We start from the raw sequence: 72,089 nt of genomic DNA, 5'->3' as shown, positions 1-72,089 counted from the left end.
TCTGAAAAAAAAACAAGAGATAGGCTAGTCAGATGAATCTCTCTATTTTTTAAGAGTAAGACTAACCTTATAACTTGGTAAGATTTCAATTCTTACTAAGCGTTATTGATATCACCTAGTGACATCCAAAAATAGAATCTGATGCCACGGGGTTGTAGAGGATAAAATTTTAAGAACTTTAAAAAATAAAAGTTATTTTTCATCATTGAATTTTAATTTTATGAGTCGTGCTGGGGTGACACAGGATTTACTGTAGTTCTCACAATTCTGACGTGGAGATACATACATAACAATAGATGGTTTTTACTCGTATCGTGAGGAAACACATATATGGTTATGTGCACATCCCACGTTAGACTTGTGAGAATCGTGATAAATACCCTGTGTCATTCCAACATTTTCTCTAATTTTAAATTTGGGAGTTCAGTGAAGTTTAATAATCGTTTATTTTCAAAACCTTGATCCCAAGCTCCAAAAAAAAAAAAATTATCTCCATTTTTCCATAAAATCTAAAGGGTTGTGGTGTTGGATTGTCAATGTGTTAATCGATTTGAGCTCAACAACCCTTAGTGACATCTAAAATCTTACTAAGTTAATAGGAAAAGTGTTTCTCTTATCTTAACAACTTCAAAATAAAAAAATAAAATAAAAAATTTATCAAGTATCTGCCTCCTACAACTTTTGACACATGAAGCACATGTGGAGAAAAAAAAATACAATATTTAAATTATCTAATATTGTTTTTTTTTTCTCCACACGTGCTTCACGGGTCAAAAAGTTGTAGAAGACAGATACTAGATAATTTTTTATTCGTCCTGACAACGCTACATGATGCCACTTGTAAGGCTCTTTGTTATTGCTTGGGTGTTCTTGGAGAAATTTTTTTTTTATAATGATCTATGGGAGCATTTAGGGGAAGAAGCGAAATTCCTTACGCCTTTTGTATGATGGTTTGGGTAGAAAGAAACAAGCTTATCTTCAATGATTAAAGTGTGTTTATGAATTAGTTGATATCATCTCATCTCATCTGGCTCAAAATCATTAGATGGGGTAGCGGGGGCTTCTATTCTCAAAGAATTCTGTGGAATCTCGTCTTCCCACATATACTCAATTGGGCTGTCTTACAAGCTTATTCATAGCTTACCGCCATTACGCTAAGACGGTCATACCGAAGCTTCTGTAGGATCAAGTTGAGCTTTGGCAGATGTTCTTTCAATAATATATATGAGTGCAGTGGCACTGAAAAACACTATTAGAAAAATTTTCTCATGTCTTGTAGGTCGTATTATTGTCAAGGATGCTTGGACTGAAGTTATATAAAATAGTATGCTTGGGGTGACAAAATAGCTAAGACTAGTAATAAATTTGGAGTGAACATGAATGAATGTATTTGGATGTGTCGATATGTAGATATACTGCGACGCAAAATACAACCTTATTCCGTGCTGTTCTAACAGTTAAATTGGCAACCATGCGCCAGCCCTGAATCTATTGTTTCATTTATTTTTTTTGGATTGGTTTAATCATGAAGGTGGGTTTTGAACCCAGGTTTGTTGTATTATCACACATCCCAGACTTCACCGTCTCACTTAGGTGGCATCTTCAATCCACACGTTCGTTCGTTGTTTTCTTATGTAACATTGAGATGAAGTAGGTGAAGATGGTAATGGAAGATTCACAAATTCTTTGAATCTCAAGAAATTAATCCAACTCTTCTCAGGCCTATCTTCTCTAAAAGTGATGTTTTAGCAATTTATACTAGAAATAGTTTGTATGGATAACTGATAAATGTAGGAGGAGAGCATCTGATTCCAGAGAATTTTGATGACGGTTGACGTGTGCCCGGCCAGGTCAGGCCTGATTTTTTAACTTTTGGAGGCTCAGACCAATTGAACTTTGGACTAGTCCTGGGCCTGTAAACTGGGTCATTCAATTTTGGGCCAACATCCTTTTATATATGTGTGTGTGTGTGTGTGAATTACATTTTGAGCCCTTATAATTTGGTATAATTCAATTTTTGTCCCCCTAACATTTTGATAATTTCACTGACGGAGTTCAAATTTAGATGTTAATTTTACTATTTTACTCTTTTCTTTTATATTATTTTTAATTAGAAAAAATAAATTTTAAAACAATAATGAAAATGCCCCTGCCTAAACATTTATTTATTTATTTTATAAATAGCATTTCATTTAAAATAGCACCAGGCGAGTCGAGGTGACCAACCTAGCAAACCCTTACAAATGAGAAGTTACTCACGCGAAATACACCGAAGCCCATCCCAATTATAAAGAAAATCTTCGAAGAAAATCCCCCTAAACTCCTTATAGACTTTGGACCAACAAAAAATAAGACACAAAATAGATATAATCGTATCTATACAATCTTTATGTTTCCTTTCAAAAATGCGCCTATTTCTCTCAAGCCACACCCCCCAACAAATTGCGAATGGTGTAATACTCCACCTAAGCATTTATTGAACTCATTTTTTCATACATATTTTTTGTTTATAAAAAAGAATAACATTATAGAAAAAGGCAAAATGATCTTTATAAAAAGAATTTAAGGGAAGGGATAACTATAAGAGAGGTAAGTGCAATTACCAAAATGTTAGGGGGTCAAAATGGAATTATTCCAAACTACAAGGAGTAAGTGTAATTTACCTCTTTTTTTCCGGTCTCTAACGATAATCCTTAGCCTTTTTCTCTTGTTTATGTTCTAAGATTTTCTTTATCAAATATACTGATCTGAGTTTGATGGGACCAACTGGGAGGTGGGGGGGGGGGGTTGATTCTTGGTGTTATAACTGACTTTGATGCTTATTTTTTCTCTCGTTTTTGCACATGTGAGGTTTCCCTCTTATTGATGTTTCCTTGATTTAACTATTAAGGGGTTGATGAGATGACTAGAATCACACCTCAGGAAGCGGAAGTCTTGAGTTCAAATACCCCCCCCCCCCCTCTCTTAACGACCATCCTCATGAATTTATTCCAAAAATTACTTGTTGCATGTGGGGAAAAGAGACTCTACATGTGCCCCGAGAATTAGTTGAGTGCTTTAAGAGACCTCATTCTTCAATTTTAAAAAAATAGCACATTTAACATCGGATTTTAGAATTTATAAACTTAGAGGATTGCATATTTGTTAATCAAATTTTCACAGTTCTTATACATACTATTATATGCCTAAGAATAGTTAAGACATTATTTAAGTGCAAAAGGTACAATTAAAATAAAATAAAATAAACTGATTTTTAGAATTGCAAGAAAGATTTGAATTTGCATTGGTTTTTCTTCTAATCGATTTCTGTTTTTGATTGTGAGATAGATAATCGTTATTATTAACCGAAATCAAATCACACTGACATTAGAAACAAAAGTTAAAATAAAAATATAACACATAAAATATTGGATCCAGCCCTCTTGTGGATATTATAGTTTTTATAATAAAATAAAAGTGGTGAGATCATGAGAAGTGGAAAGACGAGCCATTTGGCCTTGGCCACAGCATACATCAGCATTGACATTCGACCACCTACACCACCGCTTCTCTTTCCAATCTCTTCTTTGCAACCTCAACTTGCCAACTTGCACACCTGTGACACCAATAACACACTGACACACTAACTCTCTCCCTCTCTCTCTTTGATATAATGTGGTATTTTTAATGGGTATTGTAAATTTGTAACTAAATTACCCCTTATGCTTTATTAACAACTGTACTATTCTACACTAAAAAAATGTGGGTATTTCCGTCAAATCTTGTCTTATAGGTGTTCTCAATTCTCTATATTATATAATATTAATATGGTCAATGGTGGACTTCCTTGTATTGAGCATGAGACATAAGTGAGCTGATGAGAGATGAAAACGCGACCGTGTTTTCTCTCTAACAATAGATAAGTGTGTCCACTAAAGTAAGACAAGTGATGGGTATTTAGTTGTCCGTCTTTGTTCTTTTCTTTAGCGTGTTTTGCTGAATGAGACTGAGAGAGTCTCTTGTTCAAGCTTTCTCAGCTTCTTTGCTGGCTCCAACTACTTGCCTTTGCTTTGCCTTAATTTTTTTTTTTTTTAAAACAAGAACAATTATAATTAATAATAAGAAGAAGATTAGAAGAAGCCTCTTTTCAGATGTGATAGGGAGGGAGACAGGTTGTTTGGTTGTACTTGATTATTATTTGTCCTCAAAGTTGGAATTTTAAGTATAGAAAGTTATTCTCTTTCGACCATCAAATCAAGAAGTCAAGTAGGTTACGAAACTATATACACAACTCATAGGGGATTGCCACCATGAAATCATCTTCATAATAGACTCTCCCCCCCCCCACCCCCCCAAACTACATATGATGTGAAAGAGTGGTAAGCTTTTTAAAGATTTAATTAATTTTGGATTTTTCAATCCTCAAATCATGTTTGATGCATATCAACAACATATTGTTGAGATGTAGGAAACAAAAATTATGTTCATGGAGCTTTTTGCATTGTGGAAATTGATTTTGAGGATATCGGGTTTTTTGTATCCCAATCATTAATATGTTCTTTTAATTTTTTTGTATTTTTACATTATTCTATTGTTTAGAATCTATATGTTTCAAATACATATAACTAAAACCTAGAGCCAGAATAGACAACACAAAGTACAATTAGAATGTTAAATTGTAAAAGTTAAATAAAAAAATTATATATTTGGTTTGTCACAACGGAAAAATTCAATGAACTAGAATGATTGCATTTAGTAGATGATTCACTGTAATCTTAATAGAAATTGTACCTTTAATATTTCGGTTTGTATCCATTTGTGATTCGGTCTAATAGGAACGAAATTAAAATAAATAAAACAACCAAATGACCAATGAAATTAGTAACCAAGGAAACTATCCTTCAAATGTTTTATCTAATAAGTGTTATTTGTGTAAATATCTTATATTCTATTACACTATGCAGAGTTATGAGGGTGTAGGGGGCATTCCCCTACCAAAGGTCTTACTACCTGGTTAGCGGGCGGGGGTAAAGGGGATAGAACCCCTAACCCAAATTTTTTAAAGGATACAAAAAGGGTAATTGTGTAATATTTTCTTAAGAATTTTTTTAATTTTGGGTGTTTCTATTTTTGGAGAGTATTACATATTTTAGTAACTCTCGATTTTATAAATAGATATCACTAGAATTATAAAACTTATGAGAAAATAGTGATTGTTCGTGTTTTGTGGATGTACGCACATTATCGAATCATATAAATCCTTGTGCGTTTGTTTTTCTCTTGTTATTTTATTTTTTCACATAATTTTAGAAACTTAGGTAGGGTACCTTGAATATTAAATATAAATTATGCTAGTGCTTTTGCCGCTAAGGCAAAATGTAATGTCTGCTAAGTTGAAGTCATCTTCCTAATAGTAAAAAGTATATATATATTAATTTTTTATGTTTTCAGTTTAGGATTTTATAAGACTTTCATGACAACCATTTAGATCTAGTCTGTAATTAAACTAATATTTGACTAATTGTATGAATAATATATCAGCTATAACCCTAGACCCTAGTGACCTGTAGGATATATATATTTTGATGAATTTAGGACCAAATGAAATTATTAGGATGAAGTTATAGTAAGTAAATGCAAAACAAATATGTATATATAAGGTCTAATCTGGATTGTTGAAAAAGAAAAAAGAGCTGCTATTAGCACCTCTACTTCTAGTTATTACACTCCAATCTCTTAAATTAGTTAAGAAAACCCAATTAAAGATTAAAAGCACACCATTCAAACATTACAACAATTTAGCTCAAATTATTATTTCAACAGTATCACTCTGTTCAAGCAATTTAAGTAGGTGTTTATAAGTATGATTAGACTAATGTAAAATTTTAAATCAAAAAAAACAAAAAACAAAAAATTAGCACAAAAAAAAAATGAGAGAGAGAGCTTCTAATGGTACCCCAACTTTTACTCATTCTCAATTATTTATTTTATTTTTTTAAATTGGGGTGTTATAAGTAAAAGTTGGGGTACTAATAGCAGCTCTCTAAATGGGTGGGGGGCAGGGGGATAAAAAGTATGATATATTGTCTGCAATAAAGGCTAGAGATTAGAAAATCGCATTTTCAAGGGAAAATCATTTTTAATGTGTAAATCATACGAACCTCTAGTGTATAATTGATGGTAAGGACTTCACACCTCTTTATTTCATTCAAAATCATGAGACTTTCATCTTGACCAACTCCTAAAGTGATAAAATCAAGAACTCATCTAACTTATTTAATTTTGGATTAGCTATCCCTTCATGGGGGCACAATTGCAATACTAAATACAGTCTCCCAAGTGGACATTTCAATGATAATGTGCAAATAATCTACTAACAATATATTTTATTAACTTCTTAATCCAAGCCAAGTACATACGATGTGGATATTTTACTAACAAGGAGACAACTCCACGTGTTTCACTTAATTTTATCTTAAATTTCTAATCCTAATTTGTCATTATAAGCATCTATATTCTTTGTTAAAACAAGGAAACTACTACTAAATTATTTAATAGTACGTTCTTTTGGTGTAATCGATTGATTAAGGTTAATCAAAATGATTAAAACAAGAAAAAAATGAAGTATTATACATTGAAGACTAAGACAAGAAACAATGTCATAAATTAAATGAATAAGACAAAGTAGATCAAGTGAAATTATCAATCATTCAAACAAATTTATTTATTTGTATGTATAAATGACTAAGATCCCTATTATCTTATTGATTTTTGTAGGAGGTTTGAATGGAATATAGGTTTAGGATATTTTGTTAATTAATGTCGAGATAATTACTAATTAGAGAAATGCAACTTGAAGTTTCGATCGATGAGTTAACAAAAGAAATGGTTTTAAAAATAATTGAATTGAGAACAAGATTCGTTTACTACTGATACCGATTTTTTTGAATAAAGTTTTGATGATGATGATTATGCCGACGACAACCACGACGTTGATAATGTTGGCAAACATATGCAACCAATTATAGTGAGACATGACTCATTTTTTGTGTGGCCTATAGGGCTCGACGGTTTGCACCGACCTTCTATTAGGATGCCAAAAACATTGAAGACAAGTCAAATATCAAAGAGTATTTTTGATATTTTTTTATTTTTAAGTTTGAGGGTCTAGTCGAAAAACTTCACTAATTGGATTAATTAGTCACTAACACCCAACAATTAGGGGGAATTTAACTCGAAAATCATATATTAGAATGTCAAAAAATAAATTTTCTACATTTGTTTCAATAATTTATTATCAATTCTGGCAAATAAAAGGTAACATTGTCATTTAAAATAAATAATTTTTGTGAGGGGAGAATTTGTAACTTTGGGAAAATACATGTAAATAATGCTCACCATGATTCAAAAGAGAGTGTTAATACGTATAGGTTAATATGTATTAATATCAACTAAGATCGATACGAAAATTGACTCCAAAACTTTCATCAATTTTTTGGAATTGTGTCAGCCATGTATTGTTCGATATGGTATTAATTTTTTCATCGATAGAAATATTCACTAATTAATATGATATTTTAAATCAAAATATCTCGATGCCCCTACATAATATCTGAAGTTCGAAGCAACGTAAGCTGTTACCCAAGAAGTTTGAAAAGTGAGGATATGGACAAACCCTTTTGTACAACTACACATATTTAAGAAGAGAGTTGTTATTGCCACACCAATTCTTATGTAAATCATCAAAGAATTGTACACAGTTAGTGTGGTGCTAGCAAAAGTTGGTGTGATAATAATAGAACTCATATGAGAATCTGGTTGACCAGTTGGCATTTCAAACCACCTTATTTGTACTAATGGGCCCACATATTCTCTAGTTTAGATGCTCAATCAAAATTTCCTCTGTTATGCAATGATGATATTGAGGAAATGAGGGTGATATAATTTATAGTTGTTCTATCAACAGCATGATGTCCCTGTTGGTTTTATACATTTGGTGGGAGTTTGACATTGAAGCGGTCAGATTGCTTCACATTTTGAAAGAACCCTTCTCGTTACAAGACACATTGGCATTTTGAATTTTCGTACATTTTTTGAAATGCCACGTGTAATCTAATGGAGAGGGTTCCTTCAAAATTTAAAGCGAATTGTCCGCTTCAAAGTTTTTTCCCTTTGGTGGGGTAGGGGAACTTGGCCATTTGTTGTTGATTTAACAGCTTAACAGCCTCATTTACAAATCATAGATCACAATGACCCACACAAATTTACAATAGGACCCACAACTTTATACAACATGTGATGCTTTGGAGTTTAGATAGATAATATCTTTAGAAGTCTTTAATAACTAGAAGATTAGATATTATCAACCACGTTGACTTTTGTGGTGAAGCGCTTTAAAGGAGAGGACCCTCTCTGCAGCATTTTTGTGACGGCCAAAATCACTAATCAGGGAGTGTTAAGAAAATAAGTGCAATCAAAACAAGAAAATAAATAAATAAAAATCAAACACAAAATGCAATCACACAAAGAAAACATTGGGATTATATACAGTACCTCTTTGTTGACAAGTACTATCAGACTCCACAAATCACAACAAGGAAGTCTTGAGTTCAATTTTCTTCCACATACCCCACCCTAATATATCCTAGAAATTATCTAGTGCATGCGTATAAGGAAGAGGGGAGGGGGGTGACACGTACCCCAACATATAGTCGGATGCTCTAAGAGGCCCAAATACCACAAATTTCAAAAAAAAAAAAAAAAAATCCTATATAGTTCATTGAACGGTAGTGAGTCATGTCACCAAGACTGTACAATAAATTTACACCATTTAAATTTAAGAGTTCATGATGCAAGGTAAAACAATAGAAAAACCAAAATAAAAAATTTGAATCCACCAAAAAAGAGAACTCTCAAAAAGAACTTTTACTAAATCAACAAAGGTTTCTACATTTTACCACCATTTAATAAATAAGAATTATAATCTCATTAAGACACAAAAATAGTCAAAAATAAAAGAAAATTACTAAAAATAGTAAAAACAAATTAAGCATAGAAGTGCATACTTCTTAAACTTATAAGCAAGGTAGAAGGATGGTGCATGATTTTGATTTTTATAACTAAAGTTATTGCTAAAATGGAAATTTTCCTAAAATGACAAATTTATTGAAAAAAAAATGCCTAAATGAAATAATTTGACCTAAAAATGAAAAGATTACTATACATGGATCTTAAAGATCTTAATATTTCCAGTCAAAAATGGATCTTGTCGCATGATTCTGATTTCTGACTCCGTCTATGAAATCTTTTGCCAATTGTCCTACATCAATTCAGTGACTTTCTATATTCAAAACCTTCAATTGTGATTAAAAGTACGGTTTTTTTTTTTTTTTTTTCTGATTTACATACATATAGGATTGGGATCAAGTGACCATCTTTATTCTCTCTTTCTAATTATATTATTTATTTCACCCTCTCATTATTAGTAAATATTGATTGCTATGTGCTACTCTAATGTATTAGAGACTTGTTCGTGTGAGTGGTATGCCCTTGATTCTTGTGTAAATTATTAAGATAAGATAATGGTTATTCTAGATTTTGCATGAAAAGAAAAGAAAAAACTGAAATGGGACAATAATGGAGAGGGTGTTAAGTTGACTTACTAATTTCCTGACAGTATCAGTCACTATATTGCAAGAAACGTGGGCTGAATTGGTTGGATATTTCAAAACTTATTAAAACTGTGTCTTTAAGATTTTTTTATTTTTTATTTTTTTTAAAAGGAACACAAGTGGGAGGGATTGCAAGTTCCAACATAATTGATGTAAGATAGATACATCTCATTAGAGTCATCATAAATGCACATGATTTTGTTATGCGATTGGATACACGGCTAATGTGACATGACAAAGGCACAAAACCACACATCTTTTTCATGTGCCTTTGCCACATGATCAATGGCGTATCCAACCTCATGCATTCATCATTATTCATCTCTTTAACATGACCTCCAATTTCTACTCAAGAGTGAAGAATGTGCCACTTGAAATTGTGATATGGTGTTGATATGTTACCAAATTCTGCATTAAATAATGCTTTATTTACTAACCAGCTCGAGGTGTAAGTTTTCATTTTTTAAATGTACTTTTTGGAGGTTGTTTTCCATTTGTATTATTTTGGACATCAGTCTCTCTCATCTGTTTCAATGTTTCCTGACAGATTTGATTATTTCATTATTGCAGTTAATGGTCCAGTCTAGTAGGTGACAGAAAGTGACTAAACACATTTTTTTTCTGATTCCATCCTTGCTTAAGCAATTAATCAATGAATTGTATGTATCTAAACACTTTTTACAAAAATTTGCTGCCCCTCCAGTCAAGCTCACTACAACTACACTTTAGGCAAGGTTCTCATTTATCAAGATGATTGATTGCAAATTTGCAATTTTTTTTTTTTCCTTTTACATAAAGTCCCAATAAAAAACAGTGATCCAATCCTATAATAACATTAAGTGTCTATTTTTGTTGGAATTCAAACACATAGAGCCCTAGGTGTTTCAAACTCCAACAAAAATGTGCCATGTAAACACCTTACCTTTATCATAGGAATGAGACAATACCATATTGGATTCTCAATATTTTTCATTTGAGAAATCACACATGCCAGCCACATCAACCTTTTGAATTCATTGACATTATCTTAGTTTTTTGTCTGAAATGATCTAAATACCTCCATCGATGAGTTCCTCACATTCTTATTAGTTCACCTGTATTGAAGAAGATTGTAAATTTTCAAAAATATTCAGTCTACCCACATTTGGAGCCTTCACATGGATAAAAAAGAGAGCAAGGTCTCTGGATCTCCAAAATCACATTCTTTGACCTTTGACTTAAAACTCTCTTTCCAAAAGTAATCATCTTCAAATTCATTTATTTTTTTCTAAAATCAATAATCTTTAATTTTTCTTTCTATACATATATTTTTAGAGATTTATCGGGCAATTCTATTTGTTGCATTTTTACTACAAAATCTCCCATACTTTAACAAACCTTACTTTTTGAACCATTTTAGCCTGACTAAGTTAGGAAGATTTTAAATCTTATTCAACGTCATTGACCCTATATGGATTATCACATTGGCAATCTAGCACCACAGCCTTCTAGATTTCATCGATAAACCCATATTCAAATGAAAATCATTTTTAACTTTGATCCAAGGTGTTGAGAATGGACGGTTACCAAACTCCCAATTTTAAAGTTAACATTTAACAGTCAATTTTTTTTTCAAAGTTTGTAGAATTTCATCCTCTATAATCATTGAGGAATCAGATCATGTTTTTGGATGCCAGAAATTGAAGCGATCGGGAAACTTTCCATACTAACTTAATAGACCTTGAAGTGGGATTCACATCGTTGTAATTGATTAAATTCCTATAATGCCGTAATTTTTTAATCAAATACCCACTATATCCTCTGCATGTTTTCATGTTGAGAGGATATAGAAGGTATTAATATGAAGAATTGAGGGTATTACGGGTATTTAATATTTTAAAAAAATGTGAGTCTCACTTTAAGGTGTTGTTTGTTAAACTGAAAAAAAATAAATGTTGAATAGCATTAAGTGCTGAAACTTATAAGCGTTGAATTTAAGTACTGAAAAAATTGTTTGTTTAGATGTAGAATCATGTTTGTTGCACATTACTGAAATTGGTCAATTATATTTTTTACCCTTACAATCATATTATACATTATTTGCATATTTCTTATTAAATACAATAAAATATATTATTTCTTATAAAATTAAAATACAATTCATTTTTAAATAATAAGTAATACTCAAATTTTCAATTTATAAATAATAATTTTTATTTCTAAAAGTCCACAAATTTCAAATTAAAAACAATAATGTCAAACAAGTCACTAAATTTGAAATCAACATTGAAAGACCTTAATTTGGGATGAATAATTTTCGATGAAAATAAAGGATGTGTAATTATAAAAACACCCCACGAATTAATAAGGGCAACCCACATCATAGCCATTTTTTTTTTGTGGTCTCATATGGGTTAAAGTTTTTGGAATGATCCAATTTTTGGTGAGGATGATCTATATGATCTAGAGATCATACTCACCAAAAATCAGCCCATTCCGAAACTTCTAACCATGTTAAAACTAGTTTCCAAAAAACAAATTGACGATTTACGGTTCTTGAATTTGTTTTGATAGGGTTAGAAGTTTCGGGATGGGCTGATTTTTGGTGAGGATCATCTCCTCATTGTAGAAATCATCCTCACCAAAAATCAACTCATTCCAAAACTTTTAACCCATATAAGACAAAACAATTTAGCCATGGTGTGAGTTTATTACTTTATGGGGTGCTTCTATACTTATCCATAGGATATAAGAAGTAATATCCTTTTAAGTATAAGGCCATACTTGTCCGTGCCCAAAAAAATGAAGTGTTTATCGCTTCAACACTTTTTTCAGCATCAAAATAGTGCTGAAGTGTTATCACTTATTTTCAGCAATAAACGCTGAAAATATTGAGTAAACAAAAGCACTATTTTGACAAAAAGTGTTAAATTTTTTTTTCAACAATAAGCAATGACAAATAGGGCAAACAAACATCGGCTAAGTTTGTTGAGTTACAAAGTTAATAAAGTATGAGAGTTTTAGTAATAAAAATACAAGACCAACTTTGACACAATTAGGGCACTTCAAAATTTTAGATGAACCCACCTCATAACATGATACGTAGTTTTTGGTGTTTAGTTAACACCCCTATGTTTTCGTCAATATTTGGTATACTTTCTTGGAGACATCAAGTGTCATCTAAAGGAGAGGACTCTACCTAAAATTTGTAGCAATAGCAAGAGGCACTTCAAAGTTTTTTCCCAAAAATACAAGAGATAGGCTAGTCAGATAAATCTCTCTATTTTTAAAGAGTAAGACTAACCTTATAACTTGGTAAGATTTCAAATCTTACTAAGCGTTGACATCCAAAAATAGAATCTAATGCCACGAGGTTGTAGAGGATAAAATTTTATGAACTTAAAAAAAAAGTTATTTTTCATCATCGAATTTTAATTTTAAATTTGGGAATTCGATGGAAGTTCAGTAGTCATCTATCTCAGTTTTTCCGTGAAATCTAGAGGTCAACAACTCATAGTAACATCTGGAATCTTACTAAGCTAGTAAGGAAAGAGTTTCTCTTGTTTAACAAATTTTTTTTTTTTTCTTTCCAAAATCAACCATCTTTTCCTCAAAAATTTTTACCAATTAGATATCTTTAATCGTTAACTTTTCATCTTCAAAGTCAGTGGTCTTCAACAGACAGCAATAGCATTTTAGTAGAAAAACTTAGGGTAAGAAATTGGATTAAAATGAGAAAAACCATTTAAGATTTGAAAAAGGTTGATGTGGCAGACATGCATGGTTTCGCATCAAACTCGCTCCCCCTTATCAGATAAGATATTCAAGAGTTGGTCCATTCCGAACCGAATAAACTTCCACACCAAACGGAATTATCGCCACTCTCGATAGGTTCTAATAGAAATTATTACTAATTTTAAAAAAAATCGAAAGACGCCACTAATTCTATATTAACCGAACCAGGAAAATTAATAAAAAATTTATAAAATTCTGAAGAGAGAATTTATGTAATTTTTTTTTATATAAAATTTTATAAATTCCACTTTGGGAAGATCTTACGATGATGATGATGATGAGCCCTCAAGATCCGAAACTGATACCTGCCACAGCTTAATCTCTCCACCAAGACTTCCGCTACAAACCGAAACGACACCAGAAGACTCTGCTCCATCCGAAACCGCTACCAACGACTTCACTGGTCTTTCATGTCCTTCCAATACGGCTAAACAACAGTACTGATTGTCCACACGACGCTGCCAAATCCTAACTGTACGATCCCCTGACCCGCTGACCAACAAATCTTTGACGTTGACCAAACAGAGAATCGCCATAGTATGTCCTCTCAACGCCCCTGTAACTGCCATGTGCTGCGCACTGTCCTCCTTTTCCCATACCAAGATCGAACGGTCACAAGCGCCCGAGAACAAGATCGATCCATCAACGCTCAAGGCGAGCGCATTAACAGCTGATTTGTGTTTCTCTAACGTTGTTATTAAACTGTGTCGTCTCTCACCAAACGTTCTCCCCCAAACTCTAATCCGTCTATCTGCTGATCCCGTATAAACGGTTCCGTCAACTGAAACGGCAACTGCGTTGACGGCGTCTTCATGCGCTTTAACGGATTCCAAGCAAAGCAGATCTTTCGCTCTCCAGATCTTCAAACATTTATCCCAAGAAACAGAGTAAATTAAACCGTTGGTAACGGCAAGACCGGAAACGGCGTCAACATGTTTGATCCAAAGCTGTTTCTTATGGCGTCTAACAGGAACGTAATTCTTCGGTAAGAAAAAGCTTCGGAAATGATCTTTAAGTGTTGGAAGCGTCGCCACTAATTGATGCCGTTTTGTCTCCGTTAATTCCCACACACGGATCTTACAATCTTGATGAGCCGTCAAGACCTTTCCGTTTGAAAACGCGACGGATTTAACAGATCCAGAACCAGATTCTTTATCGTTAAATGCATCGAGATGCGTGTAGTCCGTTAGATCAAAGACGTTGATTTCGTTTCCGGATGTGGCGTAGAGGAGATTTCCTGATACAGCGAGGCAGCTAATATGGTGAGTTTGAGACTTGAGAGAGGAAACACAGATATGAGAGACGGAGACAGTTAGGGTTTCTGGAGAGGTTTTTTGGAGAGAAGGAACAGAAGGTAGAGTTTGAAGAGATAGATCACTCTGAAGACTACTGTAACAGCTACTCGTATCGGAAGCTAAGAGTTTTGGAAGTTGTTGTAGCGGTATCGGTCTTTCAGATATCGGAACGGTGGCGTCTTCAGCGGTGGATGTAGAGGAGACAGAAGAGCAATTTGCGATCCAGGGTGGGACTGTCATGCCGTCCGGACGAACTATTTGGAGGACTTTAATGGATTTAAATAGAGAGAATTAGAGATGGATATATTGGTTACACGTGGCAAGGTGGTTTGATTCGATTGGTCCGAGGTTAAAGACGAAAGGGGAGTACCATACTCCACTCCTCGAGATTCGTTGTCGGTCAAGGAGAAATTATCAATTTATCGGCAACTTATGGACGATAAAATAATTAATGAGTTTAATGGGAGCATGGATCACCGACCTGGGTTTCAAATTCGGGTTTGGGCTCTAAAACGTTAATTTGTGAGTATTGGACAAGAAGCCCGCCCATTATGAAAACAAGAATAAGGCTTTGAACCTATCACAATATGTTTATAAAGCCCATGATGGAAAATGATTAAATCTAACAACAGTGGATCCACAATGTATGTACTTTGTTACACTCACAGGCCTTCTAACGTTTGATGTTTTGTCACACCAAAAAGGAAAAAAATAAATTTCATTGATGATTTACAGCTATTAAATTCAAGATGATGAGATATACGAACAGCCGAACAGGCCCGTGTGATCCAAGGTAGTGCGAAGCCTAGAGTTATTAGCCATAACAGAGGCTGCACTCAAATCGAACAAGTTTTACATGAAGAATATTTTGTTCAACATGTTCCGTTGATGCGGGTAATAGAAGAACCAGACCCTTTCTTATTGAGAAAAGAAGAGAGGAAATTCAACTCAAGAATTCATATGTGCTTCTAGGACTCTAAGTTTATAATTAAAATAAAAAATATTTAAAATCTCCAATAAAAAAAATATATTAGTGTCGAACGGACATTGGAGGTTTTCCATCAAATAAACGACTTGACGGTAGAATATCCCTTAAAGATTTTCATATATCCCTAAGAAATCTATCTTTTTTTTTTCTTTTTTTTTTTTTTTTTATCTCAATCATATGTTTAATGTTGTGAATCAATCAAATGGTCTGAGGTTAGAGACACAACGTGAAAAAACTCATATTTGACGGCCCAAAGCTGTCAAAATTCATACAATTCAACAAACCAAGAGGTAATTTTTTTATTTTTGACAGATTGAAATTGTCAAATTAATGGAAGATGGGAGAAATTTGACAGTTCTAAACCATTGAATTTGGGAAAAATCAAAATTGTCAATGGCCTTGGATCATAAAATTTGATTTCTAAAATTCATGACGCCTTGGCCCGTAAAAATTTCTTGTCGAATTTTTCGATTTTCATCGTCGGGAGATGTCCGTCAACATCAATAGGTTAACAGGCCTAGAGAACATGCCACATGCTCTGAGTGTTTTTATGTGAACCTAGGACCCCATAAGGAAAAGCAACCCACATAATAAATTTAATAAACAATAGTAAAAGTTCAATTGTCGTTGAGATTTTCACCTAACAAGTAAACATTAAGTAGGGAGAAATTAAAAAGAAAAAGAGGCTACTTCCACCTTTGACATGTTTATTCATCTAAAGCAGGAGACAGCTTGTTTAATTAAGTGAAAGCTCAGTCTGAAAAATATCTGCCTTCATCTTAATAAAAAAAATTAGCTAATAAAATTAATGCCCACTTAGTTCCATAAATATCTTCTTGTATCTTTATCTTACTATAAGTAAAATAACCATTTCTATGCAATAATTTAAGATATGGTCTCTCTCTCTCTCTCATATGCACAAAAAACCCATAAAAGTTAAAGAAGAACCATTACTGTTTGTTAGACATCTAGGGGAAATAAACAAAATTAAGTGCTAAATTGGGTATGAAGTTTCAAATCAACATAGCTCCAAAGTTATGAGAATAGACATGTGGGTGAACCCCAGGAGGTTAGCCTAATGGCAAGCCAAGCCTTGATAAACTCTTCAAGAAGGGTAGGCCAAGTGTTTGAAACCCCACAAAACTATAAATTCCTTGGGCCACCCTCCAGGTCCAGTTGACCTTCGATTCAACCAGTTGCACGTAGGACTTTTAGAGGGGGCGGTGCCTATGACTGTGGGATTAGTCTCACCCAAAGGGTGGGATACCCACGATAAGCCACACACACAAAAAAAAAGACGTGGGTTCATCACATCTTATGGTGGAGGGTCTTGATTATGAAACAGGAGCGTTCCTATAATATAGGTATGGTGTCTATGCGGTAAGTTTTGGTTAAAGTTTAAGAGTCAGGATCAAGAATGATGTTCCATTTGTATAGTATGGGAACAATGTCCACGTACATGATGTGTTTTGATAGGGAGTTTAAGATATCAAGCTGTCTTTTTATATGGCAAGCGGCACAAGGTGTTCGTTCTCCAACAAAATATACCCTATAAACACAATATGTTGCTATAGGAATGGGACACCATTTTGGTTCGCAACTCAAAGTTTAAAACACCTAAGGCGCCTAACCAAGCCATTTTCTATGTAATGTGCAATCTAATGTTTAAACTCCAAGAAACATGTGCCAAGCACCCTATGCTATTATAGGAATGGTGTTATAGGAATGGGACACCGTACTGGATCGTGACTCCTTGAGTTTCTCCCACACAAAACCCATAAAAGTTAAAAGTAAGAACCATTAATGTTTGTAAGCATCATTGGTAAATAAACTAAATTATGTGCTTAAGTGGGTATGAAGTTCCAAATCAACATAGCTCCAAAGGTATGAGAGTAGCCATGTGGATTTATCATAGGGTCTTGATTATATCCCTTAAAACTACCTTCCACATAATTTAATTTGATGAAATATTTTTTTATTTTTTTTATTTAAAAAGTAAGTCCATGTTACAAAGATAAGAATTTTGTAGATGCACATGGTTTGTTTAAATAATGAAAATCAAGATTTAGTTTGAGTTGATGATTGAAAACCATGTGGTTAGTATAGTAGATAATAATAACAAATATACTAATGAACTCAAAATTAAGCTTATCCCCATTGTTTTGTTTAATTGTAGATATGAAAAAGGTTTTCTTTTGCCCACTATTTGGTACATCAAAATTCAGTTGATAATTGGTGATCTTTCGTGTAATTAGTTGGTGGTGTCAAAAAATTGTCGTTCATTGCAAACTTGGGATTCTTCGTGAACTATTAAACCTTCGTTTTTAGGCAAAACTCAATGGATGGATAAATAAAATTACAGGACTAGGGGCCTTAGAAGTTATGGGCTTAATTTAACTGTATGAGAGGCTAATGTGATAATGCAGACGTGCCCTGTGACCCCATTATTTGCCTTGTTCATGGTGCCTATGTTGAAAAAGAAATACTTAAACTTAGTGTACAGAGGGAATAAGTGAGATCCAAATAATGTGTCACATGACATGAAAAGAAGACATGGAATTGTATATCTACTTTGTATACTAAAAGATCTTGAGCTTATCATTAACATCACATGTTGGTTGGGATTTGTAGCTCTTTTAGGTCAGCCAAATCTAATATAATTCATTAGATGCTCATACTTGTGTCTTTTACTCCTCTCCATCACATGTTCTTTGTAGTCTAACCAAAAAAAAAAAAAAAAAGGAACAAAGATACAATTTTTTTTTATTTTTTATTTTTTATTTTTTAGTTTTTATAGATATGTGCATGGTCTGATATTTTATGTTGGTCTTGGCCATTGTCTATCATATCTTGTTGGCATGATCTATTTGAATGAATTGGGCCTTTCAAAGAAAAAGTAGGTCCAACCAAAGTCTGAATATCAAGGATATGTTTGGACCTACAATGTCCAATATCTGGCTAGGGTCTTGTCCATCTACATAAATAAGATTGATCTATCCATAAGTAGGTCAATTAATGATGTTGATGGTGATAATGATCTATCAACAAGTATAATTGTGGAGGTTGATTTTATGACAAATCAACCTCCATCACGATTTCACCATTTAATCCACAAAATAATAGAAAGAACATAGAAAGATAGAGAAGACAATGATTTTTTACGTAGTTTGGCAAACATGCTTACGTCCACGAGCTCGGAAAATCTTTTCACTATAAATCTCATGATTACATGGCCTCCTCACCTCCCTTCCTTTTTTTTTTTTTTCTCCCCCTTCCTCTTCTGTCTTTTTTTCTCTCCCTTCCTCCCCTATATTGCAATGACTTCAAGGTCTTTAAATAGAAAATTTTTTAAAAGAGTCCTAACCCTAATTAAGTTACAATTGATTACATTACCCAGTATCCAAATTAATAATTACATAAAAAATGAGGAAGAATCCTCTTAAATTGGGATTCTTCCTCAATAAGATAGAGTTCTTTTCAAATGATGTCATATGTCTACCTCGAGATACGTGTTGATGGTGTGGATAAACGATCTGAATGAGAGACGATTTTATCCCTCCACAATAATTATAGTTCGCAGGGCCCATCATTGAATAGTCTCTTTTAGGGAAATATGTTAAGCAAATATCGGGAATTATAAATTTATTTTCAAGTTTATAATATCCAGATTCAGTCCAAAATGTTAAAGCCCAAATGCTTGAAATTACCAATTAAAGATGATTTATGGAGTAGAATTCCACTAAGGGGTAGGCCAAAACTGTGAAATTTGGCATTACATAGGGGAAGGTCCAATATGCTTTAACAAGAAGACTATCTAGGTATGGACTTAGACTGAGTTTTAGGCACATTGTGAAGCGCACTAAACAGATAGATATCATTATTATTATTATTATTGTGAAGCACAATAGCAATAATAATAATAATAATAATAATAATAACAAAAGAATAATGATTTTCTAATGCCCCTTTAATATGGCATGTGTTAGAATCATAGATATTTTTTCTCGGGATACACAACTACACATATTTTGTTGATGCATAATTGTGTATCCCGAGAAAAAAGATCTATGATTCTAACTCATTCCATTTCAGGAAGCGTATGGGGATGTATGTCTGTCAGAAAATCACAATTCTAAAAAAAAAAACCATTTTACATGGATGACAAACATTTAAATTTGATAATTATTCACAAATGGAAAGAAAAAAGGAATCAAACTAACACTGGTCCGCTAAGTCGGATTTTTCAGAATCTCGAATGAAATGATCTATGATTCAATTAATGAGAAACCGATTTCAGAGTAATAATTGGTTTTATGCATAATACTGATAACATTCATAACTACACATGGGTTGGAATGAGTACTTTTAGGTTAAGCTCAAGCCCAACCTCGTCTTGGGTGGGACTTCTTTTAAAGTTTGGATTGGGCTTGGATTAGATTCGAACTCAATCAGCCCACCTAAGTTGCAGCGATAGCTCGAGTCTTCAATTTTGTATCATTTGTGAACGATACGAGATTACATGGTCGATATATGCAATTTTCTTCTTCTTTTTCTATCTACTTTACAAATCTGAAAAAATAAATAAATAAAATGTCTCATCCAAGATAACGAGATGACTCATCCAAATTGTTCTTGGTATGGTTCATAAATGAGAAGCGACGAGAATCAAGATCTAAAACCATCTCATGTAGAATTATTCACATAAAACTTACCATCCTATATAAGTACTATAATTAGGACTTCAACTTGGGTAGGATGGCCCGAGCTCAACCTGGGCTCAATCCGATTGATGGACGAATCTGGACTGAATTACTTAGAACATAAGTTGAGCCTAGGTTGGAATAACTCAACCTGAATTAAGTCAGGGTTGAGGGTTCGGGCAATCTAGATCAACTTGAACCCGAATCTATATAATAATATATAAATATTTGTATATTAATTATTTACTTTTATTTTTATTTTTTTCTTGTTTAAGATATAAAATTAGGCTTGTTCCACGAATCCAACCCACCCAAAACTATATAACTAGGGTTAACCTGAGTTAAACCCGAGTTTAAAAGCTCAAGTTCAGGTTGAGCTCGGGTTAATGAGCTCAGGCTCAATGCTCGGGTTTAGTGGAGCTTGGCTTGAGGGCTCTATGACTTGGGTTTAGCCCGTGTCTACCGTCCAAACCGCCCAGCTTGCAATCTTAACTATAATGTATCCCTAGTCCATGGGCCTAGAACTAATTTCGAAGCCCATACTAGGACACATTTGGTCCAATTCCCAATATTATTTTTTATTTTTATTTTATTCTATTGCAATAGCGTACAAATTCTTGGAATGTTTGAGCTTTGACTTCTAAAATCTGGTTCAAACCGAGAACCGAACCTAACCGATAGCTTTGGGATGGTTTGTTTTGATTGGAACAAGTTGCAGTTCGGTTCCAGGTTAAGAAAATGGAGAATCGATCCATTTGGTTTGGTTCTTGAATCAAGTTTCTATATATTTATTATGAATTATTTTAGGAATTAGGATTACTTTTTATCGATAGATTAATGATTCATTGTATGAAATTTTGTATTTGTTTTTTTCATTAAAAATATGTTATTTCCAATTATAGAATATTGACAATCCATATACCCGAATTGAATCAAGCCGAGCTTAACTCAATTTTTTGCTAGTTTGATTCTATTGGCATTTTGGTTCAATTCTAGTTCTTATTTAGTAGAAATGACCTATGTTGGTTCGATTCCAACTTGGCCTCAAACCGAATCAAGTTGCTCCCCTACAAGTAAGAAACCAAAAACAAAACTTTATTGTGACAATTAAAAACACTAGTGTTAATATTAAGGGGAGCTGATCCTATATAAAGTCACTCCCTTTAAATTTCGGATCTCAATGGTCATCATTTTTTAAAACCTTTGATCTAATTAATTAATTTTTTCAAAAATCTGATATGGGCTATGAAGTGTTGAGGGTTCAAGAGTAATGTGATTTTCTTAATAACGCTCTCTAATGTGGGAAAAATGCTACGGGAAAATAGTGTCACAAAGGATCCACTCCTAATATTAAGAAAAAAAGTTTACTCATAGAAAAGTCAATCCAGGATTTCATAGAATTTTAAATTGGCCAATCATAGGAATTCACATGTATTGAGGTCATCCCAATTTACAAAATTACCCTCATTAGACTTCGATTAGTTATTTGGGATTCTATGAAATTCCAGACTGACTTTTCTATAAGCAAAAATATATCAAATGTTAAAGTCATTTGCAAAATATATGGGCTGTTATGATTTACAAATGTTGCACAATTTTATCACACATATGATACAATAAGGGTTCACATTGGGAAGAGACCATCTCCAAGCCCTCAGAAAGACACTCTTGAGACATATGGAAGTGGTGACCATGGGGTTGGCTTATACAATCATCGTTGTTGAAAGGAAAATCCTAGGTGGATTATGTTTTTCATTGTGATGAAGTGATAGTCATATATATGTTTCCTTGAGATACAAGTAAAAATATATAAGGTTACGTGTGCACATCTACCATAGAAATGTGAGAATCACAATTACTCTTGTTGAAAAACTCTCACAACCAAGTCTCCTCAATTGATGAAGATTCTCATCTTCATGGGATGAGATAGGGAGAAGAATCAGAGCCCTCATTGAGCACTTGACCGATGAATGAGCACCCAAGCTATTGGAAGCCTGGGACCTAGGCCGATTTTCACGACCTTTGGGGAAGAGTTCATGATTGGATTGTTTCAAGGGAATAGTGTCTAGAGTGGATATTGAAACCAAGAAAAAGGATTGAGCAATCAAGTCAATATGGATGCAATGAACCAATGGAGGAGAAATCTAGAAAAGAAAAAAAAATACAATCGCTTTCTTACCATGTTTATAAGGTTGAAATAGAGATATATAAAAGAAAAAAAATACAATCGCTTTCTTACCATGTTTATAAGGTTGAAATAGAGATATATAAAAGAAAAAAAAATACAATCGCTTTCTTACCATGTTTATAAGGTTGAAATAGAGATATCCAACAAGGAACTCAAAATAATGTGATAGAGACATAAAGGCACAATAATTATATTCATTGAATCAACTTGTGAGCTGCTATAAAACCAAATAATGCATCAGTTCCTCAAATATCAAAATGACATGATGTCTAAAAGGCGCATCAAAACGTCATTTGTGCTAATATGACATGGGATTCAATGGCGCATTGCCAATTTTATGAGGGCAAAAATGTATTCTTTGGTCTACATAAGAATTAATTTCATGTGAGGTAGATTGAGATGACTTTCGATGTCAAGGAGTTGAGAGTCAGAGAATATTCTATAAAAAAAGTCATACGAACGATAAATTCCCTTGTGATACTCTTTTGATTGAAAAACTTTTACCAATTTGAACAAAATTTACTTTTGGGTTTGCAACTTTTATTTGAATTAAATCCTTTTAAATTTTATATGATAATATATATACAAATTAGTGCCAACTTTTTTTTTTTTTGATAACCCGGTATCCCTATAGATAGATGAACGGGCTTGTATCTAGGCTTTGCTCACTCCATAGACCACGGTCTTGTCTAAAGGAGTAGTCTCGGGGCACATACAACGCCCACACATCACACTCACCAGGTAAGTGAGGGTCCACCTCGCAAGTGGCCCCTAAAGAATTATTGCTCATATTGGATATCAAATTCACAACCTACGAATATTATTCCAACTTATTTATTGACACCAACTCTAGATTTTTGCCTCTAAGAAAAAATCTACCAAGATGAAATAAGAAAAATCTACAATTATGGAAAAGGAGAACAAGTGGAAGTAACTACAACTAATTCTTTTCGAGAGAAATATTTTCCGACGTGATGATTCGATCATTTTCCCTATAACAACGATGCTCTTATATTTTTCATTTTATCATTAATATTAATGTTGTCTTTACATAATAGTTGTTATATATGGCTAGTAACAACATAATTTGCCAATGATTTTCTGTCTCAAAAATTTTCATTCAGTCTGTAATCGACTGATATAACAAGACCACAAAATCATTGATTGTTTCCTTGTGTATCCCAGGGAAAAAGATTTATGGTTCTATGCCCTTTCCACGTTAGTCCAGTACAGATTGAATGAAAATTTTTGAGTCAGAAAATTACTACTCAATATAATTTTGACAATATGATATTTTTATAAGTAGTAATGATATAATATTTTTATTTTCTTTTTATGGGTAAGTTGGACTTGAACCCACAACCTCAAAGTTGCTTTGCAATGTGTCAAACCAACTCAAATGTATTTAAACATTTTGATTCTTAGAAAATAATTGTTGAATATAAATAATAGAGAGATTTTATTGCCAAACCAACTTTTACTAATGCCACCCCAATTCATATGTAAATCAAAGAATTAGCACACATCTTGGGGTGGAGTTAGAAAAGTTGGTGTAAGAATAAAAGCTCTCAAATAATATCCATGGTTGAGAAATATTTCATCTTTGAATTACAAGTTTGAAATTCTTATATTTCAAAAATGTTTTTTAATATATTTGTGAGAAACTTGGTTTACACTCAAAGTGAGAAAGAGAGAGAGAGAGACTTCACATGTAAGTGGGAAGGGACACAGGCATGTGGATAGGCAAAATCAAATACCTACATGGCAAAAGCGTTTGGATGGGGGCGTGCATGAATCGATTTATGGGACCACTAGTCAAACCTCCCTCCTATTGTCCCTCTCTTTCTTTCTCTCCTAATTTTTCTCAAATTCTCTCACCCTCCACATTTTTATATTTTCAAACTTATGAAATACCCCTTAACTTAAGTTTTATCTCCAATACTAATATAAAACTACCTAAATACTCTTATATTCCATCTCTAATCAATATGTCTCTGGCTTTTTCTCTTAGAATATCTTTCATTTTTAAACATGATTTTAATTCTCGTTTTAACGTCTTGTTTCGTTCATGAACAAGAACGAATCGTCTCAAATGAATTTTCTAATACATTTGAGTTGTCTCGTTCAACAATGAGAAAAATGACGTATGATATTTAAATCTCTAGCTTTTTCTCCTAGAATATCTTTCATCTTTAAACATGGTTTTAAATCTCATTTTGACATCTTGTCCCGTCCATAAACAAGATCGAGTCGTCTCGAATGAATTTTTTGATATGTTTGAGTCGTCTCGTTCAACAATGAGAAAAATGACATATGATATTTAAATCTCGTTCGATACATTTGACTTGTCTATTTATCTTGTTTCGTGGACGATATCGAGTTATATCAGACAAGTTGTCTTAATCTCGAATAAAATTTAAACCCATATCTTCAAGTCTTAAACTTCGAAGTTAAACTATTTTGACCTATTCAATCTCATGTTCAATCCATATTCAATGTGTTGTATTAAACCCTTGATTTGATCTATTAAAAAATCCTATCTTGTTCTTGAGATTTAGAAGTTGATGGAGAGAGAATCTTAGGATTATAGACGAATTTAATTAAAAAATCTCCATCTTCAAATTCTTAACCTCTAAGAGGGGCGGATTTACATTGGGGGCACTTGCCTCCACAAGAATTTTCAAAATCAAAGGATTTATGAGCCATTGCAACAAATAATAGCAGTGAAAACAAAATTGCTTACTTCCCCCCCCCCCCCTGCACAAAGGCAACTTATTTTTGGCTAATTTAATTCTATATTCATTTCATTTTCTTCAATATCTTCTAGAAATCCTTGGAAAAAAAAATCTATCCTTTCGAGTTTCCAAAAATTCAATATTATTCTTGAGGTTTAAAAGTTAAACTAGGTTTAAATTAACTAATTTTGGAAGAAAATTAAGGGATTTGGAGTCGATGTTGAAGATGAAGACATTTAGAAGACCTAGGTCAAGGGGGCATGTCATCAATTTTAAAACATAAGGATATCCCTAATAATGTTCAAAAGGAGGAGGGACATGTCATAAAAACTATATCACCTGTTATTTATACAAATAACATGGAAACTCTAAACATTAAGTGACGCATCTGCAACCTTTGCTATTTGCAGACAAGTCTCGTCAACCACACCTCATTAATTTCTTTATTCTTGTGGGCCCACATGACACAAACATCCGGTTTAGATGTCTTGTTAAATCACATGTAACAGTTTTATTATATGTACATAACATATAGTTTTCTTAGATCTCCATTATTATAATAAAACGTTATCAACTAAATAATATTATTTTATTTTCTGTAAGAATGAAGGGGCACATGAAATGTCTTGGACTTGACCAACATAGCAAACAACGCCAACTTATGGACGTAAATTAGAATCCTTCCATATAAAAATGCAAAATTAAATCTTGATTGGTGATTTCAATCCTTGAAACCTTGATCCTTGACATTTAAAGACTCTGTATTATCCATAAATTGCATTTAGTGTAGGTTAGGGGTGTCGATGAGTTGATTTCATTTGTTCCACTTATATGTAGAATCGACACATGCATAAACCATCAAAACTCATTTGTTTTGTTTTCAAGAATGAAACCCCTTAGAACTAGAACCAACCCCACGATCACTCCTGCCTATTAGGTACTTAATAAGATAGACAATTATTTTTGGCTAATGTGTGAACTCAGGACTAGTCCTTGGAAAAGATCATGTTTTATGGATTGAGCAAAGCCCAGATACAGACCCGATGCACTGTCTATAGGGATACCTGATTATTATAAATAAATAAATAAATAAAAAATAATGTGTAATTCCTCTTGATTTTTCTTAAGCAAATTGAACTTTTGAAAATAAAACTTCTAAAAAAAATAAAGGATTTAGACTCTTTGTTTATGGTGGAGGTTGAGAAGAATAGAAATATAAATTGGCATTTTGTGTAAAGTGAAATTAAAATCAAATACTCCACATTCTCTTTAGATTCTAATTTTAGTTGGTATTAAATATATTTAATATTCTCATAATTAAATTACTAGTAAAAAAAATAATCCATCATTAACTCTCTAAAATGATTCCTGGAGTCAAATCAAGAAAATAATCAAATTCATGATGTAGACCCAAAATCAACTAATTGATGTTGGATACAACGAATAATCAAATAGCTAAATATCCATCAACACCCAACAATATGGTCAAAGGTTCACATGTAAGTGGGGCTAATAAGTTTTTTCATTAATCTTGTGTTTTTTGTTTTTTGTAGTCATTGAGCAAAAAAATATTAGGTTCACATCTCAACTCTAAAATATTTGGTTAGAATTTATTAATTTTAATTATGATTTCTACTCATTAGATTTAGATATTTTGTTTGTGCTTCTTAAATTCAATGATTAGAAATCATCAATCTAGTTTCTCTTTATAAATAGTCATTACACCTTTATTATCATATATGATCATAATCATGTATTTAATTTGTTTTAAAGCTCAAGTGTATAATCCAAGCACAATATAGAAAAAAAAAAGTGTAAGCTTCACAAATATAAACCTATATGAGATAATCCATGATCAATGTTTTAATCAATTAACGATCGAAATTGTCGAGATTACTGCCTTAGCCATGTTCTATCATATATCTAATAGGCTTCAATACTTATTGATGAGTTCTTTGGTATTTTTGTACAATTCCTTTTTAGATTTGCAAGCTTCAGGTATCATGACACGGTGAATGGACATTTTGATTTTTTTATTATTATTATTTATAACGAGAGTGTTCGGACGAACATCTAAATAGAGGGATCAGATGAGCCAGGGTTGGAACCAAGGCATGTGGGACCCTCTCATGGGCACGTGCAATGCCCGCACATCACACGCACGAGGTAAGTGAGGGAACGCCCTTGTGGGTGGGCCCAGAGAAATATTGCTCATACTTGATCTTGATTGTTCATGATCCTGATTAGATTAATGTTATTTGATAGTATAAACTAATATGATTGAGATTATAAGAAGGTATCTGAAATTGGACAATTGGGTAACACATATTAAACCTATATCTCATGATATTATGCTTTTGGTGGTGGTTTGGTACACTACATCTGGTAATTTATCCTCCAAATACTAGATCATGGCCATTAAAAAGTTTTCCTTACTTTCTGCGCATGCGGCGTACTTTAGTGAATTTCTCATCAATAATAATAATTAAGAATAATAATAATAATAATAAAGTTCGAAAAAGAGAAAAAATTAAAAAATTGAAAAAAGAGTCAAAAGATAGGATCTATACTCTCAAGTCGGTATGTCCTCTCATCTTCGTCAAAAAAACGAAACTCTCTTTCTCTCTCTCCTCTCTGAAGTAGAATTTAGTAGAACCACAGTTCCAACAACAAGATCTCTTCTTTCTCTCTCTCTTTCTCTAATGGTCTGGTTTTGATTCAGAGATAGAGAGAGAGAGAGAGAGAGATAGATGGGTGGGGTGACTTCATCCATGGCGGCTAAGTTCGCTTTCTTTCCACCAAATCCTCCATCGTACAAGTTAGTAACAGATGAAATTACTGGTCTCATCACTCTCAATACTTTCCCTCATAGAGAAAACGTCGAAGTCCTCAAATTGCCCACTCGTCGAAGCACGGAAATTGTTGCCATCTACATTCGACACCCTTTGGCCACCTCTACTCTTCTTTACTCTCATGGTAACGCTGCAGATCTTGGTCAGATGTATGAGCTCTTCATCGAACTTAGCATCCACTTACGCGTCAATCTCATGGGGTACTCTTCTAATCTTTTCTTTAGTCCCTTGTTCTTGGTATCTGGGATATTGGGTTTGCATTTTGTAGGTTGATTATCTGAGTTTATTTAGATGAAATTGGTGAATTTATTGATACCCACATTGAATTTTGTAGACAAGTTGGGATTTTGTTGTTTTTTTTATTTTTTATTTTTTATTTTTGACTTTTTCTTGTGATGGGTTTATTGGATAAGTGAATTTCAGGTGAATTTATTGATACCCACATTGAATTTTGTAACAAAGTTGAGATTTTTTTATTTTTTTTTATTATTTTTGGATTTTGGTATTTGGGTTTTCTTTATTGTCGAGTTTTTCCTGTGATGATTTTTTTGGGTAAGTGAAATTCAGGTGAATTTTGCTATACTGTTTGAATTTTGTTGCTAATTTGGAATTTTAGACCCTCCAAAAAAAGAGGGAAAATTGATGGATGTGCCTTTTGAGGTTTTTTTTTTTTTTTGTTTTTTTTTTTTGTGTGGAAATCGTTTGAAAATAAGATTTTGGTTGGTTTTAATGTTGTTTTGGACTGTTTTAGCATCTGGGTTTTGTTGGGAATGGTGTTTTCTTTTGAGTTGAGCTCCTTCTTTGATTCAATTTGTTGTTTGATTGTTCCAAGGTTTGAAGGTAAAGTAGTCTTAGACTGGTTTTGAGATCTTCCTTTTATAAATCTGTCCTTTTCACATTGAAATGTGGTTGTTACGGTTAGTTTAGCATCTGGGTTAATTGGGAATGGTCGTTGGACAGAATAGATTTGGAAATTCTCGTGGATTCCACTCTAACCTAATGTATTTGTAGCTAGATCAGTTGATCTACACCTAACAGGAAAGTTTGGATGGTGAACCAAGATAACATTTTCAATTTTATCGCTAGTTAGCTTTTGGATCAAGGTTTTATAGAAAAAAAATGTGTTTTTTTATCCAAGGGATGCATATTAAATGGTGAACTTAGCTGTACATGGTTAGGATTTGTTGTGTAATTTTTTCAAGGAGATTAGTTGGATGGTCTTGAACTTCTTAGTAACTATCTCAGCTCTTTTTTGAGTATTTTGGTTTCATTTGTCTTTTATGTGCCTTGTTGTATTACCTAGGGAGAAATGGTGCATTATTGACACCAAGTTACCAGCATATGACATAGCGGGCTATAATATTTGGTATTTTTTCTCTTCTATAGTTATATTGATTTAAGTCACAATTTACTTGTGTTTAGCATATGATTTGATGGAAGATGATTACTCAATAGAAGGAATATCGAGATACTAGTCAATTGAGCTCGGCTCAGTTTTTAATTTTGTGTCTGAACTCTATCCGAAAAGATAATACACACACACAAATATTAAAATATTCAGGGATCAACTTCGAAGATAAATTCTATGTTTTTGAAAAAGTAGTATATTTTAAGATCTGGATTTTGTTGATTTTTCAGTAGAAAGATAAAGGAAACTGCAATGACTTTAACACTACTCTTTTACAATTCATAGTTAATTAAATAGCAAATTGTGCTTTTTGAGCATCTAATTATGTCCTTATGAATTTGATAACTTGCTTATTTTCCTTCTTTTTCTCTTTTTTTCTGTTATTATTCTTTTCTTTTTTTGGGTGTTTAATATAAGTGGCAGCCAGATGTTTCCACTGCCTTTTATTATTATTCCAAGAACGGTCATTGATTCATTTTATATCTCTTATTTTAATAAAATTCTACTCCTAGTATTTCTATTTTTAGGAGAACCTCTTTCCTTTTCAAGTTCTTCAACCTTCAATACTAGGTTTGCTCATTCTGACTTGGGCCCATTTGGTCTCTTTTTTTTCTTTGTTATTTATCCATTGTTTGTGTCAACATAAGTATTGACTTGGCTTAACTTAATCTCCGTCAGCGAGACAACCTTCCATCTCTCTTTCTCTCTATACAGACATCCCTTGATTAAATGTTCATGTCAGTCTGTTATTTGGATCCAATAAATAGGTTTACATCATTTTTGTTTTTGGTTAGCTAAGTTTACCTCATACGTATCTATGATTACTGTATATAAGGCTTTACTCCACTCACTAACCATAGTAGCTCTCGTTTATCACTTCATTCGTTTGCTACGCTTGTTTGATTGCGGCATCGAACTAAAGAGGGGGTCGACTGATCACTAAATTGATCTGATTCAATTTCGAATGTGGATGAGATCGAGACCGAAAGCATGGATGCTAGCCCTAGATCTGTTCGTTCAAAGAAGGAAAACGAACTATCGACATCATATATTTGACCTAATTTACTTGCTGGATCACAGACTCGTTGATGACAGAACGGTGGCCCCCGCTAAGGGGTCTCTTTCTTGACGAGCAAGGGCCCCCTCTGGGGAATGATTTCCTTTTCCTTGACTAACTCGCTCCGTAGACTCTCCTCTACTTTTCTGTAATTTTATATTTAATTTAATTTTTTAAAATTAAGTTGTACCTCAGGTAAACATCACATGCCTTGGCTACAGCTTTTTTCCTTCGAATTAACTTGAGTTGGTTAGGTGGGATATTGTAAGTGGGGGGAGAATTTAGGTTGTATCTTTTTCTTGAGGACTCCTTGTCCAATCATTAATAAATTTTTACGTATCAAAAAAATATATGTATACATTAAAAGCTATATGAGGATACCAAAAACTTGGTTATCCGAAATGGAAATGTTCTCATACATGTAATTTCATGCAGGTATGATTATTCAGGGTATGGGCAGTCAACTGGAAAGGTTAGCAACAGTTTTAAATTCACTTGATAAAAGTCCTCATTGTTTAAATATTGGTGCAAAGTGACATCATCCAGAAGTGTCATCTCAAAATATTTCCTGTTTTGCAGCCAAGTGAGCACAACACTTATGCAGATATTGAAGCTGCCTATAAGTGTCTGGAAGAGAGTTATGGTGCTAAACAGGAAGACATTATCCTTTATGGTCAATCCGTTGGAAGTGGCCCTACTTTGGATTTAGCAGCCCGTTTGCCTCGATTAAGAGCTGTTGTTCTGCATAGTCCTATACTGTCAGGCTTAAGAGTCATGTATCCTGTAAAGCGCACATACTGGTTTGACATCTATAAGGTTAAACACTTCCTATCCAGGCTATTTAACTATCATTACTTTTCTATCCGGCTGTGCAAGCGTGCATGTTCTCTATGATTGATTATTGTTTTGTGTTGATTGTTTGCAGAACATCGACAAAATTCCATTGGTTAATTGTCCCGTGTTGATCATTCATGTAAGTATTTCCTTTTTAACCTTCTGCAGTTGAAAATTGCACAAAGTAATTCTCAATCTGGAAATTCAATTTTTTCTTTAATGCTGAGATTTGTAACCTAGTAGGCCTTATCCTAAAATCTTCATCTATTACAGTCACTCGCAACATTCTTTTTGTGATCTCACCTTGAAGTTGTTGTGTTGAAACCCACTAGCATATGTAAGCAAGTTCACGTGTTATACTCAAATTTTATGATGTTCTTGGAAAATACACTATAGGGCCGTATTTTTTAAAAATTCGATAATGACACCAGGGAGCAAAACTTAAAAAAGCCTTTTCTTCCGAGATAAGCCAATAGTTTCACATGGGTTCTATCGAGCATGTACAGTTGCATGCTATGTCAACTCTACTTACATTGGTTTCAAGAGAGGGGAGAGATAAAGAGAGAAGGATTTTGTGTGTCTGGGTCTAGAAAAGAATCAAACGAAGCCAACAACAATGGTCCACTGAACATGGTATATAACATGATTGTATCGTATTGTATGGATAGTGACTTCAATTGGTGCTCCATACATCAAAGCCTTCTCCCAAAGAGTCTGTTAAATTAATTTTGTTCCTCCATTCTACTATCTCTAAATTCAAGTCTTTTTGGCATTGAAATTGAGTCTCCGTTCATTTTCCTTTGGGTCTTCCTCTAGCTCTTTTAGGATCTTCAACTTGGATATTTCTTCTAATTTGGGCTGTAGTCATCCTTCATTGAACTCACCCAAACCATCTTAGCCAACTTTCTTCTAGTTTATGACTTATTGGAGTTACTCCTACATTTTTCCGAACGTGTTTGTTTGTCATCTTATCTTTTCCTTATACTTCCACTCATTCATCTCAGCATCCTCATCTCTGCTATACTCAATTTATTACCACGATACTTCTTAACTGTCCAACATTCAGCTCCATAAGATATGGCTGGTTTTACTATCATCTTATAAATTTTCCTTCTTATTTGATTGTTATGTGTCTATCACCTAGTACTCTAGAAGCACACCTCTCCTTTAAAGAATCGGCTTTGATTCTATGGGCAACATCTTCCTCAATCTCTCTATTCTTATGTATAATAGACCCGACGAGATAACAAATTGGTCGCTTCAAGGTATGTCTTGACCATCAATTTCACTTGGACATCCTTTTTCCTGGGTGTTGGTGCTAAATTTGCACTTCACATGCTCAGTCTTTGGTTCTACTCATCCTAAATACCTTGGACTTAACATTTCTCCACAATTCTAATTTTGTGTAGATTCCCTCTCTAGTCACATCAACTAATACTATATGATCCGCAAATTGCAAGAACTATTTCCACAACAAATTTAAAAAAATTTCCCTTCTTTTTCAACCTCAACTATAAAGCACCAAATCATTGGGAGTTATTTTAGTTGTAGTTTTTCAAGGGAATAATTCTTTTCTAGGGTGTGTATTTCAATTATCCAAATGAACCTTATTGCTTGTACTTCTTCCCATTTCTTTTTTTTAATTAGGTTTCATTACTTAGGTGAAAAAGGTGCATATATGAGACACCTCCCTTGTTTGTGCAGCAATACGACCGGTTTTTTAATTCCTACCATATGGTTTAAGGGATTGGTTCTTGCCGTGCCAATCTTGAGTTTACTTGATCTTTAGATAGAATGGTGACACACAAAATTTGGCTTTTCTTGGAAAGTGTTTGTGGAGGGAGGTTTATTTCTAAGCCATCTATCAGTTTGTTTTCAATTATTCGAAGTAAATTTGGCATAGATCCCAGTGAGGTGGATTGCAAATCTAACTCTAGAATTTAACCCTGTTTCCATGGGAACACAGGAGAGATGTTTTTTTTCCAATCATTATGATGTTGGAAATGGAGTTAGGATTAGATTTTGGATTATCTTTGGTTGGGGGAATAGACCACTTTGTGTTGAGTTCCATTTTATTTTCATCTTTTCTTATGTAAAAAATGCTCGTATCTTTGATCTACTTGTTTCCCCTCATGGTTTTTTTGGTGGAAAAGTTGAAGTTGGTTTTGGATGGTATTATTGGATCTCATCAAGGTGCTTTTGTAAAGTTAGACAAATCTTGGATGGGGTAATGGTTGCCAACAAGTGCATTGATTCAAGGTTGAAGTTGGGCATCCTGGGATTGGTTTGCAAAGTAGACCTTGAGAAAGCATATGACCATGTAGTCATAGTCTTAATTTTTCAGCAGAGGATATAAAATGGAGATTTTTTTTTAATAAAAAAGGGGGCGTCAATCTAATTTTTCTTAGTTTTTAAGTGGAACATTTGTTAATTATGATGATATAATAAGTGGTCGATTAGGGGTGAGCGTTCTCTAAAGATTGGTGCCCAGAGAGCGTTGCTTTTTGTGATTGTATGGCAGGCGGTGCACTTTCATGATGGTTCGGAGATAAAAAATTCAATATTTGAATGAAATTTTTGAGATAGTTATTGGGTCGAATGGGCTTCGGGCAAAGATGGACAAATTGGGTTATGAAATGTGCCTCCACGGCTTTGTTCTCGGTCCTAATTAATGGGGAATCAACTGGTTGGTTTAAGAGTTTGAGAGGCCTAAAACAAGGAGATCCCTTGTCATCTTTCCTCTTTATTATTGTGGGAGGTTCTTGGGAGGATAATAGGAAAGGTGATGGTAATTAGAGAGTTGTTAAGCTTTAGCGTGGACTCTCAAGGCCCTTTAGTCTCTCATCTTCAGTTTGCGGATGATACCTTGATCTTCACGGTTGCTTCTTTGCAACAAGTCTGTTTCTTGAATAGAGTTCTTATTTGTTTCGAGGCTTTCTCTAGGATTCCTTTAAATTTAAGCAAAAATAAAGTCTTTGCAGTGGGTACTGGGTAGGGTGAACAACATTGAGTTGCTTGGGATGATGATGGGGTGCTAAGTGGGGTGCTTTCCATCACCTACTTAAGGCTTCCTTTGGAAGCGGCCTATTCTAGCAAAGCATTATGGGATCCGGTGTTGGAGAGAGTTGGTAAAAGACTATCCTCTTGGAAATCATGGTACTTGTCGAAAGGGGAGAAATTAACATTGTTAAAGAGTGTTTTGGCTAGCATAGCGTTTTACTATCTTTCTTTGTTCACCATGCCAAGTTTGGTGGAGAAAAGACTTAAGGAAGATGTCTAAGGATTTCCTTTGGCATGATAATGATGGGAATAGAAAGTTTCACTTGGTGAATTGAAAGTGTGTTTGCTTCCAAGGAAAGTTGAAGGCATCAGGGTTTTGAATTTAAAGAAGATGAATTAAGCGCTTTTAGGGAAGTTGTTATGGAGATTTGGTATTGACTATAATACCCTTTGGAACGTATTCATTGAAGCGAAATTTGGCGAGGAGAATTTTGTTTTGCTTAGTGGTGGTTCTCAATTGTCATTTGGTTGTGGTGTTTGGAAAGGAATTCTAAAATTCTTTCTTCCAGGATTTGATTAATTTCAAGATTGGGAATGGGCAAAGGGTGTGGCTCTGGGAGGATCAGTGGTGTGGTTTGAGCCCCTTAAAGAACCAATTTCCGAATCTCTTTGCTACGTCTTTGAAAAAAGACTCAAACATATATTCTTTTTTGAATCCTTTGGAGATAGGTGTACCTTGGGATTTTGGCTTCAAACAAGACTTCAGTGATTGAGAATTAGATCGTGTGGGTAGCCTCATAGCGGCACTAGATTCGTTGGTTTTAAGCTTTCGTGAAGATGATGCGCGTATTTGGGTTTCAGGTAAGAAAGGGTTGTTTTCTATCAAATCTTTTTATAGTGAGTTGGTGGGGTTGCATTCTCAGTCTTTTCCTGAGGTGGAGGTGTGGGGACTAAAGGTTCCTTCTATAGTTGGCTTCTTTATTTGAGTTACTTCTTTGGGGAAAATCCCTACTGTGGATGATGTTATCAAGAGAGGTGTCATCGCGGTAAATTATTGTGATTTATGCAAAAAAGAATAGCGAATCCGTGGATCACATTCTTGTCCATTGCAAGGTGGCTTCCATGACCTAGGTTCATTTCCTAAGGCTTTTGGGGGTGGCTTGGTGTGCTCCAAGCTCTTTTCGTAAGCTAGTGGAAGAGTGGCTAGCCATAGGAGTGGGTTTTTTGGCTTTTAAGAGGTGACTGCAGTATCACTCCATTTGCGATTTGCTGGGAAATTTGGAAGGAAAGAAACCTTAGGACTTTTGAGGGGAAGGAATCTCCGGTCCAAGAGATAATCTTGTCTATTTTGGGGTCTTTATTTTTGTGGACCAAGGCTTTTAGTGAGTCAAAGGGGGTCTTCTTTGAAGACTTTGTTTTTAAGTGGGATTGAGTGTGTAGCATTGCTGGTTAGTTTGGTTTTGGTTTTTTAGTTTTATATATATATTTATAAGTCAAGGATTTTTATTAGAGTTTTATGAAAAAAATTATATTTCTTAAAGCATTGTTGATACAGGAGTTTGTTCCCTTGAACCTCGGTCATTTGTTCTTCTTCCAACCCTTTTCAAAGCTCTTGTCTTGGAAATACATTTTCTTTCCCACTTTTGAAAAATAGGAATCCGATTGCTCCTATGATAATGGCAATGGATTTCACAAGAAAGAATAAAGTCAAGTGATACCCAAGGGGAGTAATAAAGTGCTTTCACTTCACATGTTCTATGTTATGTGCAATAAGGATGGTCAGATGGTAAATCACCTTTACATTTATTTTGAGGTAGCTAAATTTTTTTGTGACTTCTTGAACTTAAGTGGATAAGTGGATCTCATTTCCTAAGATGGTTTGGGCATGTATAAAGAAAATCAATAGCATCACTAGTGAGGAATGCTTTGGTGCAAGTCGTGGGGTCGAAAAGAGCAAGAGATAGGTCAAAAATGACATGGATCGAGTTAATAAGAATAGACATGAAGATTCATTCCCTGACTTAAGAAATGACCCAAGATACGAGTAGAATGGCAAAATTATGGTTTGTGTTGCCAACCCCAATAGTTTGGATGAGTTGTAAGATGACGATGTTGTGTTGGAGCTAATTGCTCAATGGAAAGTGGTCCTACTCAGAAAACATGTTTGAATTCTTTGGAAGTTAACTCTCTCAACCACTTTTTGGGCATTTAAGGCAAGACAATTATCTTTTTTTTTTTTTTTGGGGAGGGTGGGGAGATAAGCTGGACTTGAATCCATGACCTGAAAGTTACATTGAAATGTATCAACCAACTAGGCTATGGGTATAATCCTTGGGACGAGACAAATATAATTTTCTTTGTTGAGAAGAGCACCATCAACATCATTGTAAATAATTATGGTAATAGTTTGATATTGGGTTCTTGCATTGTTGTGTTTATGGGCATTACTCATGATGAAATTTTAATAGAATGGGAGAAGTTAGTATAGCCCCCCCCCAAGTCATTTTGATATCCATGTGGATTGGAGTCCTCCAATAGGTGGATGCAATCAGGTTAAGTTTTGATGGGTGTCAGGTTAGTACAAGTGCATAGAATCAAAAAACTTTGGGTTTGGCATTAATGATGAACCTCTGGTTCTCCTTGGTTCCAACGTCATCAAATGCTATGTCGGTGTCCTAGCCAAGGAGGATTGGTGTAATTTTATTCTCTCTCACTATTATCTTCTTTTCTGTTATTTTTCTTCCTTTTTCTTCCCCTCTTTTCTTTATTTTTCCTCTGCCTAGTAATTAATTTTTCTTTGCAGGGAACCTCTGACGAAGTCGTGGACTGCTCTCATGGTAAGCAGCTTTGGGAACTATGTAGGGAAAAATACGAACCTCTATGGATTAAAGGAGGGAACCATTGTGACTTAGAGCTTTATCCCGAATACATTAAGCACCTTAAGAAGTTCATTTCTACGGTCGAAAGATCACCTTCTCAAAGAAACAGTTCTAGGCGGAGCACAGACCAGTTTGAACAGTCAAGACGGAGTACCGATTGTTTCGAGGCATCTAGGAAGAGCACTGACCGAAGAGAGAAACCAAGACAAAGCACCGACAGGCTTGAAAAGCTGAAAAGTCATGATTACAAATCTAGTAATGTAGAAAAGTTAAGAATCCCTTTTAACCATATGGATATGTCTCGACGAAGTGTAGATTGCTTTGAGAAGTCACGAAAAAGTATTGATCATCAGGTAGAGAGAGCTCGGAAGAGTGTCGACCGATTGGATAGAGTATGGTCTGGGTAAATCGTTTCTTCACCCTTAATGTATAATTCATGCACCAGTTTCGTTCTGTGGAAAGAATTATTTGGGCATTTTTATTTATGGGTTTATGGTGTGTTGTTCAGCTTTTTTAGTTGCATAATTACAATTGACACAAAATGAAGAGGATTTGTTGTTGTTATGTGATTCTTTCCCCATGATCTTTACTTTATTATAGAAACTCTGGTTTTCTTAATTGAAACAAGTAATAATAAACTCATAATGATAAATCTACGTGTTGGTGAAGTATTGGCCATTGATCATGTTTAAACCCTGCATGAAATCTCAATACATGTAATCATGTCTAGGCCAACTTTGCATAGGCCCCCAAGTATGTGCCATTGCGCATGTTTTGTTACGGTAGTCCAGTTGGATTTGATCATTGTTATACAAGTCGGTGGATCTCATAGTTTTTCACCATATGAGTTCATGAGCACTTGTAGGATTGCAGCGTTCATCGGCTTGGCTTTGGTGGCATTTTCTGTATAAAATGTTTTCATGAATGGTTCGTGCGTGGACTATTAACCGACCAAGATGATATGTGACCTTAGGTGTTTCATGTTGGATCTCTTAGTCGGTTTTAGAATCTTCCGGCAAGCCTCATGTCGTGATGGTGCTTCTCTCCCAGCGAAATCTCTTCAGTTTCAACATGAAAGTATGGAGCTGTCCGTCTCAACCACGGTCGTGGTACACTCCTTTGCTCAAGTTATAATCGGTTAACGAATGAAGGATAACTTGTTATTAACAACTCTTCTTCACTCGCTTGATATTTTTTTTCTTTATTTGTTAATTTATAGACTCAATCTCGATGGTACAATTGCAATGGGTGGAACAAGAACACTTGTTCATGGAAATACATACATACTTTGTATGTATTCATGAGCATTAACAATATCAATCGTGCTAATCAAATCTCTACTATATATATTATTGTAGAGTGGATATTGTTTGTGTAAGTTCACATAAATTAATTTTCAAAAGCCCTTGCATCTTATTTTTTATGGCTAATAATAATGATTTTCTGATTCGATTGTTTTCACTCAGCTGACATGGTAAGGACACAGAACTGTTGATCTTTTTCCTTGTGTATCCCGAAGGAAGCAATCAAATAATTGAGTCAGAAAATCACGACTTTATATATATATATATATAATAAAGTAGACACCTATTTTAATTAAAGTAGTCTTACATTATAGTTTTAAAAATAATTCAAAGTGGAAGAAAGTGATTCGAAGAAATTAAACAAAATAACAATCACTCAAGATTGAAAAGGACAGAGTTTGATTGGTTTTAATAGATTTAAAGTGGGAGAAATGAGAGAGGAAACGTGGGTTTGACATGAAATAGATAGGGAAAAGGATAATAAGTGAGGAAGAAGTAAATTTTATAGAACCCTAGAAGGGACAGAAGTAGGGCTTTGATCAAATCAATTTCTCCCACTTTGAACCTATTTAACAAATTCAATTATCTCTTTTCTCATTGTGACAAGTATTAGTATCTCATCAATCAACGGTTTTGGATCAATGATGAACAACAAATCTTTAAGGTTCATCAAAGCTTCTAATGCTTTGTTCCATGTGATTTACATTTTATTTTTCACCTCATGTGTATTGCATTTATTACTCTAATGATTTTCTAATTCAAAAATTTTCACTCGATCTGTACTTGGATGACGTGGCAAGGGTACAGAATTGTTGATCATTTTCTTGTGTATCCTAAAGAAAAAGATCTATGGCCCTGTGCTCTCGGCACGTCAGCCACGTACAGACCAAGTGAAAATTTTCGATTCAGAAAATCACGAATCTATTTCTTATTATTATAATGAGAGAATGATGGGCACTATTTATCGAAATCTACATTGATTAATTTTTTAACTTTCCATTACATCTTTAGGCTAAAATATATCTAATGAGTTAGGATTCATGGACTCGTGAAAAAGGAATTCATCTGTTCACACATAATCTTGATCGTGTAAATGTGATATCCAATGATTTAATCAAATACATATCCCGATAATATATTATGTATCTCTAAGACAAAGCTTGACCGTTGGATTTTGGATTTACGTGATTGAGATGGGATTCTATATTTGAACATATGAGTTCATTTCCATTAATCTACCAAATACAACCCATATTTAATTTAATCAAAATGGCCTTAAAATGGTAAAAACCCCTGATGGACTGTCCATATATTTCTAGGTAGAGCTTAGAAGAATATTTGTTTGTTCACAAGTGACATTTACAAACAAATCTTTTAAAGGAAAATTCGTTTGTTACAAATCATTTTCCATGGAATTGATTTTCTAGAATTATTATCTCAGAAACAAAAATTAGAGCATTTTTTCACTTTTAAAGGCAGAACGGTTACCAAACAGACGAAGAGTTTGATGTCAGCTCCTCGCATAACACGTTGCACTCCCATCTCAAAATTTCAAAACGTAAAATTAATTTGTTATTTCCACAACATAGAAAAGTTTGATGTCCACCGTCTAAAAATGGGTTGATATTCGGATCATCTTTATTAAATCTATAATAAATAAATAAAAAATCATTAGAGATGCATGGACCTTCGATTTGAGTATCGAAAAATGATCAAATATTGGGAGAGTGACTTAGATATGTCAATATTAAAGATATCCCGTGTTTTCAAATTGATGACATGCCCCCCTTGATATAGGTCTTTCCCGAGAGAGAATTAAATGACCTAAATGCCCTTATCTTCAACTTTTAAGTAGAATACCACTTGATTTTTTTCCCAAATCAGACAACTTCAACATGGGGTAGTCTCCAATCTTAAAGATTTTACCTTCTTCAACCTTCAAAACTCAAAACTAATATCGGATTTTTGGAGAAGCACCGGCCATCTCAACGAAAAAATTATACCAAATTCAACTTACAAACTTCGAGAGTGAGATATGATTTTTGGAGTAGTAGAAGGCTTGACTGGTTCAATGTAGAAAAAATCTAGGGTTTTCTACAAGAGGGTGTGGTTGAAAATGATAGATTAGAGAAAATGATTAATAAGTTAAAAAAATTAATTTTTCATCGAAGTTGAAGAGCTTGAACATGATGGTCTTCGGGATGAAATCTAAGAGTTTTTGTTTAAAAAAAATTTCACTAGAGATTGAATAGAAGGGTATTTTAGTCATTTTACATTAGTTTCTAAGACAAAACCTAGGTCAATGGGGGCATGTCTCATCACTTTATAAACACAGGGGTATCTGTAATATTAGTCAAAACATAGAGGGGGCATGTTTAAATCACCCAATTAGAAGTAACCAATCAAAGCATTTTCAGGCTAAAAACCATCAAACTTTTTCTACTAAGAAAACAGCAAATTCATCATTGACACTTGTCAGTATATATCATCTTACCTAAGCAGCATAACTAACTCAGTTACGGTGTTACCTCAGTGAACAAGTTACACAAGTTTAGCGTGTTTGGCTTGTCAGGATGACCTCAAAAACTACACATCATCTCAAACACACTACAATAACACCTAAAGCAACCTCTCTCTCTCTACTTTATCCTTCTTTTCTTTTCCAAGTTGAAACCAATCTTAAAAAAGGACTTGCTTATATAGAAATCCCATCTTCATAACTTTCTCAATTATTGTTCTTTGTTGCCCTTAAGAAACCAACCTCACTTATAATCACTTTCTTAGTTTGTTTGTTTCTAGAGAATTTTTCTATATAAACCAAGAATTCCCATCTTGTAGGGAACAAAGCAATGGAGATGGGTAAGTTTGTTTTGGTTGCTTTAACATTAGCACTTATTCTTGGACTCGCGGAGAGCTTTGATTTCCATGAGGAGGATTTGGCGTCCGAAGAAAGTATTTTTGACTTGTACGAGAGGTGGAGAAGCCATCACACGGTTTCTCGGAACCTCAACGACAAGCATAAGCGTTTCAATGTGTTTAAAGAGAATGTCAAGCATGTTCACAGCTCTAACAAGATGGATAAACCTTATAAATTGAAATTGAACAAATTCGCGGACATGACCAACCATGAGTTCAAGAGCTTGTACGCAAGCTCTAAAGTGAACCATCATAGGATGTTCCGAGGGAATCGACATGGGAATGTGAGCTTCATGGATGAAAAGGTAGATAATCTCCCAACTTCGATCGATTGGAGGAAGAAAGGTGCAGTCACCAATGTCAAGGATCAAGGCCAATGTGGTAAGTTGTTATACTCTAGGATGAATATTGACTTGTTATTGTCATGTTCATGGCTTAAAGTTTCATTCCATTTCAAAATATGTTGGTCTAGATAAATTTTAAAAAAAATTGAAACATAGGATGTTTTGATATTATTTATGATTATCTTGAAATGTTTCAATTGAGATATTCCAATTTTGACCGAGACTAGAACAAAATTGAAATGTTCAATATTTTCGAAGACCATCTCAATTTTTCCCTTGACCAAAACATTGTCTCGAGATGGAATTTTTAATCTTGTTCATGATATATTTTTTTAACTTGATCTTGTCGATGTTGTAGGTAGTTGTTGGGCATTTTCAACTGTAGTTGCGGTTGAGGGCATAAACAAAATTAAAACAAATAAGTTAGTGTCGTTGTCTGAACAAGAACTCATCGATTGTGACAACACTGAGAATCAAGGTTGCAATGGAGGACTAATGGAATACGCGTTTGAGTTTATTAAGGAAAACGGGGGCCTAACGACTGAGAAAAACTATCCATACGAGGGCAAAGATGGAACTTGTAACGCATTGAAGGTAGATTAAATCATTAGATTTTGATTATGTAAGGTTAGTATACGTGAATTTGTGGATAATATGTTGGCTTTGTAGGAGAATACAGAAGTAGTGACTATAAACGGGCATGAGATTGTGCCCGCAAATGACGAAAATGCCTTGATGAAAGCTGTAGCCAAACAACCTGTTTCTGTTGCCATAGATGCTGGAGATTCTGATTTCCAATTCTACTCGGAGGTATGGTTTTCGTTAGTTCAATTAAATTATAATTATCCTAACCCTACTCCATCGAAATCTTTTCCTCGTCACAACGTATTTATATCAAAAAGGAAAATAAAAATTATATTTTATATAAATCAAACTCCTAATCCTCAGGTTAAGCAACCTGATTGATTCTTATTCTCAAGTAAATTTTGTTGGTAGAACAAGTTGATTTATTTTAAGCTATAATTTTATTGATCGTAGGGCGTGTTCAATGGAAAATGCGGTGTAGAACTGGATCATGGGGTGGCAATTGTGGGGTATGGAACAACTGTGGATGGGACCAAATACTGGATAGTGAAGAACTCATGGGGAGTAGAATGGGGAGAGAATGGTTACATAAGGATGCACCGTGGCATCTCTGCTAAAGAAGGGCTGTGTGGGATAGCCATGGAGGCCTCTTATCCCATCAAGTCCTCTCCTAAAGGATCCTCTCCTCTTAAGGACGAACTCTAAACATACAAATTGTAACAGATTTGATGCTAGTTAAAAGTTCATAGCGGTTCATGTATTAGGTTTATTATATGATATTGGAAATAAAGGTTTATAAATTAGTCTGCCATGTCAAAATTCAGTGAATGAGTGGGTTTTCTAGGGCAGTCAATGGTTCAGATCAGTCCCAAAATCCAATCCATCTGATCTGATTAAGTCAGGATCCAGATCAAGGATTTAGGTTCCAAAAAGGACCCCATTTGATAGCCAATGAAACTAAATTTGGATCAAACATATCTAAAATCAATTGGGACCCAATCTGATAATATATATTGATGTATTTTATATTTGGGGGGCTTTCAAGGTACATTAGTAAAAAACCAATCATTTTCAAAATATGGGTTAGAAGTTTCAGATTGAGTTGAGTTTTTAGAGGATGATCTTCTAACCCAAATTTTATAGCCCCATATTTTGAAATATGATTGTTTTTACTTATGTCCCCTTGAACGCTCACGTTTATATTTTATATATATTGTTTACCAAATCAAATTAGATTGGAATAGGATCAATCGAAATATATTGATTTTCAGATAAGACCCAGAGCAACACATTGTATCAGATTGGGTCCAGAGCTTAAAATGATATAATCCCAAGCAGGTATGGATCTAATAAATTTCTTATCAGGTCATAACCAATCTGATCCAAACCCGATTCAAAGGGGTACCTAATGGTGGTCAGTACAAAATTCTAATATCAATGTCAGAGAAAAATAAAAATGTTTGATAGAACCCAGTGGGACGATGGGCTGCATACTCCCTACATACTATATGTATAAACACATGAAAACAAGGTCTCTTGAGAACACAACATATCATCACTACTTAAAAAAATAAGCACCTAAATATAAGTTTGAAGAACTCCTTACAATAAACCAGAACACCTGATACATCAAGGCGTAAATATCACTACTATATAAAATAATAAAAAAAGCCGTGATAACTTACAAAGGGCAGTAATGATAACTTCGTGGGATCAAAATCCAGGGAAAGGAACTGAAAGATGTTACAGGAGTTGGAGAGTGGACCGAATGTGATCTTAGTTTTCCTCTGCACATGGAGAAGTATCACTGCTTTGGCCAAATATCTCCGGAATCTCATCCCATTTCTGATCCTCTCTTGCTTCCCAGTATCCACCTACATAACGGTAACAACCATCCTCATCCTTCTTGAACCACCTGGGCTGCCATCCCCTCTCCTGCAATTTCCTCGCCTGCACAACAAATTAAATGTAAAATTTTGTTCAATTTGATCTTTTTTCAGGAAATGAATTCATCCTGAATGTCAGTGACTACACAGAAAATGGGCCCAAGGTGCAGTGCCCCAAAGCTCAATTTCCTAGAAAAATCAATCTAAGTTTATAAGAGAACTGCTATTGGCACCCCAACTTTTACTAATTACACCCCAAATAAAAATAAACAAAATAAGTAAATGACTGAGAATAAGTAAAAGTTGGGGTGCCAATAGAAACTCTCTCTGATTTATATTTTCTGAGTATTGGATTTTATACGAGCCTAATCATAATTGTATACAACTACTGAAATTGTTTGAACGAGAGTATTATAACATTTTATGTCAAGATAACAATTTTAGCCAACCCTCTGTAATGTTTGACTGGCTTGTTTTAATATTTAGTTGGGTGGGATAAAATATATAAGAAAATGGGGTGTAATAAGTAAAATTTAGGGTGTCAATAGCAGATCCCGTTTATGATGAGTAAGAAACCCCAAAACTAAATCATGGTCAAGCCTGACAATTTTCACCTCTGCGTTGCATGATGTAAAAGCAAATGACATAAAGATACAATAAATGTGAGGGAATGACATACAATTAGAAGTAAAAAATAAAAATAAAACCCATCTGTTGGAACATACCTGTCGCTGTAACTGTTCGAGCCTGAGCTTCTCTGAATTGGCTAGTTCATATTCACCATTCTCTAAGTGCCTCTGATCTGGTCTGAGCCTTGAGTCAGTTGGAGGCAACTTTTCCATTAGACCAGGTGTCAATTCATTCAAAGAGATTGCAAAAGGTGTGAGGTTATATCGTGTCTGGGTAACTGATTTTTCTCGTTCCCACAACAGCACAGCTTCGGACATTGGATCATAACCCTTTGGCTTTGTAGTTGGATCTCCTAACACATAATATACCGCTTCATCCCACTTCCCCATCAACATTGCTACTTTTTCTCCAGTTCTATTGTCTTGCACAAACCCTTGCACCTGCATGTTCAAAAAACATGTTTATTATCATCGAAGGAGTGGCCTACTAACCTGCAGAGACCAAATTGGGATTGCATGAAGGTGTGCCATATGTACATCATGCATCCTGAAAAACATAGTGAGCATTCCTGGGGTAGAGACACCAAGTTTCCTCCTCAGATATAGAGAGAGCTACTTCATTTAAAACCATGGTCGAGCAAATTCAGTTAAACAAACAAAGCACCTTTTTTGGAGTTGATAGCTTGGCCTCTTCGGGTTATGAGACCCATGTTTTCTTCGATGACCCAATTGAATTCTCATTTGACTTATTATGGAAGTTTATGACAGTTGATGGAAAATAAGAGGGTATTTATCTTTTGAAGTACACCCCTTCTACTGGGGCATGGAGGCTGAAGCTTCAAAGCAAGAGGAAGTAGGATTTCAGGCAGGGAAAAAAAATTAAACAGTGTCATTTTAAGGTCTAACCATGGTGACAAAAATCAGTGACTTTTTGAAAAAATAGCGATTAAATCACGATTTTCTTAGTTATCAATTAAATCGTAAAAAAATTCACTAAGTTATTAAAAAAAATCATATATTATTTTTATTTTTAGCATTTTTAAGTGTTATTTTATCATTTCAATATAGGAAATATATATTTTTTATACTTAAAAAACAAAATATTAATATATCAGATGTTTTCCTGACTATTTCCGAAACTTTCTCTGGTCAAATTATTCCCAAACCCCAACTTTGTCACTATGGGTCTAACCAATAGATCACAAGGTTTCCTCATTGCAAAACTGTTGGGAAATGCTCCTCGAGAGTTAACATGCAAAAAGTGATCAAAGTCTTTGTCCAAAAGAGAGGGGGTGGGATGGGGGAGGGGGATAGAAAGCTTCGGGTTGTCAGCCTAAAATTTAAGCAAACATAGAGGTAACAAGGGAAAGGGTAAAGGAGTTTGCCTTTTATAGTTTCATTTGCAACTACTAGCATACCTGGTGAGGATTTCGATCAATGATAGATTGCTCCTTGAATTTGAGCTTGCAAGAGTAATTGCCACTGCTCCTGATGCGCATAGTGCCATAATGGTCACAGTAGATTTTACCAAGTATAATGTTGTAGATAGAAGTGGTGACCTTGCTCCACTGAAATGTCTCTCCATCTTCAAATTGCAGAGTGAGAATTCCAACAGGATCAAGCTGGATAGAACGCCCCCAAAACTTGCCTTTTAGATTAGAGTCTGCCCAGAATTTCCAGCCTCTTCCATCACAATGACAAGCAACAATTGTTGGGTGGTGACTAACCTGAATCAATGCTACATATTATTACATGAGTAGTAGCTTACCGCACAGCAATGGTAGAATCTCACACTTCGATTCTTTGAAAAACAAAAACAAAAAAACAAGAAAATGTGACTTCCACTTCAATTTTTCTAAACCATGTGACACATGGGTATGTCAAGTAGTGCCAACCTAATATAGCTCACAAGTTTTCAAATGAATAGCAAATTATCGTGGAAATAGAAAATAATTAACCTTTTCAGAGAAGAAACGGAGTCCTCTGTCTGGATAGTCGGCCTCATACGTTTCCCCAAGGAGAGGGTTGAATGGCTTACATTGACGACCTTCTGTCGAAGCGTAGCCAGAAACAGCAAAAGCTGCAATATTTAAAATCCGCATCAAGCTATTTCCCTGCACCACATACAAGCCCATTTTCTCATTCATGGTATTCAAACAATGTCAGCCTAGCTTACCTCATATAATCTAAGATCCACATATCAGCCTTAGCTTACCTCATATAATCTAAGATCCACCGAGAAAAGGTATGTTTTGAACAGATTTTTCTAAAATTATGCTTTTATCATGTGTGTTGGTGGCTGACACCTTTATGAAGTGTCAAACACACTGATCCCCATGAACCTGATATGCTGACATTTCTGAACAGTTTATTCATGAGTCAAGAACCATATTTTGGTACTTAAATTCATATGATGTATACTAGTAGGTGGCAGACAAGTTTACATATGATTCAAAACATACAAGGGGCGGCTATAACAAGGTAAGGAGCACCTATGGTCAGAGAACATATATGAGGGTCATTCCACACTCCTTGGCAAATCAAACAGCAGATATTCTCGATGAGGCCCAGGTTTTACAGAGCTCAGATGTGTGCTATAATGTCTCTTTAATGGCAGTATGGGAAGGAAGAAAAACTAGATTGTGAATGGCATTAAATCATAGTATTAAATTTCAACATATCTTCAGGAAATGTTTCCATTTCCAAAAGGTCCACTATGAAACTAAAGGTTTCTTTTAATATATATTTTAGTGGAATTCACTATTCATTTCATGAAATATTTCGGTGCATAGTGAATTTTGACCGAAATGATCAAATTTTGGATACAAAAATGCAAGATCTTGATGGAAATATTTAGATAAAAATAAACTTTAACTGAAATATTTTGTACAAAAAATATTATAAATTTATAAAAACAACAAAAGTTATAAATAGCCCGTACAAAGGACTTGCAAATTATACATGATAACAATGATCGCTAATATAAAAAATTATATGTGATATTCAATTAGTATAAATAAATTAGAAATATCTATATTATCTAATATTGATGTATTTTAAGCACATTAATATATTCATTTAAGCATGTAGATACAATCTTCCATGTTCTTATTAGTCATATATATAAAATAACCTGTGGATATAGTACTTAATTATTGTTGCTTTCATTCTCGGGCTCTCAAATATTTGTGTAAACATGTAGTGAAACATTGTTGATCTTTATTTTCATACTTCATAAGCCTGTAATAGAATTTCTATTACTTAAGTGTGGTCTAATGCATGTTTCCATATTACTTATCATTTCTGTACTTTCAATAAAAATTCCTCAATATTTCCATCATTTCCCCCAACAATTCCATATTTTCCATGATAATTATCTTCCAACATGAGCCAAAAAAAATTCACAAAATATTTCCATTTCTAGACTGACTGAAAGACAAAAAATCGAAATTTAATTCCTTGCATTAAATAACATCTTTTATTTTACAACATAATAAACTTTTTTGTGAAGCAAGAAAGATTAGTGGTCAGAAATGAGTAGACCCAGGTCATGGTATTAACAGTCTTCAACCTTAACCAACTACCAAGCACCTTCATAGACCATTTTACAATACTTTTCATAAGCAAAAAATTACGACTAATTTTTGGGGAAAACTCGTGCTTTTAATTTCTTTAGAGATTTCAAATTTCTAGTCTCTAAAGAGATTTTGATAATTGCATTAATGCTATTAAAAACTATATTATGCTTCATCAACTCTCTCAAGCAAAATGAAAAAAAGAAAGTCCCCATGTCTGAGTCTTTTTTATGAACAAAGATAATTTAAGGGTGGTTAAATAATTAGGTTAGCTGGATTATAATTAGGCTGAAATACAAAGTTTATTTCAAATTTTCATATGGAAAGTTTTTAATGAATAAAAATATAATTTGGTATTACCTAAAAACTAAATCAGTTTATTTGCAGTATAAAGCAAAGAAAAATAAATAATGAACCTATAAGGATAAGTCATGCCTGCATGACATGTAATATGCATAAACGAATTGGAAACCTACATAAATGACTAAGTTTATGATAACGTGTGTGCCTCGAGGCTTAAGGCCAGCATACTAACTACCTGTGTTAAAATGAAACATGTAGATCATGCTTTAAGGAACTGCTTTGCCACAAATGAAAGCACAACTGAGGACCTGACCTGCTTGCCCCATTCAAGTGCTCGATCAACCAAATATGAATACTCCAAATCTTCAAAGCACTTCTGCAGTGAAGAGAGTGGCTCGTTAAAGTAAACAGGAAGGCAAACTCCAGATAGGTCCTTTCCAATATTGTCTTTAATTATTGCCCACAGGCCAACCGGCTTCACTTTTTCCTTTGGTTCAGGCAACCTATCCCTTCTTCTCACGTAGGGATAGTCAATGGTCTTGATCTCCATGTCAACTTCACATATGCGATCGAAGGAACATTTATCATATGTTAAAGAACAGCAAGGATTTCCCACAATTTCCCTACTACGATAGGAAGCACTTCTTAGAGACTCTGAAGACAAGAAGTCCGTCGTATCAAAAAATATCCCATCATCTTCATCTGTTTCAACACCCACTCCATCTTGGCTCTCATTATCTGCATCAGAATCACTTGCACTGCCCTCGGACATAATGGAATAGAAATCTGTGATGTTAAAAGAAATAAGAGTGAGGGGAACTACTAAACTCAGTTGAAACTAGAACATTTTATAGGTATTTAAGCAGCACTCTCATGAGATATCTCACACAGAGATCACAGCATCTCCTCTTCTAATGGAATGGATACTTCAGAAAGAATATAGCACTGACAAATCAGGACGTTCTTAAGAGAAGCAAAATTTGCACAAGAGAAAATGTGAGATAAGATGTTTCCATGGCATTATAAGTCCAATCCGAAACCAGTCCTGTCTGGTGCTTAACTGGAAAAGATAAATAGAATAACAGAAAATAATAAAACATGTCAACTACGAATCCTATTTAGGACCAGCGAACATTATGTTTTTCCTAAGAGAATCTCAGCTGCATTAGCATCAACAACGACTTAAAGCCACTGGAAACCCAGTTAGTTTCTCTAACTAAATAGCTGACATAATCATAGTCCTTTCTGATGAAGTTCTTAAAGCTTCACAACATTAAAAATAAGTCATCAATAACCCGGTCAATGTACGATGTATTCAAATGTGGTATCCAAAATCATTACCAACCCAGTTTATCAAAAATAAATTTAAATTAAACATTACCTATGCTAACATTTGGCTTAAGGAATAGATGATGATGATGACTACTTACCACTGAATCTTCCATTCACTTGCCCACAGTACGACTTGCGTCCCTTGGTTTCATCCACTACAGTTGTTTCCAGCTCTACTTTCTCCGTCTGCAATACAAAATATGAAGAACAAATGATATCCTCAAAACAAAAACAAAAAATTCTTCTTTCTCCTGCTCTGGTGGGATACAAAAAAGGGAAAGCCACGAGCTGAAAAATGTAGAAGGGAATCGATGAAAACTGGCAGAAGATATAATAAAACGAAAATCGGTCTATGATATCACTACAAGAGACATAAGCATTTAGCAGTTAACTTGTTATATGCAGGCTACAGAAAATAAACTTTAGTATAGTGTACCACAGACAAAACTGTAGCCCAATATTTCTAGTTATTTGCAAACCGATAATGAAATTTGAAAGGAAGATAGCAGAACTAATTTATTATCGGTGTGCTTTCATTTATATATACTATTAGGTATTGCTAAGTAAAGATAAGCAGGGTTCCTGACCACTGATAGTGGCTACTGAAGTTAGAATTTTTCTCCCCAAAGGAAACCATTAGAATGTGTAAGAGTTTGAAAATCATCAAAACACTTGAATACACCAAAAATGTCTTATCCACATCCCTATCACGTTCTCAGAATTTTCTTTTTTTTAAAACCAACACCTTCTTATATTTACTTTATTAAAAATGAATCACCCCTTCTTTTTCAGAATGTATTATTTGCTAGAGTACATTAGAAAGCTCCTACTGAAATATTGCTAATTATATCCATTGCTAACTTCTATTTTTTAAATATATAATTGATTTTTATTTTATTTAAAATTCCTATATTACCCTATAAAGATTTTTTTTTTTGGTAATCAACAATGAAATATAAAAAGGTAATATATCTATTTTTAGAGTCAATATTTTTTATCTTAATTATATGATTATTAAATTCAGAGAAACGAAATAAGTGGTGCCATTTCTAGAGCATCGTGTGCATCGCACGTGTCTTTCCTCTAGTTATGAAAAGTGGTTTCCATATTTAAATTTCAAGCACAATTTTAGATCTAAATGTCAAAACTTGGATATTGGAATTAAAAATGTTTTTAGATACTCATGTTTGGGGAAAAAAGAGTTGTGATTTGAAAATATCAACTACGTTTAGAACAGTTAATATGCCAACATTAACTAAAAATAGCACATGTAGTTGAAAAAACAGCTCTACTGCAAACTAACTGAAGCACTTACTTGTGAATCCTGTAAACTTCTCTTGTTAAAAGTTGGCAACTGCGTTGTTATAATTAGTATTGATGAACAAGATTTTTTATTTTTATTTTATTTTTTATGTTTAAAAAAAAAGGAACAGAAACAGTACATAGAACGAAAGGTAGACAACATGGATACACATATATGGTGACTAAGATCTACAAATAGATATGACATATGTGAAGCCAAAATAAATTGAAAGAATGACCACAATTGAACAGATCCCTTCCTAGAAAACCATGCTATATCTGCATATTCATTGTTTTTGTTCAATTATATATTATCTCTAATCATTGTTTTGTTCCCTTTTCAATTATAAATTACCTCTAGCTGCCTTAATGTGTCAAGCAAGGCTATATGTTTACGTTGAAGAGCCTTCAACTGATTTTGCATCTCAGAAAGTTCCAAGAGCATAATAGATTCACAGTCTTCAATGACCGCTTCATTCAATCCTTCTTGCTGTAATCGTGATCGTAGCTTCTCGGTTGAAACAACAATGTCTTCAGAATGTGCAAAGTCACTGCTAGTGAGGATTCTAGGAAAAAGATCTTTAGCAGCCAGCAATGCCTCAACCCATGCAGCCCTGTCATCTCTAGATACACACCGCAAGTGAAGAGTCTTAGTGCCGGTATATATGGAAAGTCTTTTATCGTCTGACTTGCTCGCACGAATTGAAGAAACCTATCAACCAAATTAGCAAAGAGCTTGTTGACATTTTCAAGAAGAGGACAAATGAAAATAAAAAACACAATCACTTCCATTTTATCAATCAAGCAATGAAGAAATAACAGATGGTAAGTCTTAACGGAAGCGAGCATCAATTAATACATGGTCAAGACCTATGTTACCCAATTTGTCGGAACTAGTCCAAACCATGAACCGAACCAGTTCGCGGTATGAACTGGTTTGGTTTGTACTGGGTTCGTAAAATCAAGCGAACCACGAACCAACCGGATTTTGATTGGGTTTGGTGAACCAAACCAATTTATTAGTATTTTTTTTACAATTTGAATTATTATATTAATTTGTTTATATTTAACTTAGAAAAAAAAATTTAACATTATAATTGTAACTTGTATGCTTGAATTATATATATGCACAACCGAACCGATCTAGGGAACCAAAGCGAACCAAGAAACGAATTATCTCTACCTACCCCTACGAATCGGGTTCATTCTAGAGTGGTGAACTACAAACCAAAACCCAATTTCGAATCGCGAACCGAGGAACCAGGTAACATAGGTCAAGACACTGATTGATTTATTGTAACAATCATCAACATATTCCAAAAGAATTATGTAACCAAAGGAACCAAAACTTGAGAGGAAGTGTAGAGAACTTAATATATGTGGGCATCAGGCACCAGAATTTGTTTCTAAAGTGCTTTTGGCCTCCCTTTTTTAAGCATTTTCTGTCGCATAAACACCGTAAAATTGGATGCAAGTCCATTTTAGTAGGGAAGGGCGCACAAAAGACAAACAAGTTCCATAAACCACGTGTTTTTTGATTGAAAAAGCGCATAATTCCATATGAATTTGATTGAAAAGTGCAAAACACCGTCGTTCAGTAACTACAATGATTTAAATCTTAAAAAAGGGCAACATTTGATTCTCAAGAAGGAAAGATAACATGTGATTAAGATGGACCACATGGAGGGGTGAGTAGGAAGAAAATACATGTCTATGAAATTGGAAGACCAACTAATCGAGAAAATCAAACAAGACAATTTTTCACTTCTTTTTTTCCGTCATTCTTTATGATTGAGATCCTGTGAGATCTCTCTCACTCTTCTTTACTTAATAAATTCTCCATTTTACTGACCAAAAGATGAAATTATTCTGGAACTACATTTCTTCACAGGATTGCATTGCATCTACTCCATATAGAAATTATAACAAAATTATTCAACTAAAAATATTAAAAAATAAAATAATCAAAATCAAAATCAAACCTTCAAATGTATCTCCCCGAATGGCTTCCATGGCTTGGCGGATCCACTGCTCGAGCTGGCTTTCCTAATGTACCTCAATGACTCCTCACCGATCACCTTAACACCCTTATCCCTCACAGGACTCATTGAAATCTTGTCTGGTCCATGAATCTTGTAATACGAAAGAACGCCATCTTCAAGGACGAACCACCGAGATCTCCAACCTTTCCCGTAATTCACCCACTTATAAAGAATCCCTGCAACACCACCACTCAGAAATCCATTACTACAACAAGCCTTAGAATCTCTTCTTTCACTTACCGTATCTTCCGACTCACGATTCGCACCACCAGACACACCGAAATCCGATTCAGTACCTACGGAAGAAACCTGAGCAGAGAAACTCTGCTTGTTCGATCTGATCCCAACACTTCTAACAGAGTTATCAAACCCTAATGGAGACTGTGACGAAGATTTCAACACTGAAGGATTACTCCCTTCTCGATCGAGCGAAACCGGAGCAATGCAGCACAGAGGATTCATCCCAGTCTCACAGATCAATTAATCAAACCGAAACAAACGAATCAAACCGCAACAAAAACCAATAAAAGATCTAAAACATCACCGATCTAAGCTCATATCATCTTATTTGATTCGATTTCCAGTTAATCGAGCAGTAGAAAACCGTTCTCTGAGAGATCTCCCTCGATAGAAGAAATGAGAGATCTCTTTCGAGAGAGAGAAAAACAACACCCGATCGTAGATCGAAGGGGCGATACGTCCGAAACTTTTCCGAAATGACATAAGAACGACACGTTACGATACGACGATCGATCTGTTTCTCTGAGAGAGAGAGAGAGAGAGAGAGTTATGTCTCGCTGTGGTTGCAGGTCTCAAGCAATTAAGATGCGTGAAACCACAACAGATCCATTAAATTCGCTGATCACTCTACAGTAGTAGAGAGGATAGGAAGGGTGCGTAGGTTAGCTACTCTCATTGCTTGCATTTAATCTTTTTTAAGTGTTTGGTTTGTGTAGTGTGGAGTACTGTGGATTTGCTTTCCAAGTGTAATGATTATGGAAACCGCTAACGTGCGCATTTGGGTACAGGTTGAGTGGTCAAGTGGGGTTGACATGGGTCGTTGGTTGACAGAGACTACCTTTGATTTCAAGACAAAAATGGATCGAAAGGTTGGATAGAATGACGTATATGCCCCTTAACGTTGTTTTCATAAAGGTTATATTTAGTAGGGGTAGTTTTGTAATTAGATTAATGAAAATGATTAATGGACAGTCGATGGGGAAGTTTCTGTTTGGAAGGGAACGTGAGATTGAAAATTGGAGATTTTTATATGTGTTTGTGACGACAGACCTCATGTGGGAATGTACGATCTGCATTAATATTTGATGAAATAAATAAAATTTATGATGGATTTTAGATCCGTCACTTGTGATGGCCCCCACATTCAATGTATTGACCTAATCCACCAACTTTAAATCTGGACCGTCCAATTGATTTTTCGCATTAAGTGTTTTTGCCTTAAATAAATAATGGATGAAGGGGTGAATTACAGTGAGTTATTTACGATTTCGACTAACTGTTTATTTTAATTACTAAAACGTGAATAATTGTATTTTCTTTTTAAAAAAATGGAACAATAATGAATTTAATCATTTTAAAATGATTATTTCGCAGGTTTAAAGTGATTATTTCCAATTAGTCACTTTAAAAACCTATGAATTCTTTATCGCTCTCGTTTTGATAATTAAAATTAGCAGTGAGCCGAAATCGTAAATTTGTCAAATGCTTATCACTTTTTTGTAAATATCCCTTGGATGAATTCACCTGAGAAGCACTTCCTATAAAATTCAGAAGTTGATAATGGGTAAAGATGAGAACTTATCCAAATCAACTTTCTGCTTTGAGCATTTATAAGAAGTCAACGAAATTTAAGTGAGGGATTTTTTAAATGATAATGTCCAAGATATTTTTAATTAATGACTAGAATACCCTTGATATGATTATATTATTTTTGTTGTGGAATGTATAGTATTCTTATCGAGCTTGGACTTCAAGAGGCAAGGCATTATCAAAAGGGACCTTATGTGTTTTCAAGTAGGGACCTTTTGAGTATATTTCATATGTATTTTTTGCTTTATGAAGTTTGAGAGTATGTAATATTTATCGTTGATAGTGGATTTTTCTCTCTCTCTCTCTCCTCTATGGACGCAGACAATTTGCCGAACCACATAAATCTTGTATGTTCGTTTTGTTATTTTTTTTTAATCTTGTTACGCTTTTGCATAACAATAAGATATTAATCAATCGATGTATATATCCAACATATAGGAAGGCATTGTATTTCTAAACAACGCTTTAGATTTGTTGGGTGATTTAGAAGTATCCCTCCACATTTTGGTGAATATTTGAGATGCCCTTGTATTTTCAAATTTATGAAATGTACTTTGACCTCTATCTCTTTTTTAAACTAATAAAAGATGACCTAATTGCCCTCATCTTCAACATATAAACAAAAACCCAATATTGTTCTCCATAAAACATATTATGTTTAAGTTTTTTAATTTTATAGTAAATTAATTTTAGTCCATTTAACCTCACTTTCAAACCATTGTTTTCAACTTTGCTTTGACCCCTTGTAGAAAATCTTGGTTTTTCTACCCAAATTTCAATCATCTTCTATTTCTTCAAATCTATATATATCTATCTTTCTTTATTTAATTTTTTTGATTGATAAACCTATTTTTAATGAGGTCAGTAATTTGGTGTTGGAGGGAAACAAATTTAAGTCAATGATATTATTACCCAACGGTTTTAGCAATTGAACTAGTTGGCATCTACCCATTGATCCTATCTTGTTTTTGAGTTTTTACCCATGAGATTAAATATGATCGGTTTTGGGAAGAAGAGTCAAGATTCTGGCTACTAGAAGAATATGATGGCATTTAAGACAACGTCTAAATTACCCATCTTTGTTTGTTAGAAAAGCATTTATATACTTGAGATTAATTAATTATTTCTCTAACGTATTCTACTTGAACCTTATTGTGATAATTGAATCATTTAATTTAGGCGATTTAAATATATATCTCCATGTTTTGCTCAATATTAGATTTATTTATTGTGGGGATATAATTAAAAGGGATATGTGTTTTGTCCTCATATTAGAAGGAACCATTCAACAAAGAGAGAAAGAGAGAGAGAGAGGTTCAGCGGAGATGCCCATCTCTCACTTTAGTTGACTCCTTAAAGGAACTCGTATTAAGCAACATGTAGGACTCTTCGAAACACTTTAGCTTAGCATAATTGAGTTTGAGATTGAGTTCATAATCCATAATGAGTAAGAGACTAAGAGTGGGTTTTAGATGGAATGTTTCCTAAGTCGTACAGGATCCTAATTGAAATAGGTCATAAGTTAAATTAAAGAGGATTAACATAAGAAAGAATTGCGATTCTACACGAAATCTTGGGGATAAATATGGTAAGATCCTAATCTAAGAGGGATACAAGAATATACACAAAATTATGAAGAAGAAAGTTACCAACACAAGAAAGATTCCAAGAAAAAAAAAGGTATATAGGAAAATGCCTTTTTTACTTTTTGGAGTTGGGGCTCTAATTCAAACATGCTAGTTCTTATGCTAACTAGATTTGAGACTTTTTGCAAGAAGGTGAGATAATTTATTTTGCCTACATTTATGTTTTCAAACTCATTGACATGCCATGTTGACTTATATTTTGTCTAAAAAGTTGATGTAAAACGACCTAAATGCCTTCGTATTCTACCTCTAGTCAAAATCCCTCGATTTCTTCCGAAAAATATCATCTTCAAGTTGTTAATTTATAGGGTAAACTATTTGACCTTTTTAATATTGACTTCAATCCATCGTATTCAATATCTTTACATGAAATCGTTGCTTTTTTCTACTAAAATATCTTTTCTTGTTCTTGAGATTTGAAGGTTGAAGGAGACAGAATTTTAGGGTTAAAGATGAATTTACCCTAAAAATCATTATTTTCAAGTTGTTAACTTAAATGATAAACCATTTGCAGTCTATCCTCCCTGTCTTCAATGTCTTGTAAAACGTAGAAACCCCTTTCTTTTTTTATATAAAAAATCCATTCTTTTATTTCTCCAAAAGCCATATATTATTTTTAAAGTTTAAAGGTTGAAGACGGTAGAATCTTAAGGTTGAAAATGAGAGTAAAAAATAGGTTGAAGATATTTGGTTTTGAGGGAAAAATCAAGGTGCTTACAACTAGAGATTGAAAATGAGGGAAATTATGTTATTTATGCTAGTCTCAAAAAAGAACACTAAGGTCAAGGGGGCATGTCATCAGTTTGGAAACACGGGATATCTTTATTATTGATCAGAACATATAAGAGCATGTCTAAATCACCCTTAATTTATTTTTGTCCTCTTCACTTATCCATATATCTTCCCAACATCCTCTTTCATGTGCTCCTTAAATGTGACTATACATACAAGTCTGCTACAATGTCATTAAAAACTCATCAACCCCATGTTGCCATCCTTTATCATAATCTAATTAATGAAAATTTTCACATGGTTTCTTTTTCTTTGATCTTTTTCTTGTTGGGAGACCAAGATCTGGTGTAGGGTTAGGGTTGGCTCAAGCATAAGATGAATAAGAAAAATGCCTAAGGTCCCACCAATTTTTTTCCTCTAAAGAGCATCCTTGACATTATTAAAAGTCTCAGAAAAAATAAAAGAAAATAATCATACAAGACCTTACACATTGGAATTTGGGTTCCTAAAAATAAAAAATAAAAAATAAAAAGCTTACCCCACGACGTTGGAACTTGGTTACTTTAATTTCTTGTGAGTTTTAAAAGAAATAAAAACCTCATTCCTAAAATGAAAATCTTAATAGGTCTCCACATTAATTATAAGTCTTTAGAGCAACTCCAACCCAACACCCTCTACCAATGTTCATAAATGAGTCTTAGGTACTGTGGGTAGCAATTATGTGTATCCATAAGGTGTTTATTCCAACCATGTTACCCATAAACTGCTACCTATGCATTTTTTAATATTTTTTATTCAATTCAAATTTCAATTAAAATTCAAAATTTGGAAATCTTGCTCTTCTAAATTCAAAATTCCATCTCGTCAAAGTTCAAATTAAAATAAATTTTCAAATCCCACCATCAATAGGCAAAATTCAAATTCCCTCCCACCAACATTTAAGAATCTCTTATAAATATAATTTTCTCTCTCATTTTCACCCTTCTCAATTGGATCTTCTCTCTGTACTCAATTTTATTTTCTCTCAAAATAGCATTCTAATGGGTCGTTATCTTGAGATTTTAGGAGATTACCTTAGGACTGAGGATGAATTTGATGAAGATATAGAGCTATTTGCAAGGGTTGTCATTAAAGCCGGGCAATTGACTAATCGAATGATGCACCATCGTGATTATTTCACTAAAAAGTCATTTTTCATGGGTATTTATTTTAAAGAATATTTCAAATGAGTCATTATTTTTCTGTAGAATTCAAACTTTGGTGGAAACTTATGATTCACACGTCATCTAAAGAAGTGATGCCTTTGGAACTCTTAGTATGTCTCCCTTTCAGAAGGTGATAGTCGCACTCAAAATGCTTGCTTATGGATCATCAACAGATTTTGTGGATGAGTATGTGCGGATCAAAGAAATCACGACCATAGAAAATATGAGAATGTTTGTGAAAGCTATTGATGCAATGTTTGGCGAAGATTACCTATGATCACCAAACACCAATGACATTGCTTGATTACTAATGATTGACGAACAATGTGGTATTTCTGAGATATTTGGGAGTATCGATTGTATGTATTTGAAGTGAAAAATTATCAACAATTTGGTAAGAGATGTCTGTTGGTCACATTCATGAACCGACAATAATTCTAGAAGTTGTGGCTTCATCAGATCGTTGGATATGACATGCCTTCTTTGGGCTATCAAGATCGCTAATTACATCAATGTATTAGATTGATATCATATATTTGCTTAACTTACACAAGGACAAACATTTCTCGTCAATTATTTGATTAATGGAAATGTCTTCTCGATGGGCTATTATCTAATTGATGGTATCTATCCGACATGGTCATTATTTGTAAAAGTAATTACACGTCCAAAAGGATTGAAGAAATAATATTTGGTTGTATAACAAGAGTCAACAAAGAAAAATGTAAAGTATGCATTTTAGGTTCTTCAAGCACATTTTGGAATCTTGTGTTGGCCAACACGTTTTTTAGACGAAATAACTGTTACTTATATTATGATAGTGTGTGTAGCTAGGATTTTCGAGTCCAAAGATCGATACTACATGGATTGGCGTCGTCACCATTCTTTTTTAGAAAAAGGTGTTATGGTCACCCAAAAAGTATTTTTGAAAAATTAACGTTTTGGTGTATCGTGATTACTCTCAAAATTGGATAAGATATATGATTACCTAAGATCTAGGTAAGGGGTTCGATTAGAAATCAATGAAGGTGTTAGTCACAACTCTCTCCACCTTAGGTGGTAACCTTGAGAACATGACCATTTTTAAAAGAAATAAATAAAATTGAGATATACAACTTGTACCCTCTAAACAAAGGGGGACATTAATTTTGGCCTAAATCGAGAGAAGGAATCTTAACCATTATTTTACTTAAAAAGCACATAATTTTAAACAATTTAGTTATGGGCCTATTCTTATGAAAAAAATGCCCAAATACCATTAACCTTAAGACTAGTTTTTTGTGGTAGGTGCAAAGAGTATGTATGGTTTAAAATAGTTTTACTTTTGAAAGTGACTTGAATTTCTATACTTTCGATTGAACCGAAGTCCGGTCTACAGGAGTGGGAGAGGGTGTTCATTGCATCCTAAGATTTTCTAAACCAAAATTAAAAAAATTAGGAAAGATAGGATAGAGGAAATTAAATAATTTAAAACCCTATTCTAACCCACCTTAAAACTTTGACTTCTTCTTCTTGTTCTTTTCAAGTCTTTAAATTATTTTTGTGGTTGAATTTTAAAGATGGTGAAGAGAGAGTAAGAAAGTATAGAAAAATATGGATTTGAATTAACAAATTGCAAGAGCTTAAGATTTTTTTTAGGGGGCTTAATAGCATGGGGATTTCAATGTAGGAGAGAGGTTTTTAAATGATTTGGGATTGCTTTTAAGTTAAAAACGTCAACATTAGAAGGTGAAAGAAAAGGTCATGAGATTTAGATCACAAAAGTTTGGAATTTGATGTTAGGGAGGGGTAGATGTGGTAAAAGGGTAAATGGGTTGCTTTTGACCCATACCCATATATAATATCCAATTGGATTATACCCTATGTTAAGGGGTGGTCAAATTAGTATGTATAGATGTTTGGTTGAAAGCATAGTTAATATAAGAGGTTAAGTGGTCAGATTTTAGTTAGGTGAATATGATAATGACATGTCACAAAAAAAAATGGAGATTTGTAGGTGGGTGAGTTGATTAAGGTGAAGGAGTGTAGGAATGGCTTGTGAGAAACCCCTCTTCATTGTTTAATTGGTGAATAAATAAATAAATGTTGGGGGTGCCAATAGGTTGAGAAACCCTCAATTAATGTTTTAATAAGGGTGCAAATTAGTAAAAGTTGGAGTGCCAATATATATATATCTACCGAGAATCCATGGAAGTCCAAACGATTTTGCATTGGAGCTCAATGGAGGTTTGATCAAAATGAAGGCTTTTTATTCAAGATAAAAGGGGCTTCAACGGTTAGAAACCTACTCTTCATACACCAACATTCGACAACCTACCCTAGGCAATGGTAAGAATTATCTTACCTCCAAAAAATCAATAAGTTGAGAAGAATACCTATTTAGGTATCGATAGTGCCAAGACCTAATTTTTTTTTTTTTTTTTTTTTAATGGGTCCTTCGTTGGAGACATTATTTTTGGATTCCACCACCCAAAACGGTAATGGGGAGGGGATGGGTAGAGGGAAGGGTTTTGCGTTGGAGTTGCTCTCAATCTTTACTATTATCAATGAGAGAAGCCGGAATACAAGTGGTTACACACAATTGGTTGAATCCAACTAACCTTACTAACTCATTAAGATTTCAACTCTTATTAACAGTCGATGAGCTCACCTTGTGGCATCCAAAAATACATTAGTGTATCACAATCTCACAATTCCTAAAATCAAGTTAAGTAGTTTTTTAAATTACAAAAATAAGCTTCTTTTATTGTGTTATCTTCAAAATTATCTTAGTCCATATTTTAAACTACAAAAAGCCCTTACAATGGTTTAAATTTAACTGTATTAGTTTTCTAAAATTACAAACATATCTTTTTTATTATGTTATCTTCAAAACTATATCACTTAATATTTTAAATTACAAAGAATACCCTTATAATATATTAATTGATAAAATATGATTATCTACTTAATTTTTTTTTATATAATTATATTTTTTAATCATATATAAATCTTAATTTTGTAATACGGGTGCATTTTGCACATGCCACCTATTAAATCGCAATATTGAACTAAATCAACTAATTGTATTTGCGGGTTTGGGTAATTAAATAACTAACAAACACTGCCAAGATTCATGTGTGTGGCAATGACATTGATAAGCTATGCTTTGATTAAGCTTTTGTGAGGCATTGGGCCAAAATAATTTTTAGTAGAATAATTGAACAACATCTCAATGGATTAGTCATATTATCTATTGGAAATGATATATCAGTAAAACATGGACACAAAATGTTACTCAGTGATTTTTTTAATCTCAAAAGGTGACAAAGGGATCTATTTTTCTTTAATGAATAATATTTAAGGGTCAAGTTTTGGTTACTCATGAAAAATGACTCATGGACAAAAAAAACCCACATTATCCCAATCAATTAAACACAAAATCCAAAGGTTTGAGATTTATACTTGAGATAAGTATTCCCGATTGTTGGATTTCGTGTTTACGTAGTTGAGCCGTGGAACCCGACCCATATATTAAATATCGAAGAAGGCCTCATTTAAAATTTGTGCCTTTGGCCTCAACTTGTATTGAGTCGGCTCAGCATAGGGTGGATCCGAGTCTGGGCAGGGCTCAATACGGATCGATTTTCAATCTAAGTCTAAAACCTAGCCCAAGATGGGATCTTTTAATAGATTGAGTAGGGCCTTTGGAGAAAGTTCAAATCAGACCAACTCAAGCGAAGCCTAAACATGTTAAATGTCACACACACGATTTATTTTCGTAACAAGGTATCTGGATCTATATGTTCTCTCCCTACTCATGGTCTCATTTTAGTTAATATTGGGTTTAATTTTTGAAATATTGGGTCAAAATATCTTAAGACAGAAAACGCATTTAGAGTGCTATATATTGACATAAAGACACAAACACACTCACAATTAAGCTATTTTTTTTTAAAAGGAGAGATCACCTAAGGTGTCCCTTTCTAGGAACAGTGTCTACGTGCCACGTTTTGGTTAGAAAACATCGGGCTCCAAACCATGCCATTTTCTATATGACACGTAGCCCAATACATTTATTCTCTAATAAACGTATCACATAGACATCATATGTTGCTATAGGAACAGGACAACATTCTGGATTGTGACTTTTTTTTTTTTTCCTGTTAGACACATGGTCCCTTGAGTAGCTTTGAGATAATTTAACCATTTTTGGATTTTTTTTTTCCTTAGAATGTTTTTTCATTTACAAAGTCTTCATTGTTTCTTTCTATTTTGTCCAATTTCTTGGCAGATAAAACCAATCAGGACATTCTAAGAGCCAAGAAATTGGTATGTTTTCATCTTGTTGTTTGTTAGTATTTTCATTTTCTTTCAATTAGGTTGAGATTTTATTGCTTTCTTGAACTTGTTTTTAATTAGAATAATGATTTTTTGAACACCCCCCCCCCTTCTAACATACGCCCCGACGTGACAACTGCACATATTTATGGGGATGTGTAGTTGTGTATCCTGAGAAAAAAGATCTATGATTCTAGCCCATGCCATGTTGGGGGCATCAAAAAATCACTGACTCTTTTAATTATTATTGTTGTTGAGGAGCATTAACTCTTATTTGGCTTTGATCTGCAAAATGTGGTGCTTATTCCTTACCCAACACTTAAAAATATAATAAAATTGGTGTTTAGATGGTACATGTTCCCGTCTTGGCATTTAAATACCACATTTTCTCGTGGAATTGGGATATAATATGAATAATGGTTTTTCGTGTAGTTGTATATCTCGAGGAAGAAAATCTACGATTTTGTCAGATTTCATGTCGAGAGAGTATATCAAAGGGGGGTGTCAGAAAATCACGACTCATAAAATATCAATGTGCAACACGATAAATGGCAGGTATTACAATCATAAGAATAATGATGAATGCACACGGTCTTGGTACACGCTCGACATGGCAAGGGCACAGAACTGCAAATCTTTTTTCCTATGTATCTCGATGAAAATGATCTATGATTTTGTACCCTTGCCATGTCAGCTGCGTACCCAACCGCGGACCAAGACTGCATGCATTCATCACAACTCCAATCTTAATAATTAGGAAAATGCGGGTTGAGATTTTCCATCAAACTGGCGGTGGAGATGCTTTGGATTTCTAATAAAAATGAATAGAAAAAGTGCCCCTAGAAGATCAAGATCATTACCCATCTCTAGGAAACGATATTTTTCCTCTTAACACTAACCGTTTATTTATAAGATCAAGATCATTATAAATATGTTGTTTTTAAATAATAAAATAGGTGCATTACAGAAATTGAGTTTTGATAACCCACCCATGGGTTGCCTAAGTGGTAAGGGTGAGCACGTGAAGTGTGGGTTAGGCGCACGTCACGGGTTCGATACCCCTCTTGAGTTTTTCTCATGATTTAACTGGGGGACCATGGCGGTGGGTTGCTATGGTAGTCCTCCCCGAGATTAGTCGTGGTGCGCGCAAGCTGGCCCGAACACTCGGTTAGAAAAAAAAAAGAGAAATTGAGTTTTGATAAATGAAGAGATGCAGAGTTAATAAATGATAGATGAGAAAAAATTTTCAATCTGACTAATTTGGAGAATTGTTGATAATTCCAAGAATTGCCGATTAATTCAGTGAATTATCGAGCAACCCTTTATTCGTTGAATTAATTTTTCCTAATTTTTTTTGAAATTCAGAGAAGGGGTCAATGTGGGCATGAATTTGTACCATACAGCCAAACCATACTTATTCATCTATAAATTCTGGTTGAATTTTTTTTTTTCTAATTTTTTGAAAATTCCAGAGAAGTTGTCGATGTTGGCCAACAGGCATGGATTTGAATTGCCTATTCAAAAATTTAGTCCGATCGATCCAAATAGAACTCAACATTAGGCAATCAGATCCCAAACATGATTTTAAACCCCCCGAGATTAAGTTGAATCATCCGAGACATCAAATATCAGATAAGCCCCATTTAAATTGACTTCAAATTTTATTGATTAATATATTTATTTTGACTAAATCAACACTGCCCTACCTAATCTGCAAGCGAGGTGATCAAAAACTTAGAGAGAGAGAGAGAGAGGTAACTTCTAAGAATAGTGGCACACAAATCACATAAAGAATATCAAATAAATAAATAAGAGAGAGAGAGAGAGATTTGCTTAGAGGTTCATCACGCAATCGTAGACAATGTCTCCTGAGTTCCATGGGAGTCATTCCACTGTAAACCAAAATCAATATTACATAATATTTCTTCTTACATAAAAACTCCTCGTGCTTCCCTGTTTCTAAGTAACGTAAAAAATGTTACAACAAATAGTTATCACCCCGACACCAACATATCATTTGAGTTCAATTTTCTTCGAAAGACTGATAAAATATATTGCCTCATTTTCATTTTCTACTAAAAAAAACTTCTCCCAAAATTTTATCATCTTCAAACTTCAGGAAAAAGTTTCACGTCTTTTTGCCTTCAAACCTCATTAACAAGATGGGATATTTTTTTTGTCGGTGGATGTTGGATTTTTTATCATATAAGATAAATAAAAGGATTTAAGCAAGAAGTTGAAGAAGATGGATTGAAAACATGGTTCAATGTGTTAAAAACTTAAAATAATTTAACTCAAAGGATGAAGATGGCGGATATTTTGGAGAAAAATCATGAGTTTTTGTCTAAAGATTGTGAGGATGAGGGTATTTAGATCAATTTCCTATTTGTATTGTAGAATAGACCAAAATCAAGGGTAAGTCAATCGTTTCAAACACGACTATCTCAAATATTTCCCCTAATATCTCACACTGCCTTGGGATAACTTTATCCTTTTTTTTTTTTTCTTCCAAACCTTCTTTTGAGGTTTGAATTATCATTGAGTCGTGTTAGATTGACCTCAAGATTGGATCTTATATTGCACATCTTGATGTGAAAGCGAATATGAATCATAAATGTTTTTTCAATCGTATCTCAAGAAAAAACATCTATGATTTTCATAAACTTTCACATCAAAATGTATGATGTGAGGTCCAAGTTCGAGGTCACTTAGCATTATTCATTATCTTTTGTTAAAACAAGAGTCGTGTTGGGGTGACACAATGATAGACATAAGGGTGACAAAAATGCATGGTATCGTGCACATTACTGTAGATAATTTTTCGCGAGATACGAATATAAAAAAACATCTACGGTTATGTGCACCCCTACACATCAATTTTTATTTTTATTTTTTCACCTTTGTGTCTCCATTTGTGTCATTTCTGCTTTTTCCTTAAGAAAATGATAAATTCGATCCATTTTCAACGTCGGCAGGAATTTGACCAAACTTAATAATTACACACATTTTTTTATTTTTGTGGTTCAAATGTCCTTTCTTTCTTATTAATGACTAAGATACCCTTAAAGTACTATTATTATATGATGAAACAGATGAAAGTACTTCTGTTGAACGCACCACGAATCCAAAGGACTCATCCATCACGAATGTATTAAACGTGAATTTAAAAATATTCTCGAACTTGATCCAAGAATGTTGATCCTGTACTCCAAGAGAAATCTAACATTACCTACTACACCTCTTCTTTTTGCCACTTGGCATAATCTTTAGACTGACCCACCATGAAAGTTTGGACCTAATCTTAACCAATGTAGGCCAAAATTTTACAAAGGAAAAATTATTTAAAGGACCTTGATAGAGGGATTTTTTTTTCTAAATAGTCCCTAAATTTTGAGCGATCTCTTGCTAATGCATTTAATAAAATTTTCTTTTCTTTAATACTCACCATACCTCATCTCACGTGTATAATGTTTTTGAAATACCTAAACTACACTTTTCTCATCTTCTTCACATAGTTAAGTTTTTCAATAGCGATTATGATTATTTTCGATGATCTTTGATCATGAATGATCAATGGAGAATGATATTCTCTTAATTTTGAATATCTAAACATATATTTATTTTTAATTTTGATGTTTCATTAAAAAAATGAATAAAGAAATTGAGATTTTAATATTTTTATGATCATGTTGTAATTTTTGAATTATAATTATGATTTATGCATTTTGAGTATTTCAAAGAGATTTACCTAATATCGAACTCCAAAAAAAGAAAAGAAAAAATTGGTTCACGTTTGTAGTGTCGAATTCACCACTTTTGATTGTTTAGTTCAACATTTTATTATCGTTGGGTTCGACAAATTTTATTTATTTTTGAAAATATTGTCGAACGCAACAGTAATTAAATGTTGGACTACACTATAAAAAGTGGTAAACTCAACACTAAGTGGTGAGTTCTGACACTAAGTAATTAAATGTTCAACTAGACAATTAGAAGTGGTGAATTAATTGTTGAAATAGATAATAAAAAGTGGTGAACTTGACACTACGTGTTGGAGTTTAACAATAAAAATGTTGAACTAGATAATAAAAAGTGATGGACTCGACATTGTAATATAAACTATATTTTTCATTTTTTATGACTTTGATACTTGGTAAATTTTATCGAAATATCCTAAATGCATATATCATAGTTGCAAATTAAAAGTTATGATGTAATCATAAAAAAATCTAGAATCTCAACTTTGTTCTTCATTTATTTTAACGAAACATCGAAATTAAAAACAAATGTCTAAATGTTCAAAATTAAGAGAATATCATTCTCCATTTGTCATTCATGATCAAAAATCATTGGAAATGATTGCAATCGCCATAAAAAAATCTAACTATGTTAATAAGAAGATGAGAAAATGATAGTTTGAGTATTTTAAAGACATTACAAACATGAGATGGGGTCCAAAGACTATTAAGAGAAGAAAAATTTACTAAATGAACCATTAAGAGACCGTCCTAAATTTAGGGATTACTTGAAAAATAAAAGATCCCTCCACCAAGGCCCTTTAAGTAACTTTTCCCAAAAACGCACCGTAAAGGAAAATACAATATGCCAATCTGGTTAAATTTTCACTCTACAAAGGCAAATTAAGGTATGTTACCCAATTGGTGGGTAGTAGTCTGAATCACAAATCGAACTAGTTCATGGTACGGTTTGGACTATTCATAAAATGATGACAACCACAAATCTACTGAATCTTGACGAATCAAAGTATATTGGTTCTCAATTTTTTTTTTTGATTGGTTAGGTGTATCAAACCAAATTATTATAATTTTTTCAATGTTTATATTTAAAGTTTGAATTATTATATTAATTTATTCTAATTAAATTTATAATTTTTTAAGATTATAATTGTACTTTATAACTTATATACTTGAATTATATATATGCTAATGACTTTCTTACTCAAAAATTTCATTCGGTCGATACTCGGCTAATGTGGCAAGGGTACAAAAGTGTTGATCATTTTTATTTTATATCCCAAAGAAAAAGATATATGGTTCTGTGCTCTTGCCATGTCAATCGTGTGCAGGCTAAGTGAAAATTTTCGAGTCAGAATATCATGACTCTTGTATATATATAGACAAACGAACCAACCTAATGAATTGGTCTACCCATAAACGAATTGGGTTCATTCTAGAGTGACGAACCATGAACCACAAACCTGAATCGAACCCGATAACCCGGTGGCGTAGGGCTAAACATTTTGGATTTAGAGGGACCAAACAAGTGGTTCCACTTGGCAAACATTGGAAGGTGAAGTTGTAAAAGTTATCCTACTACTGGAATACTAGATCTCCGTTCTTCTTCAACTAGGACAGCAGAAGAAAATGGTAAAAAACCCCAACTTTGAGTTTGTACTTTGTAGGAGACCTTGGCGTCTAAAGAGTAAAGGAGAGCGTAGGACTCAACAGAATCTGCAACAGAGCATCTAAACTTCTTCTTCGCTTGATCCCATTTGTTCTTACGTCTTCTCCTGTAGTGTTTCCTGGTAAGAACTCTCTGCAATTTTTATCTTTTGTTGTTCTAGGATGGGTATTTTTTACTTCTCTCCATCTTTATTTTTGGATTTTACGTGGTGGGTATTGGAGATTTCTGTGTTTTTTACAATTTTATGTAGTTGGTATTGGAGATATCTCTGTTTGTTATTGTTTCACCATGTGAGAATTAGGGATTCCTCAGTTTCTGATGATTTTATGAGGTGGGTATTGGATATTTGGATCCATCTCCATCTATTGTTTATAGGGTATGTTTTGGACCCCCCCCCCCCTCCCCTTTTGTTTTTAATGGATTGTAGAAATTAAAATATTTTTTGTTATTATTGTATATGTTTTTCCTGTTTGACATGAAATGGGTTCTTAATTTTTTTTTTTTTTTAATTGTTGGTGGATATAAGAAATTTTATGTGATTAGTATTATTATTTTTATGTAGGTTAGAATTAAAGATCTCTATTATTATTTTCTCTGATATTGGATATTTGGATCCATATCTATCTATTATTTAGGGTGTGTTCGTGTGTTTTGGAACCCCCCCCCCCCCCCCCCCCAATTTATTTTTTAATGGATTGTAGAAATTTTCAATTGTTTTTCCCAATTATTGTATGTTTTTGAGTTATAATTTTATATGTTTTTCCTGTTTGATATGAAATGGGTTCATAATTTTTTTTAAATTTCTGTTGGATAAAAGATATTTTATTTGATTAGTATTATTATGTTTATGTAGATTAGAATTAAAGATTTCTGTTATTTGGTTAATTTGGAGCCAACTTAAATGGATTCAATGGCTGAAGAGCAATTGGATTACGGAGACGAAGAGTATGGAAGCCAGAAGTTGCAGTATCAGGGTAGTGGAGCAATCCCTGCACTTGCAGAGGAGGAACTAATGGGGGAAGATGATGAGTATGACGATCTCTATAACGACGTGAACGTTGGTGAGGGTTTCATGCAGATGCAACAATCCGAACCGGTCTCAGCGGGAGGTGTGGCGAATGAGGGAGTCCAAGCTCAGATGAATGACGATCTTGGTTCAAGGATCCCCAAACATGGTGTTTCAAAGGAGGTAACCATCCCAGGTGTTGAGATAGAAAAGAAGGATTCAAACGTAGGAGCAACTTTCCCTGACCAAATTACCAAGGGAATTGGGGATTACCCGGATGAGGTTTCTCAAAAAGGGAGTGTGTCAGCGATGGGTTCCGAAGCTCAAGTAGGAAATACTGAGTTTCGGGGACCATCACCCATTCCTCCCAAAAGTGGGGTTGATCCAAATCAAATGTCTTTGGGTCCTGGTGCCCCTAGAGGAGTCACACAGATGCCGATAAATCAAGTGAACTTGAATGCCAATCGTCCAATGATGAATGAAAATGTGATTCGTCCGGTCGTTGAGAATGGTAACAGCATGCTTTTTGTGGGAGAGTTGCATTGGTGGACTACTGATGCGGAGCTTGAAAGCGTGTTGTCTCAATATGGTAGGGTCAAGGAAATAAAATTCTTTGACGAGAGGGCTAGTGGGAAATCGAAGGGCTATTGTCAAGTTGAGTTCTTTGAATCAGTCGCTGCATCAGCTTGTAAAGAAGGTATGAATGGCCATAATTTCAATGGCCGAGCTTGTGTGGTGACTTTTGCCTCACCGCAAACTCTGAAGCAAATGGGGGCTTCATATCTAAACAAAACCCAAGTTCAAGCTCAATCTCAAGTATCGGGAAGGAGGCCAATGAATGATGGGGTTGGGAGAGGTGGTGGAATGAATTATCAAGGTGACAATGGTAGGAACTTCGGAAAAGTTGGTTGGGCTCGTGGTGGGCAAGGAACATTCAATAGAGGCCAAGGTGGTGGAGGAATGATGAGAGGAAGAGGAGGGGGTATCGGAGCAAAGAACATGATCGGGAGTGGTGTTAATGGTGGAAATCCTTATGGACAAGGCTTCGTGGGACCGGCTTTGGGGGGTCCGGCTGGTGGGTTGATGCATCCTCAGAGTATGATGGCTGCAGGATTTGATCCGACGTATATGGGACGAGGAGGTGGTTATGGGGCATTTCAAAATCCCGTTTTTCCCGGGATGATTCCTTCATATCAAGCTGTTAATACAATGGGACTTCCCGGTGTGGCTCCACATGTAAATCCCGCTTTTTTTGGTCGGGGAGTGTCTGCGAACGGAATGGGAATGATGGGCAACACTGGGATGGATGGACATCATGGTGGTATGTGGACGGATACAAGTATGGGTGAATGGGGAGGAGACGAACATGCACGAATGAAGGAGTCAAGTTATGCTGGAGATGATGGAGCATCTGATTATGGGTATGGAGACGCAAGCCACGAAAGAGGAGGAAGGTCTAATGCTTCCTCCCGGGAGAAGGATAGAGGTTCTGAGCGTGATTGGTCTGGGAACTCTGAGAGGAGGCATCGTGATGAGAGAGAGCAAGATTGGGAAAGATCTGATAGGGATCACCGATACAAGGAAGAAAAGGATGGGTATAGAGACCATCGACAAAGAGAGCGTGAATGGGATAATGGTGATGACTGGGATAGAGGGCAGTCCTCATCAAGGTCTCGGGTCAAGTCAAATATGATGCAAGAGGATGACCACAGATCTCGATCAAGGGACGTGGATTATGGGAAGAGGCGTCGACTACCTTCAGAATGAGAATCTAATAATACCTTTTTCTATCATCGTTATGGGAAGTAATTGAACAGGCCTTGTAAAGGTCGCATATTCACTTTCAGCGTCACTTTTCATTGGGTGGCCACTACTTCCATCAACCCATTACTCATAGGAGCGTGGCTTCAAATGGAAAGAGTAAGTTTTTCACTTGTGTGGTATAAGAGGGAAGAGCATATATATCCTCTGCTTCCATATTACTCCCTTCTGAACATCTTTTGATGCAACAATGGAGACTTGTGTGCTTAAAAATGATTAATAGTTTTTCGGTATGGGAGATTGAATTTTTTAGTATCCTGCTGCCTGTTATTTTCCACTAGTTTGACCGTCATTCCTTGTAGTTCTTGGCATGTGACCTATACACACTTGAAACCTTCTTTAATGTTTTATATGTATGTGTTCAGTATGTATCTGTGCTTTTTCTATTAACAGAATTTGCATACTCCCTTAGGCAAGACCTTTCGGTGTCATTAGATGCACATAATGGATCTTAATGTAATTGGTTCTCATTGTGTTTATTTGTCGGAACAGAGGAGTTGATTTTGCCCTTTTCTGTTGCACATCTT

General features: G+C 34.2%; 5 protein-coding genes across 9 annotated transcripts in view; 3 read left to right on the top strand and 2 right to left on the bottom strand.

Annotated features, from left to right (window-relative positions):
• Positions 1 to 13,557: 13,557 nt before the first annotated feature.
• On the bottom strand, positions 13,558 to 14,980 carry LOC147398669 (Transducin/WD40 repeat-like superfamily protein). Its single transcript, XM_086447930.1, has one exon. It carries the CDS (start codon positions 14,957 to 14,959, stop codon positions 13,685 to 13,687), a length of 1,275 nt encoding a protein of 424 aa, XP_086304056.1. The 5' UTR covers positions 14,960 to 14,980; the 3' UTR covers positions 13,558 to 13,684.
• A 12,925-nt stretch (positions 14,981 to 27,905) lies between these two features.
• Positions 27,906 to 37,924, top strand: LOC147398668 (uncharacterized). The gene is made up of 5 exons (XM_086447929.1): positions 27,906 to 28,382; positions 31,083 to 31,119; positions 31,227 to 31,463; positions 31,573 to 31,620; positions 37,285 to 37,924. Exons 1-5 carry the CDS (start codon positions 28,081 to 28,083, stop codon positions 37,765 to 37,767), a joined length of 1,107 nt encoding a protein of 368 aa, XP_086304055.1. The 5' UTR covers positions 27,906 to 28,080; the 3' UTR covers positions 37,768 to 37,924.
• A 3,504-nt stretch (positions 37,925 to 41,428) lies between these two features.
• Positions 41,429 to 43,312, top strand: LOC147398667 (vignain-like). Its single transcript, XM_086447928.1, has 4 exons — positions 41,429 to 41,961; positions 42,283 to 42,518; positions 42,594 to 42,734; positions 42,963 to 43,312. Exons 1-4 carry the CDS (start codon positions 41,514 to 41,516, stop codon positions 43,212 to 43,214), a joined length of 1,077 nt encoding a protein of 358 aa, XP_086304054.1. The 5' UTR covers positions 41,429 to 41,513; the 3' UTR covers positions 43,215 to 43,312.
• Positions 43,313 to 44,045: 733 nt separating this feature from the next.
• On the bottom strand, positions 44,046 to 54,511 carry ORP1D (OSBP(oxysterol binding protein)-related protein 1D). Of its 2 annotated transcripts, XM_086447927.1 has the most exons (9): positions 53,819 to 53,957; positions 53,519 to 53,754; positions 51,892 to 52,248; positions 50,333 to 50,420; positions 49,216 to 49,688; positions 46,983 to 47,138; positions 46,443 to 46,751; positions 45,121 to 45,465; positions 44,046 to 44,459 (listed from the first exon to the last, which is right to left on the bottom strand). In XM_086447927.1, exons 2-9 carry the CDS (start codon positions 53,642 to 53,644, stop codon positions 44,286 to 44,288), a joined length of 2,028 nt encoding a protein of 675 aa, XP_086304053.1. In that variant the 5' UTR covers positions 53,645 to 53,754; positions 53,819 to 53,957; the 3' UTR covers positions 44,046 to 44,285. The 2 variants fall into 2 exon arrangements, with proteins under 2 accessions (XP_086304053.1, XP_086304052.1); XM_086447926.1 differs by having other exon boundaries at positions 53,519 to 54,511.
• A 14,187-nt stretch (positions 54,512 to 68,698) lies between these two features.
• LOC147398665 (uncharacterized) overlaps positions 68,699 to 72,089 on the top strand; it is a 5,965-nt gene continuing 2,574 nt past the window's right edge. Inside the window, exons 1-2 of one of the 4 annotated variants that reach the window (XR_015179973.1) lie at positions 68,699 to 68,856; positions 69,589 to 71,661. Coding sequence is in view for 3 of the 4 variants with exons in the window: in XM_086447924.1 (XP_086304050.1) it covers positions 69,637 to 71,508 (1,872 nt within the window). In the remaining variant the exon portion in view is untranslated. Of the gene's footprint in view, positions 68,857 to 69,588 lie in introns of all 4 variants that reach the window. The other 3 variants (XM_086447925.1, XM_086447924.1, XM_086447923.1) reach the window with 3 other exon arrangements.

Source organism: Akebia trifoliata, chromosome 7 (assembly GCF_017979445.1).
Source record: "Akebia trifoliata isolate Shusen 1 chromosome 7, ASM1797944v1, whole genome shotgun sequence".
Lineage (NCBI taxonomy): Eukaryota > Viridiplantae > Streptophyta > Magnoliopsida > Ranunculales > Lardizabalaceae > Akebia > Akebia trifoliata.
Note: the sequence above shows the minus strand (reverse complement) of the source record. Positions and strands in the feature narration are given on the sequence as shown.

Excerpts from the sequence above, each read along its gene's own strand:
- LOC147398669 (XM_086447930.1), bottom strand. The coding sequence starts at position 14,959 with ATGACAGTCCCACCCTGGATCGCAAATTGCTCTTCTGTCTCCTCTACA.
- LOC147398668 (XM_086447929.1), top strand. The coding sequence starts at position 28,081 with ATGGGTGGGGTGACTTCATCCATGGCGGCTAAGTTCGCTTTCTTTCCA. Across the intron at positions 31,120-31,226 it reads ATGGGCAGTCAACTGGAAAG|CCAAGTGAGCACAACACTTA; the intron begins GTTAGCAACAGT and ends CCTGTTTTGCAG. Across the intron at positions 31,621-37,284 it reads GTCCCGTGTTGATCATTCAT|GGAACCTCTGACGAAGTCGT; the intron begins GTAAGTATTTCC and ends TTTTCTTTGCAG.
- LOC147398667 (XM_086447928.1), top strand. The coding sequence starts at position 41,514 with ATGGAGATGGGTAAGTTTGTTTTGGTTGCTTTAACATTAGCACTTATT. Across the intron at positions 41,962-42,282 it reads CAAGGATCAAGGCCAATGTG|GTAGTTGTTGGGCATTTTCA; the intron begins GTAAGTTGTTAT and ends TCGATGTTGTAG. Across the intron at positions 42,735-42,962 it reads ATTTCCAATTCTACTCGGAG|GGCGTGTTCAATGGAAAATG; the intron begins GTATGGTTTTCG and ends TATTGATCGTAG.
- ORP1D (XM_086447926.1), bottom strand. The coding sequence starts at position 54,040 with ATGAATCCTCTGTGCTGCATTGCTCCGGTTTCGCTCGATCGAGAAGGG. Across the intron at positions 46,752-46,982 it reads TCCGTTTCTTCTCTGAAAAG|GTTAGTCACCACCCAACAAT; the intron begins GTTAATTATTTT and ends GCATTGATTCAG. Across the intron at positions 45,466-46,442 it reads TTGATCGAAATCCTCACCAG|GTGCAAGGGTTTGTGCAAGA; the intron begins GTATGCTAGTAG and ends TTGAACATGCAG.